Source organism: Chiroxiphia lanceolata, chromosome 1 (assembly GCF_009829145.1).
Source record: "Chiroxiphia lanceolata isolate bChiLan1 chromosome 1, bChiLan1.pri, whole genome shotgun sequence".
NCBI lineage: Eukaryota > Metazoa > Chordata > Aves > Passeriformes > Pipridae > Chiroxiphia > Chiroxiphia lanceolata.
In genome coordinates, this window is record NC_045637.1 from 3,832,534 (window position 1) to 3,904,622 (window position 72,089).

The 72,089-nt window shown below is 40.6% G+C and overlaps 1 long non-coding RNA gene across 1 annotated transcript; it reads left to right on the forward strand.

Annotated features, from left to right (window-relative positions):
* Positions 1-34,446: 34,446 nt before the first annotated feature.
* On the forward strand, positions 34,447-53,792 carry LOC116794324. Its single transcript, XR_004359754.1, has 3 exons — positions 34,447-34,589; positions 51,525-51,682; positions 53,556-53,792. It is a non-coding gene; the product is annotated as an uncharacterized LOC116794324 (long non-coding RNA).
* Positions 53,793-72,089: the final 18,297 nt, after the last annotated feature.

A 72,089-nucleotide genomic window follows, 5' to 3' on the forward strand; every position in this document is an offset into this window, starting at 1 on the left:
AAGATAAAGCTTCTTCTTTCATACAACAGAATTGCATATTTATTATTTACAGTTCACAACAGACAGGCAACTCCATGAAAGACCTTAATCTCCTTTTTAGATATTGTGGAGCAGAATCATAAAAAATCCGGCTGTTCTGTGGAGGGAAAGAAGACAAACAGTGAGGAAATGAAGTTTCAGTGCTTTCATTTTAAGCTGCAGCAGGAAGACGTGGAGAGGACAGAGAGACTTTCCCGAGGCCCCACGAATTGTCTGTGGCAGGGTCAGGAGCTGCAGACACAGCTCAGAATCCCAAAGTGTTTTCACAGATAATTTCACGTATTGGTTCAATACCTGTCTGTTGCTTTTCCTGTGCTCCTGCACAAATTGCAGGGACACCTTCCACTAGACCAGTTTACTCCAAGCCCCTTCCAACCTGGCCTTGAACACTTCCAGGGGTGGGCCATCCATGGCTTCTCTGGGCAGCCTGCTGAAAGAGAGGCTGAAATACTATCCAGAAAATAAAACTACTGTGCATCTCCTCACTGGTGAGGATGAATTAATGACTGAGAGTGAGACAATCGCTGTCAAAATATTAAGTATTTCATTGCCCAGTCAAGTGATTAAGGGAAGACCAAGAATGTCACACAATAAAGCAAGGCCCAACTCAGGTCAAACTGCTTTCCAAAACCTGATACTATCAGCTGGGCAATGGGGGTGGGACACAGTTTTTAATTCCAGACCTAGAGACTGGCTTTCAAAACTTTCTGAAATTCTGCTTTAATCCAAGTTTTGTATGTCTTGCCACTGGTTCAATATATTTGTGCAGTAAGATTTGTTCTAATTCTATCCTCCAGCATAAAAAGGTAGACAGCAAGAAATGTCAAGTTTATTTACTGCCCTAGTTTGGATGAACCAATACAAATATCTGGGGTCTTCCTCCCCCTGTTCAGCCAGCAGCAGAGGAAGGGAATGTTTCTCTGCTGTCTCTTCCTGGTAAAGCAGAATTTATTTTGGATGACATTATACTCAGGTCTGTTCCAAGGAAATATTATTCATATGTACTCACCTTATTGGTCAGCAGAATGGGATGCATAGTGAAATATCACTGAAATTCTGCCTAACCTATTTACTGACTGAAGAATAGGCACAGATCTACTTTGCATAATCCTCTAGAAATCTTTGAACAAAAAAAATTTGAATATAAATTATTCTGAGGCCTACCCAGTGCTATTGTTTAGAGTAGCACTCTCACCTCCTTGCAATGAGAAAGAGAATTAATACTCACAAATCCATGGCTGATAATTTTTCTCTGTCTTTTAAATATTCCATGTTCCCTTACAGGCATTTGTGTCACAGGAAAGCAGGATAATTATGCTGGTAGCTGCTTTTATTCTGCTATGAAAATGTCTTTTTTTTTTTTTTTAAACTTGGTTTGTGTCATTTAGGAAAGAATTTAAGGAGAAACGAAAACTAAAGAACAGCACTGACTTCAGAATAAGAGTGTCCACACAATCTGGGGATTAGAATTACTGATTTTGATGTTTTCATAATACCTGCCTGGTTTTTATGTGCCCAATGTAGGTGTGTTGAACAGGAGCTTCATGTCTCTAAATATTTAAGGGAGAAAGGTTAGTTCCTGATCTGCGAACTGTTTAATGCCATTGGTCCTGGATTCCTATAGCACTGAACGAAATAGTAGGGAAGACTTTATCCAACACCTTCACTGGAACAGCCTATGAGATGTTCACCCAAGTGTAGCAACTCAAGCTTTCTTGGTCTAATTAAATAAAAATATTGCCTTTTTTCTCAGTGTCATTAAAGGCCACCACACTCAGGAGTAGCATGACTCTTCTTTGTGATGAGGATCTGTTTTAATATCCTTTCCAAGAGACCCAGCTTCATGAGAACTCGATAATCATGGCTTGTTTCTTCAGGGTTATGTGTTGGTGACAGAAAACACACGTGAAACTTATCATATTCTGCTCCAAATAAAACATAATTCTGTTTATTCTATTCCTGTAACATAGATATGAACAAAGATCAGCACAAAGAAAATCTGTACCAAAGGAAAACATTCTCCTTTCACTCCTTGATGCTGCAAGGAGAGTTGCAGAGAAGATACAGACCGTGAGCCATGATAACAATGTGACTTCATCCCCTCAGAAGAGAGGGGCAGGTGTCAGAGTAGGGAAACTTCAGAGCTGTAACTGCACAAGAACTGGATTAGATGAAATATTAATCCAGCCCAGAGCTCCTGCCACCAGCAGTGGTCCATAATGTATATTTATGGAAAAATGATAGTGCTGAGACAATGCAAGCCATGTGAATATGCACAAACTCATTCAATAATAAATACCAGTAAAAGAAAAAAAGATTGAACCTCATAGAACTGATAAGGTCTCAACTTAGGTGCCTGCACAACCATGGAAATTGGGATCCTGCTGGCAGTGACTTAAAGCAGGACAACAAAATTCTTTCTGGGCGCAGAGCAGCCACTGGATTCCCACACAGTCCTGCAGGAAGAACCTTTAAAATATTACAGAAATCACAGTCTGGAGGATTAAGTCATTATATATTTTCATTATATATATATATATAAAGATATATATATACTCATTCTCTCTTTATAAAGATTTATATATATATATTATTCTATAACATATATGTAACATATATATTATAATATATATAAAAATAATATATCATAATATATATAAAAATATTATGTCATTATATATTATTCAGTCAAGGGAGAATGAGAATATGAGGTAGTTGTATTACAATTCCCAAGAGATCATGTATCCCTGTTTTAATGCCAAGATGTTAAAACATCAGCCAAGGGATTTGTGTTCTGGGTCTGTGTAGCAGATCAGACCATTAATTCATTACTTTGCTTCTAATGTCAATGGGTAGTTGCTGCCACAGGGCTTGAAAAATGTTGTGTCATGCAAAGTATTTCAGTCTTGAACATGCTCAGGGTTCCTCAGGCCATGTGGAGTCTCAGAGGGATGGAATTCAGGAGCCCCTAAGTGAGCTCACTTGGTGGAAATGTGGGGTCCTATCTCCCAACATGTCCATCACTACACCTGATGTGACCAGAAACCTGAAGGGAAAATGTTAGTTCATGGAAGTTGGACTATGGACAGGGTTTAAGAAGTTTCTTTGATCATCATCATCATCTTAAGGAGCACGTGGCTTTATTCTAGACATGAGTATGAAGATACGTGTAGCCCAAGATCTCCCAAATAGCTCTTTCCCATAGCTATGCAGATATTTAGAAGTTTGAAACAGATTTTCCAGAAATAATTGTGTGTTTGATTACACATGGGGTGAGCCAGTCTGTTTGTTCAATAAAGGAAATGTTACCAAAGTCCTTCTACCAGTGCATTAAATATTTAATGTCTTCTGCTTTGCTCCTCTGCATCAACAATTTAACCTCCCATTCTCCATTCATACAACAATTTAGCTGGATTAAGAGAATTTGACTGACATCTAATGCAAACACAACTGTAGCAAATAGATTTCTTGGCCACTTTGACACATGTACTCAAAAGCTTCAGGAACATAAAGCCTGAAAAATATTTGTAAGCAAATGTTTTTATCTATGGATGAAAAAAAATGTGCATTAATATTTCACATTACAAGATGAATATAGCAAATATAACATTTATTATTTAACCATTGCTTCTGAGTGGAGAGATTATGAAATGTTTATAAACTACTCTTCATAAAGGAAGTTTTAAGGTATTTTACAAGCTATATTATACACAATAACAACATGTCCTACTGCTGTTTGGTGTTCAACGTGTACTGCCAGTCTTTAGCTGGGAAAATAAAGATGTTGTGCCTAATGGTATATTCAAGGTGCACCATTTTCTGGGGTCCAAATGTGTGGGGCCTGATTAATACTACAGAATTTTATGGAATTAGCATAATTTTGCCTTTTCGTTATTTTTTTTTAATCTTTAAAATGTAAAAAATTAAATTAAGCTTTATGGTATTTTCTTCTTATTTCTTTTCCTTTCTATTGCAGAGAAATCTCTTCCCTTTTTTAAGCATTTGCTGAAAATGATTGAATATTACTGGCAAAGCAACAATGTTTGCATCCTACTTCCATTGTCTCTTTAGAAATAGTTCCTCTTTTCTTTATCCCCATGGTAAAACAGTAATTTAGATCTCTGAGGTCATAACAGTGATATTCTCCCCTTCCAAAATACTCCAGATTAAAAATGCTTTCAGATAAGACTGAGGTCAAAGAGACAGTATTTGGTAGAATATTTTCATGAGAAAGTTTACATGGAGAATACACCACTGGTCTGCAAAGTGCTGCAGTGCAGATACTGTTTTGGAAGCACTTAAAGTGATCTCAGAAGCCTGATTGTTTTGTTTTTCGAGCTCAAATTTCATAATTAGCACCCTGTGTTACTTCCAAATTATCCATCTTTCTGGGAACATGGAGAGGCACCAGGCATGGTCGATGATTTGGAAGATATACCACTTCCTCCAGTGGTTCCAGTATCAGCACAACCTCGAAGTGCTGGTGAGAGATACCCCAAATGTCACTTTGCAGCCTGATTTATTGGGAAATCTTCCTTGTCCCAACTCTGACCATTTAATTCTGATTCCCAGCTCACAGTTTTCCTCACAAATAAAGGCTGTTTCTACTTTAAGAAATTATTCAGAGCAGCAGCAGCAGCGGGTATTTTAAAGACCATGTATTTATGCTATAGACAACTCAGTTTTTTTACTTAATACTGAATCTAACCCAGTGATGTACTCTGAATACCCACTTACAGTTTAACTGGTATAGGTGAGCCCCAGGCTTCTAATCTGAATTATTGTGAGATCCTTCTCAAAACTTCTCCCCTGCTTCAAACTAAAACACTCATGTAGGAACACAGACCACTGTGATGGCATCAAACCTCTCCTCTGCTCTCTACACAAATATTTTGCTGAATACCAAGCAGTGCAAGAGGTCTATAGGATTGTCTCCAAGATACTTTATAGCCCAAATCCAAGCTGCCTACATATCTACAGGTGTCACCTGGAAGTTATGACAACATATGCAAGTCTGAAGAGGCAATCATGGTTGTTACATTCAAAATTTTGTTTATGGGAAGGGGGGAAGCACACCTCACATATACATGAAGTAAACCCAAGAATTTATTATTAGTACAGTTTACATCTAAACAGTCTAACTCAAGCATCATCATTAGTCTAGTAATAAAGAAGATAATAATGGGGGTAAAGTGTTTTTGTACAGAGAAGGTAACAATAATACAATCATAGAATATCTCAAGTTGGAAGGGACCCACAAGGATCACTGAGTTCAACTTCCTGCACCTCACAGGATACCGAAAACTAAACCACAGGGCTGAGAGCATCATCCAAAAGCTCCTTAGTGCCATAACCACTTTCCTGAGGAGTCTGTTCCAGTGACTGACTCTCTTCACCCTCTCAGTGAAGAACCTTTCCCTAGTGTCCAAACTGACCTTCCCCTGAAGTTGCTTCACAACAGTTCCATGTGTCCTCTTGCTGGTCACCAGAGAGAGGAGATCAGCACCTTCCCCTCTGCTGCCCCACTCGAGGAAGATGTAGATTGTGATGAGGTCACAACTTAGCCTTCTTTTCTCCAAGCTGAACAAGTTAAACTATCAGCAATATAATTTAAATTGTTGATCCACACATTTATCAGTGTCTACTCCTTTTCCTGCCACTGCCTTAACCCTTCCATGGCTCCTCTGGAGCAACATCCATAACTCTGCAGGCAATAATTCTCAACCTGTAACAGTAGACATTCTATTGTAAGAGTTAATCTCAGAAGAGAAGAGGCAACCCTTGCTAGAGAAACTGCCAAGACAAAGTAATTAATTCTCAAGGAACTAAAGTCCATCCCAGATCCTCTCCACACGCTCTGACGAGCTCGACAGGTTTACAAAAGCACAGTCGTGGTAGAAAAATGAGCTCAATCACCTAACAGGTTGTGGGAAGTTTCACCTCCTGCAAGGCTTTTTGAAGTAAACTCAGAGTGCTGTACACAGGTAAAACAAAAATAAGATCATAATAAAGTGAAACACTGCAATGGCTGGTGGTTTTCTTGAGGAGACCTTCAGAAAGAGACCAACCATCACATGACGAATGTGAACAGTAGCCAGTAACGCATGGCTGGGTGACTAAATGTCTATTGGAGAGAGAGATGAATTATTCAGAGACACAGGATTGTCTGGCTGTATGTTCGTGCATGAGAGAAGCATGATGAGCACTCATATTTCATGCTTAATAAAGTGTCTCACTGTCACCTTATAGTCAAAATATATTCACACTGCCAAGTATCCTGTGTGTCAGGTTATGAGGAGGCATTTATTGAATAATGCACAAATTTCTGTGATTTCTGTTTTATTTATTTCCTATTTCACTTTGTGAGGAAGAGAAAGAAGAGCAAACAGGACAATTGTGTTGATCAATGGATATACAGAAGGTGAACACTCAGTTTTCAGCAGGACAGATGAACCATCCAAGGAATTCAGGAGGCTAAGAAGGGAAAGCAAAGAGCAGATGTGAGAGCGTATGGGCCCCCAGGGCAGCAACAAAAATAAGAGTCATGCAACAGTCAGATGGTGTTAGTGGATCTTACTTCCATCATTAGAATGAGCTCATGTGGTATTTTTCATTCTATTTTTTAGATTTTAATTTTGATCTGACTCAGGAAAGGACCATTTTATGAACTTTTGAACAGACTGCAAAAAAAGGAAAGAGTTTCTTGATTAGAGGCAAATACCTCTGCCTGCAAAAAAAAGATAAAAAGATCAAAAAAGGGACTTTAGGAAAAAAATAAAAGAAAGAAAAGTAATCAGAAAACAACAAAGGTTGTCTTTTCAAGAAAAGTTAAATGAATAGTTCCCACCTTGGAATATATATTTACAGAGGCTTGTAAGAAACTGTACCCATATTCCAAGATCTGGCAACTATTCTCATTCTCCTATGTAAACAGTAGCTCAACTATTTAACAAGATCACAACCTGAGTATGCGTAATGGATTAACCACTGAGAACAACTCAGATCAAAGGGTAACACACCAGAGACAGACACAAGTTATTTTGGCTGCATTAAAAATAAAATAAAATTCCTGCATCAGAAATAAGAATAGGAATAGAAACAGAAATAAGATTAGAAATGGGAGTGGAAATAGAGTTAGAAATAGGAATCTAGAACAGAGAAAATGTCACCTAAATTTTGGGAATTGTTCCTGATGGGGATCTGAAGACCACAGAGTATCTTCACTGGAGAAGCAGTGGCAGTGCAACCACCTGGGAAAATGAAACAGGAGAGGACCTGCTCTTGAGAGCAACAGGGAGGTGACAGGAAAGCACAGACTGACCTAAAAGGTCTTTTCTCCCCAGTGCAATCACAGATCTATGGAACAGACTTGCCAGCTGCTCAAAAGCAAAGCATGAGCTGAATCCATCTCAAAAAGCACCAACAACAGGGATGGCAAAACATCAAAGCCCCATTTCAAGGTGGTATAAGCAGGAATGACAAAACAGGGTGAGTGCTGGCAGAGCTTCATGGGATGGAATACAGACCATAAAATGAGCAGTTGGCCTGCACAGCAGTGTCACAGCAGTGTCACAGCAGTGTCACAGCAGTGTCACAGCCACCTTCTCCTGGGCTGCTGGGCGTGAGGAGAGTCATACCAGCAACAGCAACATGACAGGGTGCTTAACTCAGTATACCTTCCTCCAGGATAGTAGTAATAATAATTATAACAACAACAGCAATGATGACAGCTATAAAGATTAACAGGGGGTTTCACTCGATTGTGTCACTGCCATTCCTCAAGGCAGCCTGATCTACCGTCACCCTGCATGGTGTCAGTGGCACCGGGCAGGATGTAGTGGCAATGGTCTCTAATCTCTACTTGGACATAGAGAATAAACATATTTGAACATGTTCAGTACAAAAAGAAATGCGTTGTTCAGCATTTTTCAAACAATGCCATTTAAATTCACTCAGATATGGAGGTGACCTAAAGAAGAGGAAAAAAAACATAGCTGTATTTCAATTTCAGTCACAAAACTTCTGTTGCCTTTACTGACAAAGAGGGAGAAATATGTCTTTGGTATATCCTGTAATTCCTTTCTTTATCTGAATAGAAACCAAAGACTAAGAGAACAATTCTGGTCCTGTAAAATGACTCTGTCTTCACTAGCAATTGAACTTGTCTCTCTAAATATTTTACAAGACATAACTTTTTCCTTTAATTTCTCTTCATCTTTCAGTTTCCTTCATTATTTTTCTACTGGGAACAAATACCAGATTTGTTAGAAGTTATTACTTTCCCTGTGGGTCACCTCTAAGCTTTTTTATTGTGTACTTTTTCCTTATTCTGACAGAATATGAGGCATTATCAGATATGCCCTCTGCTTATTGAGTTCTGCCTGGGACTGTAATTGTGATATACATGAGCTGGTACTTCATGCTTACATTGTGCCTCACATTCGGAGATGTCATAGTAATTCAGAAAGAGGTATAAAGTATTAATGACCTGTATAAAAGAAGGGGAAATATAAAATGAAGAAAAGAGTGGAAAAGGAAGTAAATTTTCTACCATATTTTATTGTGGTTCTTCAGAAAGAAGAGAGTATTTCAGTTCAGTGGAAAAGAAAATAAAAATATGATTTTGCTTTCAATAAAAAAAAAAGCAATTTTAAACTTGAAGGACTTTTATGAAATTTTTAATTTTAAGGCACTACTTGTTGGAAAGTCTGCAACCATCTGTATTTACACATATCATCCAATTCATGCGCAAAAGAACCTTGTCAGACAGTGTTATTCCTCAGGTTGCACAGATTTTGAAGACTGAATATATCAGAGAATGCACTAAGTCACACATTAAATTTGAGGCAAAAGCTGAACAAAGAATGTAGGACTCCTGAATACAAAAATCAATCTTCTCTCTATGCTACATCCAAACTGACACACACATTGTTTGCTGCAGCCCCAAGAGATAATTCCAGCTATAGAGTGAAACTCAGCAGCCAATTTTGGAATTTGCTACTTGCAGTCCATTACCTGGTATCTCCTTGAAAAAAAAGCACTTAAACATTGACTTGAGATAAAAAATAAAGCAAACATTCTGATCTATTAATATCAACTATTAAAATCTCTCTGGAATTCTGTAAGTAAAAAGAATACTACATTTACAAAACATTGTAATTGTTCCATTATCGACTATTTATAATATTCTAGAGGGCAAAAATGAATATAGATATCCATCAATGTGTTTGTCACCATGTGGGAGTTTCCCTTGATTTGGACTCCAAATAAAATGTCTGGTGGACAACGCAAGTGTTTTTCAATGCAAAAACATGTTGATTTCTAAAGCCATCAACTGATAAACTCTGGCTTTTTCTACAAAGTCTTACCACGGAGATGAAAATGTTTAGTACCACACAGGTATTGTTGAAGCGATTTTGACAGCATTTCACACCTCATTTGCTACCACAGTTATTAGATTTTAGTCAATGATCAAAGAGTAAATTGACTCTAAAGGGCTCCTTTAAAGCACTGAGGCATGAGATTAGAACAATTTAGAAATTATCTTGATCTTTACTTCATCTTGTGCTCAAAGTCGAGGTGCCCAACCCTTCTTCCTACCTTCCTACTCATTTAAAAGGAAACACTTAAGGTTAATGTAAACCTTGAAATGCTTTCATTTGTGTGTGACTTCTGGCAGTTGGATTATTCGGAGGGGGCACTTTGGCAAAGCAACTGTTTGAATGTAGATTGTCTGTCATTACTTCCAATGACAGAAACCTTGGCCAATCTGGAATGAAGGTTGATGAGCAAAAAGTGCCTTTCCCAAGGATGAAATCATCAACACTCATACAACTTATAATAACAGTGAAAACAGAGTTCAGTAAGACACATCCTGAAGACAATCCTGTTATCGCCATGATCTGATGTACCCAGGAAATGCCCTCTCACATTTTACACCAAGTACTATTGTGTTCTCACAGCTCATGTCAACTAATGCTACAAGTATATAAAATTTCTGCTTCAAAACCCAAACTGCTTTCAGGATATTCACATCAGTTCCTGCCAGGTTTAGGGTTAAAAACAAAAGATACTTCAACAGGTTGCTGAGTGTTCTGAACTTTGAATGCATCCAGAGACAAGACTGGAAAGGGCATAATTTATCTCTAGGCACCCACAATACATATGCTGTGTCTTTAGGTGATTTGGGATTGAATCATGGAATCATGGAATCACTAAGTTTGAAAAAGACCTCTCAGATCATTGAGTCCAACCATTAACCAGGTTGCTGGGCCATCACTGAATCATATCCCTCAGCACTGCATCTGCATCTATTTGAACACTTCCAGGGATGGTGATTCCACCACTTCCCTGTGAAGCCAGTTCCAATGCTTGATCACCATTTCAATGAAAAAAATTTTTCTGATGTCTGATCCAAACCTCCCCGGTGCAACTCAAGGTTATTTCCTCTTATCCTGTAATTTGTTACCTGTGAGAAGAGAATGACACACACCTCGTTACACCCTCCTTTCAGGCTATTGTAGAGAGCAATAAGATCCTCCCTGAAGGCTTCTTTTCTCCAGGCTGAGCCCCCCAACTCCCTCAGCTGCTCCTCATCATACTTGTGCTCCAGACCCTTCCCCAGCTCTGTTTCCTTCTCTGGACACGCTCCAGCCCCTCAATTTCTTTCTTATCGTGAGAGGCCCCAAACTGAACCCAGAACCAGGGGTGTGGCCTCGCCAGTGCTGACAGGGGGACAATCCCTGCCCTGGTCCTGCTGGCCATTCTGTTTCTGATTCGGGATGGAAGTGAAAGTGTCACGTCTGCTACTTGATTCCTTTCTGAAAGACCCACTCTTTCCTTCACAGTGAGGACGCACAGCAGCATCAGTCTGGCTCCCATAAATTGAGGGAGGCATGTTTGTTTAAACTGTCTACACAAGGGGACAATTAGGCCTCCACTTTTCTTGCCTGTCTCCCTGTAGATATTTTATATTTCCTGGAGGAATTCCTGCAACTCAGGGCACTTTGTGTCAGCAATGACAAACTCCAGGCTCAAGTCACTGAGCCTCAGGGAAGTTGTCTCAACACCTCACCTGTTTTCATGAATTTGTGTTACCTGAAAATAAAGAATTCCAAAGTAGCTAAAAATGGTCTGGGAACCCCATTTATCTTCTTTGTAGCACTGATTTGGCATTTGAGGACACATTTGTTCACATAGAATCCCAAGCCACTTTCTAGGAAAAGTATTTCCATTCCTGATGGTTTGATGATGGCAAAATATCTTTGATTTATTCTGTAAAACTTCCCAGTTGAATTATTAGTTCTTTTCCTTGGAATGTAGAAACCATTGGAAAAGCATGGTTTTCATTGTAAAAGCAAAAAAAATCAAATAAATCCCCTTTTTCACTCTTACAGATTTGCAGGAGACTCTTTAGTTAAATCAATTGCTGGTAATTAGAGCACTACTTCTAACTGTGCCTAAATCAGATTTGATTGGGGCTATTGTGTTAGCTCTTGCCATGAACTGTATTTCATTGCATCTGAATTATTCTGAGTGATCCTCTAATCCCCTCACTTTCCTTCAATTCAGAGATGAAACTTTGCTTTCCACTACTGTATTATCAAAACCTCCTCTCCAGACTAATGCGTTAGCAAGAGTCATTTTTCATTGAATGTTAGGCCTGACAAAGAATTATTATTCTAATGTGTTGGGGAGATTAGCTCATTTTCACTCTCCTTCTGCCTTCCCATTCATCACTCTCCTGCTGTTGGGACTTCCAAAATGATTTATTCAGGCAGAAAACTTAAGTATTGTGGAGGAGAGCTGAAAGTACACAAATGGCACAGGAAACGCTGTTTCTTTCCACCCCACTCCAATGAATGTGACTCATAAGTGTGTCTCTCTGAATTGCTATAAACTGGGACATAAGGGAGGTCTCTCTTCTTATTCCTTCTCATTTTAGTACTAGCATTTCCATAATATATATAAAAGAGATCCTCTCTTCTCTGTCAGGTCAATCAAAACCATCTCTTTACTGTCATATGTTGTCAGCATCAGCCCAAATTGCTGATAACTCACTGTCCTCTAATTAGATTTCAGTTTCTTTAGAGCTGTAACAGAGCTTAAAATATGGCCCTGTTTATCCCATGAGTCATCTGGACAACAATGCTATGAAGACCTTAGAACTATGAATAAAACTGATGTGTTTATGATGACTTGGAATGGCTAATGGAAATCCCTGGGTTGTATTTAGTTGCCCTGGTCAGTGGTGCTGTGGGACTCTTTGTTGACAAGGAGCTCAGGATTGGAAGCTCTGTCATGAAATCAAATGGAAAAGAAGTCATTCAGGATGATCCAGAGGGACTGGGATGCCATCCACAGGGACCTGGACAAGCTCAAGAAGTGGGCCATGGGGACCTCATGAGGTTTAACAAGACCAAGTGCAGCTGGGGGCAACCCCCCATATTGACCCAGGCTGGGAATGAACAGAGGCAGAGAAGCCCTGAGGAGAAGGACCTGGGTGCTGGTGGATGAGAGGCTGGACATAAGGTGACAACGTGCCCTCACAGCCCAGGAACCACCCATGTCCTGGGCTGCTTCCAAAGCTGTGTGGGCAGCAGGAGAGGGAGAGGATTCTGCCCCCCTGCTCTTCCCTTGTGAGACCTCACCCGGAGCACTGCATTCAGCTCTGGGGTCCCCAGCAGAGGAAGCACATGGAGCTGTTGGAGAAAGTCCAGAGGAGGCCACCAAGTTGATTAGAGGGATGGAACAGCTCTGCTGTGAGGAAAGGCTGAGAGAATTGGGATTGTTCAGCCTGGACAAGAGAAGGTTTAGGGTTGATTTAACTGTAGCCTTCCAGTACCTGAGGGGACCCTATGAGAAAGATGAAGGTAGACTATTTACAAGGGCCTGGAATGATAGGACAAGGGGGAATGGCTTCGAATTGTCAGAGAGTAGGTTTAGATTGGATATTAGAAAGAAACTATTTTCTCTGAGGGTGGTGAGACCCTGGAACAAGTATGGTTTACAGAGAAACTGTGGTTGCCCCATCCCTGGAAGTGTTCAAGGTCAGGTTGGATGGGGCTCTGAGCAACCTGGTCTAGTGGAAGATGTCCCCATGGCAGGAGGGTTGGAATGACATGTTCTTTAGGGTCCCTTCCAACGCAAATAATTCTGTGGTTCTCTGATGGAGGAGTGTAGGATAAAAAGGCAAAAGGTTGACACAGTATGATCTGAACTCACAAGACAGAGGGCATGAGACAAAGTGAGAGCAGAATGAACCAGGCTGAACTGCAAAGAGTTTGGGAGGTTATGATGAAAGTAGTGAAGGAGACCAAAAACAATCTTCAGATTCAGTGAAATTTGATCAATGAACAAGAGGGAAATTATCAGCAGTTGGTCAAAAAGGGCTTATTTAAGGAAAGAAGACTAGCAAAAAAGTAACAAATATTCTGTAAAATGTGTGGATCTTAAAATTTTACCAAGCACAGAAAGGAAACACAACTTATATACAGACCAAGATATTTCTTGATATTCTATCCAGGTATAGTCTAAGTTAAATATTATTATTATTTTATTAGTTCCCAATATAAGGATCTGTCTCTGCAGTATCAAGTTGTCCAGTACTGTTCTTGGTGGCAGGATTTGTGCTACTTAGGCTTCAAATGACCAAGTGTAAATGTCCCGGTGAGGTGACACAAATCATATAATAAATTCCATTTATTCTATCGATTGCACTCTTATTGACTATCAAGGGAGTCCAAGGTGACCTGTTCAAGTCTGTGCCATCAGTGCCTTCATTAAGGTGAATCTCAACCCTGAAGTAAGAGATGAACCCCATTCCTTGTACTAGAGTTCTTTCATCATCATCTTGAGAATTTCTGATGCTCTTCACCTCCCACAGTAGCTGAGCCACGTTTTTATGCACAAACATTTTCACATCCTCATGTTTTGGGAAAGGCTGTAAAGCTCAACTTTCTGCTACTCAATTGCTTCCTATTTTCTTCCAAACAAGACACATGCCCTACCTCTTGCTCCACTGGTTTAAGTGCAATGTTGTCACCTTTCATTAAGGTGTTTGTGTAGGAGAGGACAAGGTATTCATAAATTAATTGTGAGGAAAAGGCTCCTTTAGAAAAACCCTCTATGGCTTTTTTTCAACTTTGCTTTCCTGATTAACTCTGGTGACCTCCTCATCATAACCCACTGGCTTCTGTGACCTGGGCAGAAAGTCCTGCCACAAGAATGCATTATTAGGATGGTAGGATCTGTATATTTTGGAAGAGGCTGTAAAGCTCAACTTTCTGATACTCTTCTTGAGGCACAGACTGACTTGGAGGTATTTTTAAAGGATTGACAAGGTAAATCCAGATCAATGTAGTGTTGTAAATCCAAAGTTGCTCACATTTTGAGAAGACATTAGCCTAATTCACCTCCAACCTAAATAGAATAAGGAATGAAGTTCTACATCTCCAAGGTAAGGGGGAAAAGAGGAGAAAACCCTGCAGATTAGCACTTTTCAGGAAATTACAGAATCCGGTCATCTAAGAGTTACAGAGAAATTCTTCATGAGTACAAAGGTGTCTCTTCTCTCAGGGAACACTCTTTTGGCATTTGTACATTAGCTTCTGCATTCAGTATTAGAGTCCTACCAGTTTTCTTCCAGAGGCCTCTCTATTGCCACCAGCTGACATCAGTGTAGAAACCTTCTCATATATTTTCTGTAGAGCAAGAAGAGAGGATTTCTTTAAGATATTCCAATATCCAGAAGTAAAAAGCTGAGGACAATCCCTTCTTCTTGAATATTTACAACTTGCAAGAAGTTAGTGTAAGCATGGCAGTCAGCACAGAACATGAATATGCTGACCTTTCCCCACATACTTTTTTCTTCTGCTCAGTGATAGACCAACACAGAATAAAGGTGAGCTCCTGTGTTCACCAGATGGGCTCCAACATTCAGATCCAGGGTTTCTGGGTCTTCCTGGGACATTCAGCTCTCCTGTTCACAAGACTGTTTCTGTACCTGTCACTGTTTGTAATCACAAAGTTTCTGTGGGCTGGACATGCTCAGTCTTTACTGTAGCACAAGCAGTACCCAGAGCATGGCACAGGAGTCTTCTGCAGAGATGTTCTCCAACATCAGCATTAGCAATTTCTCTCAGTTTATCCTGTTCAGGTGAGCTTACTAGTGGTAAAATGTGGCCTTTCAATGCAAGATTTTGGGTTCTCTCCTAATAAAATAAGTCCTAGACATGCAGACAAGTGTCTCTTCTGAGCCTCAGGTAGCTACAGAACCTCTAGTGGTGATGTAGAACAATAAAGTTTTTGTGTTTTCCCCACTTGAAGTGCCTGAAATAGTGTAAAGGATGTCACAACCCACCAGAGAGACATTATTAAAGCATAACATAAAAAGTTCTGAGGTGTTGCCTTAAAGTAGGGCATGAAGGCATCTGTTGGGTATTTGGGAGTCCAGCAGCTTGTTGGATTAGTTTTGGAGGATTGTAAAAGGTTCTGTGAGTTACAGCTGGTGCAGCCTTTACCATAATGCCTGTGGAGCTGCCTATTCCCACAATCAGTGGGAATTTTGGGGGAATTTCCACCTCTTCTTTTGGGGGAAAATTATTTACTGCTGAGAATAATCCAAGAGTGAACTCATACAGGATGTGTATCTGGTGAAGGGACCAAGACCCGAGTGGGGAAAAAATAGTGTGGACGTATACTCAAACTTTTGCAGCATGCTGATCAAATATTTGTCCTCTTCCATGCAAAAGATATGCTAATGGTATGGTGTTAATGATGAGGCCCATGAGGTTCATGCTGAGGTATTAAAGGATGTGAGTTGATGCAATCAGTGCTTACCTGAAGGAAGAGATACATGTCTGAGACTTCATCTCCTCTTTACTTATGGAACCTATACAAATAAATTACTGTTAAATGTTGTAAATGACATGTTCAACCCAGAATACCATTATTTTTTTCCAGTTATGACTAATGTAAAATAGCAAATATCAGACTGGGAGTTCATCGTGGTCTTCTCAGGCAAAGACTGTGATCCCAGCTCTGCTGGATACAGGATCATAGAATTGTTTCAGTTGGAAAAGACCCCTGAGATCAGAAGTCCACCTGTAAACTCAGCACCACCATGTCCACCACTAAACCATGTCCCCAAGTGCTACATCTACACATATTTTGAACATTTCCAAGAATAGTGATTCCAACAGTTCTCTGGGAAGCCTGTTCCATTACCTGAACACCCTCTCAGTAAATAAATTTTTCCTAATATCCAATCTAAAACTCACCTGGTGGGTAGGTTCCATAGGAATGGAAACCACATCAATTCCACCAGACATCATAGGGACCAAAATTCCCCTGAACTGAGCTCTGAATCAGTATGAATCTGGGCTGCTTCCAATGGCTGGACATGAGATTCTCTGAGAACTCTGCTTTACAAACGTGAAAATAGGAGCAAGATCTGTTTTACCACAACCTGAACAGACACCTCAGTATCTTCTGACTTCTAGAAAATAAGATTGTAGTCAAGCACTGAGGACTCTCACAGGGTATTCCTTATCTGCCTCATGTTTCCATTCATTCTGCCCCATTCCTCTCTTTCTCCCTCAAAATGGGACCAAAGGAAACTAAAGCCTTGGAATGACAACATGCATCCTGGCATCTGGAAAAGTCCGGATCAGTTCAGAGAACATCCCTGCTGACTGAGAGAAAGTGGAGGAGTTCACAAATTGAGTGTTTGTGGCAGGGATGTTTTCCGTCCCCTTGCCTGGATTAGGCTGATTAGATCAGAGCACAAACAGAAGAAAGGGAGCACATATAAACTGACCTTGTCATCCTAAGTGGTTGTGGCATTTCCAGGAATGCTCACCCGGCTCCAGCTCTTTGTTTCAAGCTGCTTTCACTTCTTCTCTGGTAAAAGGTTTCTGCAACAGTAAACAAACAAAGAAACAAATAAATCCTATGGGAAAAGCTCCTTCAATTACCACACAGCTCCCCAACAACCCTGTTCTCGTACCTGTCTTGTTTTAACCAACAAATAAGTATTTCACTGTCTGGTAGAAATGTTTCTACTTCACGGAAAAAAAGGCCACAATCATGTAGTGGTTACAGTTTATGACCCTGAACCTAAACCCACAGCAAGTGAGAGAGCAGAGCTGAGGTCACAGATCACAACAAGGTGACATGCCACACTCTGGAGGCAGTATCTGTGTCAAGGTGTCTTTAATTGAACTCAAATATTGGATATTTATTTGCACTGAGTTGGGAAAATTTGATTATGTGTACAAAGAAAAACAGAGTAAGTAGTTCTGGTCACCCTTCTAGTTGTTACTTGGTTTTTAGGGAATTAAACCTTTTCCTTGTGTCTGCTTTAGCCACTTTTAAAATGAGCATCTTAAATAGCAAAGTTGTGGGATTCCTTAAATATATGTCCTCTGTGACTCCTACAAATCAAACAGTCATGGGAATTATTCACCTGTTTTACTGGAAATACTAGTTTAATTTCTATTTTTCCTTAAGCAACTAGAAATTTATATTCTGTGTCTCCGTTCCTCCAAGAAATTAACTTGAGTGCCAAAACACTGTTTTTTGGTGCCATTTGAAATGTCTCAGTGTATCCTGCCTGACATCCACTTGCAAACTCAAACTCAAGGCAGCACTGCAGTTTCCATACTCATGGCTACGAGCAGATACCAAGGGCTTTTAAATTGCCTCTAGACATTTCTGTGTAGGCATCTGAATTCCACCCCAGATATGGATGAAGTTTCTTGGAACTTTCAGGGAACTCCAAGACGTCTTCAGATTAACATAAAACAAAACCAAAACTAAAAAGAAACAAACAAATAATCAAAACACCAAAACAAAGCAGTTAAATTTTCTGGGATATGAGAGCAAGATCTGGATAGACTGGAGAGAGACCATCTTTGCAGCCATTCAGAAAATGCAAGGTTTAGTTAAATTAGAATGTGAAGTGTGTAAACAGTCAGCAAGTCGCAATCCCATTCACAAATCTTGTTTACTCTCTGTGTCCTCATCTACACTCAAGAAGAAACAACAAGAAAGCTTGTTTTAAACTGCAGAGAGAAAGAGTGCAAATACCCTCCACACCTCAGTCCAGAGATAAATTCTGGTTCAAATAATTTTCCTAGAAAGTGAACAGAAGGATTACTCATGGAAAAGAAAGGGTCAGATCCCAAACAGGACTTGTGCACCCCAGAGTTCCTCAGAACACAGCCAAGACACCGTAAGGACCAGGTCCTCACTGAATTCAGTCATGAGCTCTTTTTAAAAACACATTCAAATGCAAACTGCATGCTGCTACTGCTGCTCTGTGCCAGAGCACTCCCCCAGGCTCCTGTCTTTATCCTCCTGTTTGTTCACGGGCTTAAAACTCATATCCCCCACTGCAGAAGGTCAGCTAACAGCCAAGGTGGGAAATGCTGTGTTTTCTTCCCTTTGAATCCTTGCCTTTTTGGAGGAGTTCTCAGAGTACTCAGCAGGTAGTGCTCTGGAGCCTCAGCATTAAGACCACTCCGAAGGCCTTGCAAAGTCTCCACTCTCATAATATCATCTATTTGTTCTCTGAGGCCAGTCTTGATTGTTTAAATGCTCCCCCTCTGAGCAGACAATACATGAAGTCACAATTCAGATCTTAATCAAGCTCAAGGACATCAACTGAAATAATTGGACTGACTTAAGTACCTGATTCTTGTGATTGATGTACCGAGCAAAGGGCTGAGAGACCTGAGCTGCATGCTTGAAATTGCTTAGAGATTTAACTCCCTGCTCTCCACTGCTGCTAAAAAGGGAAATTTTTATTTCTCAGGGAGTCCTCAGCTGATCTCCCTTCAGGGCAGTCACCTGAGCACAGCCCTGGAAGTGCTGCTCTCCTCTCTGATGTCCCTGAGCTCTCCCACCCATGCAAGAGGTTGCCCACATGAAACAGATCAAGAAGTTCCAGTTCAAATGGTTTATTTGATCCTTAGATTTTTTTTTTCTTTCTTTCTTCTCATCACAAATGGTGATTTAATTGTCTCAGAGGTATTCTACGCTTGAAACAATGTTCTTTAGTAAGATTTGTAATATTGCACTTGGCTCGCTGGGGAGTAATACTGCAAGGGCTTCATGTTCAACATCGTGATGTCTGAATTCCTGATGAGACAGGGGTCACTCGTGGCATTTCTGTGCTCTAATTATGTGTGAGAATTGCAGATGCACACCCAAAGTAAAGCAAGTCCTGCTTAAAATTCCTTGTTCTTGTTTATTTTTTTATGAGTTAAGCTTTAATACGAGCTGAACGTAGCATCAGCTCATAGAGAACGGGTTCAATGCTTGGAGATAATACTTATACAGCATTTACCATGTTATTTTCCCTCAGGCACTCTCAAATGATCCATGACTTTATAATGTATGTAAAGTGGTTGGAACACATACACAGAGCAAACTATGATTGCTGCCTTGTTATTAAATTTGGGTTATTATTACCACAAGTGCCTGTATTAGCATTATTAGTAGTAGATGATGGGGTTTATTATGAAAAATTGGTACAAGTTTTAGTAATTGTTAAAACTGCTCCCATAAGATGGTTTGTTCATCTGTCCATTCATCCCAGGTCACAGAATATTTCAAGTCATATTTCATGTATGGGCTTTGTTTTCTGCCAAGAAAAAAAAAAAAAAAGAAGGAAAATAAAAAAAGAAGATATCACTTATTCACACTTTGGGGGATGATAAAGATGCTGAGGTGTTATAGAAGATTTTGACCAAACACAGATGTGAAATTTTCCCGTGAACACACCTACCTTTGCATTTTTATGCTCCCATAGAGTTGGAAAACAGCACTCTCAAATGTTTTCAGAGGGAGGAGGGTGTCAAATAAGATGAGAGAAGTGGTTTATGTCCAAACACCTCTCACAGTGAATAAACCCGTATTTAAAATTTCATTTAAATTGTGTCAGTTCCCATTTCTCACCACCATTTAATTCCTAATGCTCTTCAATTTGCCACCACTGTGCTCCCAATATTTATCATTTTTTTCATCACTGTGTTTTTATACCAAGCATGGAAATATAACTTTGGTCCAGAGATTGCTTGTCACTTGTCTTACAGAGAACAATCTCTCCATTGCTGTGCTTGATTACTTCTGATGAGACTTGGGCTGGAGTGAAGCAACTCACTAACATCCACTACAGGATGTTAGGTTTACATTTGTCTAGGATTAAATTAAGTGATTTTTTTAACCAGTATCAAACTCCAGGAGACACTTGGCCCTGGCAAGAGTAGCCTTGGCCTTTCAAAGAGGTCAGGTGGGAGTTAGATCAATTAAAAGAGGTAGAGCCATATCTATACCTTACTAAAGAGACTTACATTATTGTATTAATTAATAACTCAATTATGAGGAAAAAAACCCCAATATTTATCCTGTTATTTGTTATGACATTCATTCACTAAATTACCAATTAGGCATTTGCCTGATTCTGCTGGATTTCCAGAGTGGTCTTAAACATGGACTGGAAGAGGAATTCTTTCCTGAATCAATTTGTATCTCCACCTTTAAAAGAAATCAGAATTGGTTGTACTTCACTTCTCCAGGGCCAAAGATTCAAAGGACAGAAACATGTTCAGATCCGCACATTTCATGGAAGCTGTATTTCCCTTACTAAAACCTGTAAAATCATAACATCTGGGAAAAGAAAAACTACCTTCTCCTATATCTCTCTGCACATGTTACTTGAATCTTCAAATTCGTGCTATTTTTTAAACTCCTCCCAGGTAAGGTCTCTGTATAACACTGGCAGCCCGTGGCTTGGACAGGGGCACTCTCTGCTGGGCTAAGAACTGATTGGAGGGCCAGGCCCAGAGAGTGGTGGGGAACGGAGCTGCATCCTGCTGGGATCCGGTCACTAGTGTTGTCCCCAACGGATCAGTGTTGGGCTCAGTTCTATTTAATATCTTTACTGATGATCTGGATGAGGGGATTGAGTCCACCATCAGCAAATTTGCAGATGACACCAAGCTGCGGGGCAGTGTCGACCTGCTGGAAGGCAGAAGGGCTCTGCAGAGGGAGCTGGACAGGCTGGATCCATGGGCTGATTCCAATGGGATGAGGTCCAACAAGGCCAAGTGCCGGGTCCTGCACTTTGGACACAACAACCCCCAGAAGTTCCAGGCTGGGACAGAGTGGCTGGAGAGCAACCAGGCAGGAAGGAACTTGGGAGTTTGGATGGACAGAAAGCTGAACATGAGCCAGAGTGTGCCCAGGTGGCCAAGAAGGCAAATGGATCCTGGCCTGGATCAGGAATAGTGTGGCCAACAGGTCCAAGGAAGTGATTCTGCCCCTGTACTGAGCTCTGGTGAGGCCTCACCTGGAGTGCTGGGCCCAGTTCTGGGCCCTCAGCTCAGGAAGGACATGAAGGGGCTGGAGGAGGTCCAGAGAAGAGCAATGAGGCTGGGGAAGGGTCTGGAGTACAAGTGATGGAGATTTTTAAGATGAGACTGAATGTGGCATCAGTGACATGGTCTGGGAACCATGGCAGTGTTGGATGAGGGGTTGGACTTTATGATCTCAGAGGTCTTTTCCAACCTGGTTGATTCTAGGATTCTAGGATTCTATAATTCTATGATCTACCGAACCACTCCAAGGGTTCCTATGGAAATTCCCGGACAGCCTTGTGTGCTGCCACTATGATTGATGACTTCTTAGGCACAAAAGACTCCGAAAGAGTGTTCTAGTAAAGAATTACATAGAATCTTAGATTCATAGACTCTTGAGTTAGAAGACACCCACAAAGATCATCAAGTCCAACTCTTGGCCCTGCACAGGACCATCCCCAAAATTCACACCGTGTGCCTGAGAGCATTGTCCAAATTGCTTCTTGAGCTCTGTCAGGCTTGGGGCTGTGACCACTTCCCTGGGGAGCCTGTTCCAGTGCCCAACCACCCTCTGGGTGAAGACCTTTTCCTTAATATCCAACCTAAACCTCTCTGACACACTTGCATACCACTCCCTCAGGTTCTGTCACCAGAGAGAACTCCTTGTATGGTTTCCCCTCTAGACCCTTCACCATCTTCATACAGAAGCACTTTCCATGTAGAAGTGTCTAACATCCATCTCTTCTGGTCTATTCATCTAAACTTTTAGGAAGTTTAGATGAATAGACAAGCAAAGACTGATTTCCAAAATTATGCCCCACTTCAGTGGTCTCTGTCCTTTACTGTGTTGTATGGAAATGGCAAAAAGAGAAACAGAAAAATACAAACCTGGGATTAGGAAGAACTGAGCCTCCCTGCTTTTTCCTATGTGAATTTTACCAACTCATTTTTTGATTTTGCTCATGAGTTTGTACATTTTCTTCCACAAGACACTACAGAGCATTTTACTCTTGCATATTAGTTGGTTGCAAAGTTTTGTGCTGATCTTACAAGATGGTAGTAATTAAGAGAAAGAGCAAAGGAAAAAGTGGAAGAGAAATTATGAGGAAGAAATAAAGGGAGAGGAGGAGAAGGAGGAGAAGGAAGAGAAGGAGACAAGAAGGCAGGAAGGGAAGAACTTTCATAATGTTCTTCAGTAATTTACTTCTGAAATGATTTTTCCTTCTGAAATTTACTTAAAGACTCACCAACTCTAAACCAACACTAAACCAGATGCTTCTATTGGAGTCAAATAAAAATGTTCTGTGAAACCAGGAAGCTCATTTTGTGAGACTATTTAACAGCAAAGCCTTTTCTTTTCATGAGTCTATTTCAATATGTTTCCCCATTTTCCAATATTTTAATCTTGACTGGAGAATTAAGAACATTTGTTCTCACTGAACTCTATGGAATCTTTGAGGCACCCAGCCAGAAAAATAAGGCTCTATAAGTCAGCTTTCTCCTTATGTCTTACCTCTCAATACAGCCTGCACATTAAATTGTCAGAGGTCTCTGAAAATATTCCCAACTAGAGTCTGGGAAAGTGTTTATTTTTATTCCAGGTGCAAGATGAGTCCCTTTTGCCTTAATTCAACTGGAGCCTGTATTACTGTCCAGGTACCTCACTTTGTTTCAGTAAATCTCATCCACCCAGAAGAAACTTTTCATGGTGAAACATTACTTTTCATAGGATGAATCACTACACGATAAACTGTAGGAAGACTTTAAGCTTCCACAGGATTATTTTTGTAGAGAGTAAATCAGTGCTTTCCAACCTGTTTTAATTTCCCATCCCCAGCTGTATGTGTGACACGTGCCCACCATGCCACTTCAGAAAGTGTTGTATTTTCTGCCCCAGTGCCTTTTTAACATTTTTCATCCCAGTAAAGTCAGTGACTGTCCAACAGATGCTGCATCAGGGAGAACTTGAAACCTCTATTTGTTTCTTATAAACCAATAGTCTGGAAATCACAGGAGTTCCAAATAAGGATTGATGTGCTGTACAGGCTGGCACAGAAAGAAAAATGACCTTGTATCAGGAATGGGAAAACATGGAATGAAGCAGAGCAGCAGAGGAGACACTTTTCAGAGAACTGGGACTGAAACACAATGTTATATCCCTCCCAAATTCTTTCATTGTCCTGGAGCTCTGACCACTCAAAATTTTAGCAATAAGACTTTACAAAGAAAAAAAAATAATTTTTTTATAGTTATCAGCAAATATGAAGGAGACATGGGGGTGCAGGAGAAGTTACTTTTTTAGTAAAATATGCTTACTTAAAAAAAAATAGTCTAATGTCTAGATCTTGCAGGAACAGAGAGGTTTCAAAGTTTTAGCTGTTTCTCCTTTTCTTATCTGTTGATCAAAGGAAAACAGGTTTTCCTGTGAGAGACTTTATGGAATCATAGAATGCTTTGGATTGGAAGGGACTTTAAAGGTCATAAGGGGCTTGGAACCTTCCACTGTCCCAGGGTGCTCAGAGTCCCAGCCAAACTGGCCTTGAACACTTTCAGGGATAGGGCATCCACAACTTCTTGGGCAAGTTGGTTGAGTGTTTTCATTTGCAGGAAAGTGAAAATAATAGTAATTATAATTAAAAAAATACTACCTGTTATCCTGATTCACCTGAAGATGAAGAAAGAGTTCTTAATATTGGAAAATCAGGAATTTCCAATTCCCAAGGATACCTTTCGGATTCAATCATGGAATCATGCTATTGCTAAGGTTAGAAAAGACCTGTAAGTTCATCAAGTCTAACCATTAGCCTTCACCCCGTTCCCTGCTAAACTGTGTCCACCACTAAGCTGTGTCCTCAAATATCGTCTCCACACATTTTTTTAACACTCCCGAGGATGATGACTCCACTCCTTCCATGTGCAGCCTGTTCCAATGCTTTCAATGCTTTCCATGAAAACAATCTCCCCTGGCACAAAGTGAGGGATCAGGGTTTAGGAAGTGTTGTAACTCTCAAGCCTGGTCCTGAGGACTCCAGGATGCTCAAACACTCAGCTGTGAAGGTTGCAGAAGTGAACAGAGGCAGAGCTGGTCATGGGGACCTCATTTCTGTGTTGGAGGAGAGGGGAAGGACATTTAATAATTAATGTTATAATATTAAGGGGAAGAACCCAGAAAGAGGTAAAGCCAAGGCTGTGTAGGAGAAATTAAAGTCTCTCCATCTACCATGGCAGCTAAAACAAAAAAAAAACCAAATCCAAATTACATGTATTACATAAAAATCTAACAGTACAATTATACATAAAACAGTTACCTTGTTTTCATGGATTTCTCCCGTAGAGCTTGGTATCTTCCAGATCTCATGTAGAATCAGAGAATCATTAAGGTTGGTAAAGACCTCGAAGATCATCCAGTCCAACCATTAACCCAGCACTGCCAAGGCCACTGCTAAATCATGTCCCCAAGTGTCACACCCACACACCTTCTGAACACTTCCAGGAATAGTGGTTCCCCCACTTCCCTGGGCAGCCTATTCCAATGCTTGACCACACTTTCAGCCAAGGTATTTTTCCTAATAACCAATCTAAACCTCCACTGGTACAACTTGAAGCTTTTTTCTCTCATCCTGTCACTTGTTACCTGAAAGAAGAGAACCAAAATTCCCCGCTCTACACCCTCCTCTCAGGTAGTTATAGAAAGTGAGAAGGTCCCCTCTGAGCCTCCTTTTCTCCAGGCTGAGCCACTCCAGCTCCCTCAGACTTGTGCTCCAGACTCTTCTCCAGCTCCATTGCCCTTCTCTGGACGCATTCCAGCCCCTCAATGTCCTTCTTGTAGTGAGGGCCCCAAAACTTAAATCAAGATTAGAGGTGTGGCCTCACCAGTGCCCAGCACAGGGGGACAATCACTTCTTGCAGCAAACACAAAATACAGCGAGGTATTTCCAATCAACTTGAAAATGTCCTGTAAGGACAATGCCTGCCCTCCACAGCCTTGTTTGGTAGAATTCTAGTAAGCAACTGCAAATAAAGCCAGTTTTGACTTTTAAACACGTTCTTGTGTTTAAAACACAGACTCACACACACATACCATTGGGCAGGAGGCCATGAATCTTGTTTAGTGGGTGGTTATAGTTGTATGTAAAGAGTGGAGATTAAATTAAGCATTGGAGGAAGGTAGTGCATCTTTTCTGGGCAATTACACATACCTTGTATAATCTAATGAGCTGTTACTGGACCCTAATGGAACATTTAAAGAGAGTTATTGTATTTTTTCACAGTTTGCTGGATTGGAGAAGTTAATTGATTTACCAGGAAAAATGCCTCTCCCTTTCCCTGGACCCCACCTTCTTTCAAAACATACAGAAGTAGAAACACGGGAAGGAAAAAGACTAGAATGGGTAGTAATTGAGTACAACACCATAAAAAAGGATCAGTTCCATGATATCTTCCCTGGTAGCAACCCACAGTGACAACAGCAATACTCAGTTCTGCAGTAGCTCTGTAAATCCATAGATTCCAAAGTACTTTGCAAGGAGAAAAATACAGAGTTTTGTCTTCTTTCAGCCTGTCATTAAAAATGTAAAAAAGACCCCTGTAATATTCAAATGCAATGATCCCAAAGGTTTTTCTTTTGTTATTCCACTGCTACTGGAGGACTTATTAAACCCCAGAAAACTTTCAAGCACTATTTAAACTAAGAAGTTTTGGAAGTACATTTTCCCAATAATTTTGTGCATCATGTGTACAACATATGGAGCCCCAGAGTTCTTTTGGGACCAGGATCTGGGCTCAGATTAATAAAGATTGGCAACTCCTTGGACCACTTACTTTTATATAAATATAAGCAATAACTTCCCTTGAGTTTAGTGGAGAAAACTAGAGCTGGACCCTCACGTGAAAGCAGAAAAAAGTCATTTCCCCAGATTGTGCTCAATCTCCTCCAGTCAAAACTGCTGTTTCTAGGACAATTAATCAGATTGATAATTTCAATCAGATGTTTTGTGTGGTGACTTCTGCATGTTATCTAGGTGGGATTCAGGTTCTTCCAGGGCTCCACTGAGCCTGAGGGCATCCTCTCTCAGTACAGACAGTGCAAACCTGTGTGGTGTCACTGGCTCAGCTCCTGTTTTGTGGGCAAACAAAGGAGTTCACATTCAAAGTTACCAGTGAAGTGCTTTTATCTTGTCTTTTCTTTCTTTTGCTTGCTGTGATTTCATTAAATCAGTAGGACAGGGGCTGACAGCAGAGGTGTGACAGCTTTCAAGCACTGCTGCAAAGGGGATCTGTCAGCGGCTCCAAGGACAGTTGGGATCACTCCAGACCACTGTGAGTGGCTCTACAGAGAAACACCTCCCAGAGGGGCTGCCAGCACCTCAAAGTGAGTCTAGAAATCACAAAGTGGATGCCAAAGACAAATACGTTCTTTAGAAAAACTGTTGTCTCTGAGAAAACCCTGAATGTCAGCGTTGGAAACCAGCAGGTGAAGTGACTCATTTCTTTCCGGTTCCTTTTCGCTGTGCAGGTTAAAGTAGGGAGGCATTTCCAGTGTGACACCTCAGAGGCTGAAATGTTGAGTTTGAAGCGATTTTGCTCCTTACAGGAGTCAGAATGACAACTGGTTTGGGGAAGGGCGGGAGAAAATCCTTCTATCTGTCCTTGTGTCATCCTTGGTTTTGCTTCTTCCCTTTCACCAAAAATTGTTCTAAGAAATTGTGAAGATTGTTAAGTTCAAGAAGTTACCATTTCCCCTAGAAAATTATAATTCTACCTATAATAAGGCAGCTTGTCTTGTTCCAATTTAAGTTGCATTTTAGATTGCTGGTATTTTGTCTATTTTTCTCACTTGGGAAACATTTTTCTTACAACTTATCTACCTTTAATATTCCTAGAAAATTTGTACTTAACTGTTCATGTATTTCTGAGACACTTGTTCAAGTCAGGAAAAGGGACATCTCATGGGACACCAATGACATGTTTCTCACGTTCTCTTGATATTTGTCCTCCCACATTTCCATGAAATACAGGGAATAGACATAGAAAGGAGGAAACTTGGTTATATAGGAGTGGGGAAAACAAACAAACAAACAAACACACAAAACAAGCAAGGATGAGAAAGACTGTGAAGAATTAAACTGAATACATGCAACAGTATGATGATGAAGGGGATGGTGAGCTGGGCGGAGACATAAAGCTGGAACACACTGGAAGTGAATCCAGTTTTGGAAAGGATAAGTTGCAAATAAGAGGTCCAACAGAGGCTAATTATCAGGGTGAAATAGCATCTGGTAGGACAGAGGGGACTAAGACAGGTAGATAACAGGATGAGGGATGTTGGGGAGGAAGGGGAATGAAAAACTGAGAAAATTCGCTGGGAAGAGAAAAAACAGATTAAGCATTGATATGGAAATGGGGCATTGAATTTAGCAGGGAGATGGGAGAGAGACAAGGAACTGAGCCAGAAAGGAGAGATAAGGACTAATTAGGAAAAAAAGACAAAAATGACAAATAACAAATCTGACAAAAATAGGAGCATCACCAAGCCCCAAGATCAGGGAGATGCAGGACAGATGTTCAGTATGTGTTTGCTCTGCAATTCTGTATTGCTTCAAAAACAAACCAGGGACTCACATTCTAAAAAGACATGAAATGACTATAAATGAGGCACCCTAAAGCCATGCCACAGATATCTTAATGAGATGGATCTCATTTGTTGATGCTGTGAGGGATGTCCATGTGATCAAGACATGCTCCTCCAATATATCTTCACTTTTGGTCTGTGCAGCAGTTCTGTCCTGCAGGCATTTTAGGAGTTTGGTTATTTGAGTATTTCCAGATATTCATCAGTGTGTCTGATAACCAGGGAACAGTCCATCCATCTCACTTTGAGTGCAGCAAGTTCCCTCTTATCACAGAAACATAGAGTAGTTTGGGTTGGGAGGGACCTTAAAGATCATCTGGTTCCAACCCCCTACCATGAGCAGGGACACCTTCCACTAGAACAGGTTGCTCAAAGCCCCATCCAGCCTGGCCTTGAACACTTCCAGGGATGGGGCATCCACAACCTCTCTGGGCAACCTGGGCCACTGCATTGACGCCCCTATAGTAAATAATTGCTCTCTAATTTCTAATCTAAATCTACCCTCCTTCAGTTTAAAGCCACTCCCCCTTGTCCTATAACTACATACCCTTGGGAAAAGTCTCTCTCCAGCCCCCTTGTAAATCCCCTGGACGTGCTGGAAGGTGCTATAGTGGTGTCTCTCTTCAGGTGTTACTCAGTGAACATCCACACACACCCTTTCTCAGGCAGAAATGCGGTGCCTCCATCCATTCCTTGATACACAAAATCACTGAAGTCTGGAATTCCATAAAGGATATTCTTCTTTATCCTATACAGTTGTCTTATCCTCAAATCAACTCTATTCATTGCATTAACTAAGGCAGCAGTCCCCTGGAAATGGAAAACATGAGCATATGAGTGAAGACAGTATCACACTGAACACAGCCTGCAAGGGGAAGATAAAATATAATGAGAAACCTTAGATTAATTCAGGCATTTCCAAACTTCAGGGTACTAATTTTAAACTTTAAAAATGTTATTTTGTTATTGATTTTTTTCTTTTTTTTTCTTTTTTTGCTTGGGGGAGGGTGTGGTTTGTGTTTTCTTTTTGGTTGGTTTATTTGATTTGGTTTTTTTCTCCCTGTGTAGAACACATGAAAAAGGAGATGCAGCTGCATTTCTGGGGGTGTTTGTCAGTAGTTCATAGAAACAGTGCCATCTACTGACATCAGAACAGGTCACTCTCTCCTTCAACTACTTAGTATCACTGCTGATGGATCCCTTGGAGGAATTTTTGACTATTCTGTTCTCAGGAACAGACTACCTGCTTCAGAGAGTGGGAGACAGGATGACTATTCCACTTGAACCTTCTCATAGCTATGGAGATCCCTGATTCAGATTCCAAAATCTCTGTCCTGCTTCAGAAGAAACTTTAATTCTCTCTCTTCTGGCTTTGTGTCCAAAGTTTTGAGTTGTTTCAACAGGCCCTGGAGACATAACTCAGCTTTCACTGGTTGGTGACTTCAGAAAAGGGGATTAGATGTGGCACTTTGTGATGATTTAATGGACATGGTAGAAGACTGGACTTGTTGATCTTGTAGGTTTCTTCCATCCTCAATGATTTTATGGAACCTACTCTGCACAATTGTTTGAGTTATGTCCTTTCCAGAGATATTCCTATTTCCAAGAAAGCAGGGAAAGAGAAGGGAGAAATAGGCCATAAAATAATGGTACCAGACCCTTCAGCTCTGAGGACAGAGCATACAACCTCAATGGCAGTTTCTGCCTTTGCCTGGCCAGCATTTTTCATGGAAACATAGAATGGTTTGGGTTGGAAGGGACCTTAAAATTCATCCAGTTCCAACCCCCTGCGCTGGGCAGGAACACTTTCCACTATCCCAGGTTTCTCCAAGTCCTGTCTAATCTGACCTTGGACACTTCCAGGAATGGGGAATCCACATCTACCAGCAACAGTGAAGTCAGTCCATAAACACAAGCTGATAGCTCCAGGGGATTCCAACTTTGCTTTATGGTTGTTGCCTGCAAAGACAACAATTCTTAGAGTGACAATTCAATCCAAGCTTGGATCACCACCCACCAGTGAGGACGTCTGCACTCCTGGTATGAACTCTTCCACAAGGACTTGGAAAAGGGGCCAGTTCTCCCACACTGAGGATAATTGAACAGGAAGAAGTTCCAGTGCTGTTGAGTGCAGGCACTGAGCAGAGAAACATGCCCAAACTGTCCTTGTTACTGACCCTGGTTTGCCATACAGATGAGCAGCATTTGCATAAGCAATAAAAATGTAATTAAAAGCCAGCAACATATTAAACTCACATCGAAATCCTCAGGAATGTTGCTGCCATTGGGCAAACAGGAAAATACTCTAACAAGATACCAGTAGTTAAAAGCCAATTAAGCATGCCTATTAGTTGTCCATTATAAGCGCTGAGTTCTGTAAATAAAAAATATTAATTGCCACAGGCCATGTTGTTGACTGTCAAATAAATTCATAAATATTTTTTACAGCATTCAATGGTAGTTAAGCATGCAGTTCATGTATTTACTTTATTAAAAATAAAAATAAATTTAGAAAGAAGAAAGAGAAAAGAAGCTTCTGAATACCTTTGGTTTGAAATTATAGAAAACCAAATTCTATTGTGTTTTTATCATTAGCTTTGGGTCTGATTTGAAATAATTATATTTCCTGGACCTGAACTAGTATCTGTGTATTGCTGAAATTTAGTTTAATTTCCTCCATCACTCCCACCCTGCATCTATTTTTCCTTTTTTTTAAAACTCACCCTCCATGGAATAATTCATTCTCTACTAATTAAAACTGGAGAATTGTGAGGGTGATAATTACCTGTGGATATCTTTGGTGGGTTTTAAATGTGACCTTTCCTTTTACATGTCTGACTTGGAACACCTTAAAAAGACCTGATTTTCTTAGGGCTACTGTGTGGTACCTTTCAGAATTCAAACTCCTTTGTCACATTTCTGTCTGAATACCCCACTTTACAATGGAGGGACACAAAAATCACTCATGGCTTCCAGAAATCCTGGTTTCATTGATCCTTCAAAACCAATGTAAATCCTGACAAACAAATGATCTCATTTCCCAAGGCACAGAGGATTCAGAAGTTCATTTAACCAGCAGTGGTGAAAATCCTGTTCTTTCAAAAACAGGACACGTGTTTTAGGTGACTGCATATAGATTTCAGAACTATTGAAGGAAATTTGGGCAAAATACCCTCCCCATTGAAAAAACAGCCTTTAGGACTTGTAGTACTATTGAACTAGATCTGGGAAAGCTCTAATTACTTCCACCGGAACACAGGCCTTTAAAAACCCAAACCATTAAAAAAGCAGCAATCACAGACACACTAAAACCCCCTTTCACAACCCTTCTAATCCAGATATTTGCAAAGTCTGCCAGATATTATCCCTTCTCATTAACTGGGGAAAATGAACGACACAAAGTCTGAAGAATTTGTGCAAGATGACACAAGGAATCTTACAAGTGGCATTACTTGCCTTGTTATCCCTCAGCCTCCAAGACACCTGGTAGTCTGAGCAAACCACAGAGGATCACCACAGGTGACAGTGCCAAGTACACCCCAAAGTAGGGGACTCCCACCATCCCTGGAAGTGTCTAAGGCCAGGTTGGACAGAGCTTGGAGCAACCTGGGACAGTGGAAGGTGTCCCTGCCCATGGCAGGGATTTGGAACAAGATGATCTTGAAGGCCCCTTCCAACCCAAACCATTCCATGATTCCACGATTTAAGGTGAGTGTCCAAGGTACATAGAATGAGATGTTTGTCCTCACCTTAGTTATAGCTCAGCTAAGGACTTTCCAAGGCCTGGCCTCCAGCCCTGATATCCCCTCAAATAGTCTTACCATGCACACACTATTAAACTCTCCAAGCCTTCAACATGGTACCTACATCAAAGCTCCCAAATAGTCCTGGACTGGGCTGACTCTGGAGCTCTGCCTTGCTGTTATTTAGAAGACTGCAAGGTAGATGAGACCCAAAGGTTGCCAAGGACTATTGAGATCAACAGTGTCAATCATATATTTCACCTGCTTGTCTCAGTGCCCAAACTGTTAAATTTCCACAGCCTTTGTGTCATGACCGGTGTTATCCTTAAGACTTCAAAAATCCTAAATCCTTTTAGACTGCAGTGACAATAAAAACCTAATAAATGTGTTACTGGATATAAATGTCTGTATCTTGATTGTTCCAAATATTAGAAGGGTTTTTAGCCTGTATAATTTTGAAGTAGACCACCAGTTCAGTGCTGCAATATGCTGAAATGACAGGGTGTATGATTTTCCTTTCCACTTGTGACTTTGCAAATCTAAAGCCAATGTGGATTTCATAGTTCCAAAAGATCTCTGACCTAACAACAATAGAACAAATGGGGCAGTGTTGGTGATTTCAGCTTGCTTCATTTTGGAGAGATGTCTCTATTAAAGTTGGTATTATTTTCTTTACATAATTTATGAGGAAGAAAATATATTTAATGCCCTGGGTACACCTGCAATTTCCTAAAACCAGGTGAAGTCAATCCATGGCATACACAAATAGTTTCCTTTATGTTGTAGTTTATTCGTCTCTAAATGTTTCTGACAACTTTGGTTTAGACATTCGCTTCTACATTATTCAGAACAGAGAACAAATGACAGGTTTGAAAGGCTTTGTAGACTACACAGAATAAGAGGACAAGAAGACAAGGCAGAGGCATTGTCATTCCTGACAAATAATTCAGAGGAGTCACTGTGCAGTGATGTCTTGGTGATTTAAGAAGCTGTTCTTAACAAAGGTGTGGTAGATACCCACCCAAGGCATTCACTTCTTTAGTACTGGCTATGAACAGTGAGTTATTATGGACTTTGCCCCTGGTCTTTCCCAGTATATTTATTCTCTACTCATTGGCATTTATCATCTCATTGACTTTTCCTTCCCTTTAGAAAGATCTTTTATGAGCAATTCATATCCATTCATATACATATTTTGCTCATAAAATTAAGAAGGTGGACTACCAGTAAATTTTAAATCTGACTTTGAACTCCCTAAAATCCCTGTGTTCTTCACTGGAGGGTATGTACACCAAATGCCATATTACAGCTCCAGTAAAATCCACTAGTGAAATTAGACTGTGTCTAACTGGGAATGATCCTGCTAAAAGAAGCCAGAAGTACTGCATTCACAGCTATGGTTGGAGATTTAGGCCTTCATTTCTTCCTCCTATAATTGAATTTCTTTCCATTTATTACATAGTCAAGAGATTCCTAAGAAGAGCAAACAGGCCGGCTGATAGCATCTCATGATATGTGTGTTTTCTGTCAAGATAATAATAAAAAAAATTACTGTGTTAATTTCTCTTCAAACATCCTATCTCACCTCTAATTGAAAATGAAGATGCGTTCGCACATATCTGGAGTAATTAAAACCCTTTGGCTTTTCCTTATCTAATTAATGAAGAAAGGGGAGATCAGAAATTGCAAATTGGGCATGAAAACAAACAAAATTTAATTAGGGTTTTGCGTGTGTGTGTGTTTGTGAAGATCATATAAGAGAATATGGTTAAAGGGAAATTTTAGTAACTGCTTGCAGGTGCTTGAACTATAATTAAATTTGTGAATTAAAATGTTGCAAAGAAATTTTTAACAGTTGTGTTGCGAAAAGGAAAGTCAATTGAAGAAACAACAACAGAAAATAAACCAAATGTCAATGTTTGACAGTGTTTGACCTTTGAGAGGAGTCCAATCAGTTGCAGCCATCGTTTCATATTTCCCAATTTAGAGAGATGCATTATTTTGCCATGATGACATTTATTTAATTGCAGAATGTTTCTCAGCCCTCCTGAAGGCAGCAAAACTCAAATATATGCAAAAACTAATCCCCCTATTCAATAGGTTCCTGAACAAGGATTTAAGCTTTTATTGAAGAGTTTTCCTTTCATTTTATAAAACATTTCCCAGGTAAGCAGCTGCAGCAGGCACATATTTATGTATTAAGGAATTCAGACACTCTTTTGTTTCTGCTACTTAAGATGCAAAAGTTTTGTTGTGCTCCCTTCAGCACTGCAGTGCCAGACTGGTGTGTGTGCTGTACTATCACCTTTTTGTTACAATTAGTGACTAAAACATGTATGGGTAAATATTCATACATAAGGAAATATACAATATAAAATTGTGCCTTCAGGCCATGTGGAATTTGTACAGTCTTGGGGCTTCACATGCAATACTGAAGGGAAAATCCAAAATGCACGACAGCCCAACTTCAGAAAGGTACTAAAGTTGTTCTGTTCATTCAGAAACCTGTCTGAACTGGTTATTCAGGTTATTTAGGCACATGATGGAACTCTTGAGGTTGTCCTGTGCCGGGCAAGGAGCTGGACTTGGATTATCCTTGTGGGTCCCTTCCAACTCAGGATATTCTACATCTCTATGACTTTATGGTTCCATTGATTGTTAAGGAATTGTAATAAGGTGCAAGGAGCCAATCGATTGCTCAAGTGTAAACACTGTGTTGGTCATTTAAAGTCTAATAATTTCCCCAATCAAAAAACTCTCCTGTCTATAAATTATCCCACCATCTCTCACTGAAGAAAACAGATCCTTTCAAAAGTAAGTAAATGAGTATTCATTATGAATAGTCTGTATGTGTGAAATATTGCAGCAGAGGTATAATTACACTGCCTTTTTTTAGATCTATTACATTATTATATCATCCCAGAGGTGTTCATATACTGTAGTGATGAGTGTGGGACTATTTCGGTGTATTTTGAGATAGGTAATAATATATTTGTATTGCAATTTTCATACTGAAGGAGTCCCATGAGCTTCATGTAATAATATATCCCAGCTCCTGCCTGGAGATGGGAGAGTGGAAATGAATCAATCCATTATCACTGCTGGATTTTGTCAAATAAACCAGTCTGACATTGTCAAACAACCACTCATCAAAATAAGGGTTCCTTTCTTTTGGACATCTTGGGAAATCAGAGTGTTCAAAGACCTTCATATTCCTAAAGACATGGAACAGATTGGAAAGTGAGACTCTAATAATCAAAAATGATCCCAGATACTACATGACACTATCCTCAGGATCATGGAACAGAAGAAGGGCAGAGTCTGTCTGTAAGAGGTGCACAGGGGAGTAAATCTCATGTTCAGTGCATGAAACGTGATGAGCTTGGAAAAGAAAAGGATTCAGGGAGAGAAACAACTCCAGGCATCATTCTTGACACTGCCTGGAGAAACAGCATGGAGAAAAGATGTTACTTCTCCAAGTAAGTGAGAGTAGTAATAGTAGGAACAAAAAAATGTGTCATGACTTGTGGATCAAGGAAATAATAAAGGTGTGAAGATATTCAGCGCATCATATCGTAACATTCAAAAGAAATAAAATTCAATTTTCTCAGATAAAATCATCAGCAATGGAACTTGATCATTCTGGACTGATCTAAGCTGTTCCCAGTGTGCAGCTTGAATACACATATTTTATTTTAAAGCATAAGACTCAGGGTACTTAATGCCAGTGGATTGCAGTGAATAAAATTGTCCCATAGGATCATAGAACTTATCCTGAAAGGGACAGGAATGCAATGAATGAGAGAGAGATAGGAAGAGAGGAGGCTGTTGGAGAGCTTTGCAGAGGAGGTGACAGCTGAGCAGTCTTAGACTGTCCACACACTTTTGACCAGAAGAATTTGGGCAGGATTTAATTGTAAAGTCATCATGAGTATAGAAAAGAAAAACGGTGGAATCCACTCTTCAGCTTTTGAGCATGAAGTGCTGGGGTTTTAATTGTGGGTTCAAAATCAGGACAGTTTTTAAGCCTCTTCTGGAAGGGGAGAGGAGGGCTGGATTCAAACCTAACAGGGCAATATCTGGTTCATATTAGGAGGGATTAGAGCAGAACCTGGCAAAATACAGGCAATTCAACAATTCTATCCCATTTGTGCAGCAAGGGACTTTAAGTGCTGCACCATCATATACCATTAATACCAACCTCTCTGGTTGTTGGTGTTTTAAACAGTCCAGAATTATTTCATGTGATTTAAACAAAATTGCAACAAAGGTCAAATCCGTCAGGGAAGAAATTTCCAAAATAGGTGTAGCCACTTCTTCTTAATTGCAGCTTTAGCTGATGTCCATATTTGACTGAATAAATGTCCTGTGTATTATAATTCTCTTCTCAAGAAAGAGAGTTAAAACTCTCATTCTTCTAAATTAAGTAAATTAAAAATAGAGAAGAAAGACAGTAACTTCAAATATCAATAGACTTTTCAAAGACTGGTATTGAGAGAAGCAGAATATTGCATTTTAATAAAAACACATCAGGCCAATTTTGTTTTCAAAAAAAGAAAGGATTAAAATATAGCAACACAATATACATACACAAAACTTCATAATTGCATATGAAAATTAAATTAAGGGGCAAGACTTTCAATTCATGCAAGTTGATTTATCTCTACTGACTTTAGTTAACTCTGCAGGTTCATACCATTTCTATTAGCACCTTTCTCAGAGCATCACTGAGATTAAACCCAACAACAATAACAACTAAAAACCGCCTGTAAGCAAACAGGTCCTGCTCAAACCATGTTAGTGACGAGTTCTGAACTGGCTGCTCAGGGTTTTGAGGAGTGAAAATCTTCAATGGAGACTGCAAAACCTCTTTGAGCAACTTGTTCTTCTGCTTGATGGTCTTCATTGTGGAAAAAAAAGGATTCTTCTCATATCCACAACATTTTTTCTTTTAGTGCTAGAACACTTGGATTTGAATTATAATAATGCTTCAAAAAAGCAACCACAGCTCAACAAGTTTCTGAGTGTCAGTTGAGCCTGGATAGCTGATTGATCACACTCCTTGCTCCTTGTAAAGAGTGTCATGACTCACTGTGTTTGATTCTCTCTCACTGAGGTTCAAACCAAGGTGCTTTATTTCAGATTTCCTGGGTGCTGAGAACGTGCACGTGGTCAGTGCCTGCACTGAGCTGACAACTGCTGACTGTTTAACCCTCAAAACTGGGCTGTGTCTGGGTCAAACAAAATTATACAAGAATGACTTGTACATTGAGGCTTTGTAGAGACAAGAAAATTTCCTGGATCATAATTGCAAAAGATCATCCACTTAGTTCCCACTGTCTCCTCCCAGTACTTGCTCTCCTTGGGAATATTTATCACAGGAAAAGGAGTGTGTTTTTTTTCTTGATTTGTTGATAAAAATTTTTGAAAGAAAGAGAAGAATTATGACAAATAAACACTAGACTGTCTTAATCTCTTATAAATTCATTGATTTTCTTGTTAAGCCTGCTTACATTGGAGACGTCAGATCAGTATCTCAACTTCTGACAGAGCACTTAAGTGTCCTCTTGCATTTTTGTTCAAGCCCCACAGCTTGTAAAAGTAAATGCTTAAATCCCTCAAAAACCATGACTGGAAGAGCAAAGGCCCTGTGTTATCTCTTTACAAAGAGATATATTTTATCTGGGATACTCCATACTGGCTTTAAAACTGGGAAACATAACATGAGTTTTTGTGGTAAGAACATACACACATACACACACTATGTATTATTATTTATTTATGGCAATTTAAAAACTTTAGAGCTCAGGAGCCAACACAGAAATTACTCAAAGAAATAGGAGGTTACTGAAACATCAATATGAGAGTTGTGTGTATATGTATATATATAATTCAGTATAATAAGCTTTTAATTTTGCACTCTGAAGTGTAAATTTTTTACTCAAGAAGATTTGTAGTAACAAAAATTCAAAAGCAGTGGCAAGAAAATATCACTTGATATTTTGGATATTTTCCGCTTTCAGAACCCAGAGGCAAGTCCATGCTATTTTCAGGCAAGAAGAAAATTCAGCATTTAGACTGTTTGCCTGGTTACTGCCTGCTCTGCCCTGAGATAATGGTCATACCATCAGGCAGGCTGGGGACTAGTGTGACTTCATGGCCTGATCCAGTATGGAAAATCTCATGTTCCAGACATTTGAACATTACATTTGATGCTACAATACCTATTCCTTGAAGCTCAGGAATTGGGAAGCGCATCAGAAGCTGAAAGATATTAAAAGAAAGTTAAGCCAGGGGGAAAACTTAAATGATTTAATCAATATCTTTAAGAGTGAAATGTTGTCAGCACAATTCTGATAGGGAGGAAGAGCTGACAGAGGCCCTGCATCCTCTGTGTTCTCATCTACAGAAAATTTTTTTACTGGAGGGGAAGAAAGCAGCACTTACACCCTCCTCTCCTTCTCTAAAAGCCTGTTTGTAAGGCAGGGACACAGATTTAGGATTAAGCTGACCTTTCCCTTTCTTTCATGCTCTGAAATTGCAACAAGTTGACCTCAAGATGCCTGTTAGACACAGGGCTTTGCCCCTGCTCCCCCACCTAATTCTGTTTTTTCTTCTCCTGAAGGATGTGCTGTCTTTGAAAAATAAAGCAGGTCTAGAGGGTGTTTAAACACAGGATGAGGCATCCAAACACTTGCAGTTTTTGCAGGAACCCAGAGGAGTTTATTTCAGCTTTGCAGTGCTGGGTTAACAGTTGGACTTGATGATCTTAGAGGTCTTCTCCAACCTTAATGGTTCTGGTTTTTCCTTAGAGAAGGTTAAGGCTGTGCTCTCACTCCTCAGTCTCTCACTGTCTTGATTTCACTGGAACTATGGAGATTTAAATCAGCTTAAAAACTGCTCCCTTGGAAACAGCTTTTCCATATATACTCTAGTGTGGGTCCTGCTACTGGTAACTTGCTCTTGGAACTTTGCATTCATTGAAATATAGTCCTTGGGGGTCAGTAAATATTATTATCTTCCTCTGTCCAGGCTTCTGTCTCACAACACCATCACCAAAGACTTTTCTGCTTAATTTTTAGTTTTTCCTGTGTCCCTATTTTGTGCATTTTGTGTATGTTTGGGACTTCTGGGAATGCTAAGTAATAATCCCCACTGACTATTTCCACATAGGAAAAATCCCTCCTATTTCCTTGCCAGGAACCAAAAAAACTTTGAAAGAGGCAGGACATGGTCACACAAACAGCCTTCCACATGTTCGTGGCCACTCCCATGTCCCCCAAATCCTCTTTCATCGCTGAAACAATTCAGGAAATGCTCTGCGAGGTGGTAACTTCTGAAGATTAAAAAGAGAGAAAGGACTGAAATGACAGAAGCAGAAATCCTGTCTCAGTGTCAGCCTGAGATTTAGGCCAGCAAGAAAAGCAGAATGGGAGATTTTGTTCTAATTTTCTAGAAAACAAACAGGAAGAAGTCATAGAATTGTAGAATCATAGAATGGTTTAGGTTAGAAGAGACCATTAAAGATGGAATCACAGAATTACAGAATAATTTAAGCTGGACAAGACCCTTAAGATCATCGTGTCCAACCATAAATCCAGCACTGTCCAGTGTACCACTGAACCATATTCCTGTGTGCCACATATACACATACTGATCCACCACTGCACCGGGCAGGCTGTCCTAGTGCTTAACTAAAATTAATTAAAGTGCCTTTCAGTGAAGGAAACTTTCCTAATATGCAGTCTAAACCTCCCCTGGCACAGCTTAAATCCATCTACTTTTGTCCCACTACTTGTCACCTGGGAGAAGAGACCAATCCCCACCTGGCTACAACCTCCTTTCAGGCAGCTGTGGAGGTCAATAAGATCTCCCCTGAGCCTCCTTTTCTCCAGACAGAGCCCCCCCAGCTCCCTCAGCTGCTCCTCGTAATACTGTTTCTCTAAAGCCTTTACCAGACTCAAAGCTCTTTTTTGGACATGAAGACCATCTAGTCCAACCCCCCTGCCTCGGGCAGGGACATCTTCTACTAGACCAGGTTGTTTCAACCCCCACCCAACCTGGCCTTGAACACTTCCAGGGATGGGGCTTCCACAACATTTTTGGGCAATCTGTTTCAGTGTCTTACCAATCCCCATCAAAAATAATTTTTTTTTCTTGTGTCCAATCTAAACTTGCCTTCTTTCAGCTGAAAACCATTTCCTCTTGTCCTGTCACTACAGAATTTGGTAAAAAGTCCTCCAAGCAGAGATCAAGTTTACTGTGTCTTTAACTCAACTAAAATAACTCATTATTATCAGCTCTGCAACACAGAAGAATCTCCCTGCTCCTTCCCAGAGAAGCTGCAGTCCGGTGGCACTGTGTGTTATTGAATGTGTTGTAATTAAAGACACTCAAACAAACATGGCCAGGAGAAACAAGAAATGTTATTGTTATTATCTCAGCTTCACATTCAGGAAATTAAGCCCCACCACAGAGAAAGACATTTCTCTGAAGTCATGTACACATTCCTTGAATGGGCCAGAGACAATCCTTCCCTTGAGGACAGGTGTGATGTCTTCATAGCCAGGCTCAATTTCCCAGCCACTGACAGCTTCATGTTGAACATTTTCTACTTTTCTGATTTTCATAATATTCTCATTTTCCCTGACTACCAGATCTTCACTGATCTGTCTGACACTCCTGTCTTTTTTTTAAGCTTGCCTTTCCTTAACTCTGATTCAGCTCTGGATTTGAATAACTGATTATCTGTGAATACCTTTAAAGAAGAGGTATCTGGAGTTTTTGTGTTCCTGCCAAGAACCAGCCTGGGGGTTTGGACAGTGAGAGAAAATAGTCAAGGAAAATATCAAAAGTAGCCACCACATGCAAGAAAAAAACCACTGCTTAAATCAGAACTTTAGACTGGGAGATGTAATCTATTTAAACCCTGACTTTCTGATGGCTAAAAAAATGGAAAAGAAAGCAATTTCATTAAAGTTTTGTGTCCTTGTCATTTTCAATCAAACTCCACATTGCTTTTTAAAGGGATCATAAATGACAAAAAGATTTGAATTGGGCCTTGGATTCAAAATTACCCGTAATGTTACGTGTATAAAGCATGTAATGAAATTCTAGGCACACCAAGAGTGTGCAGAAATGTCATTATATTCCACACAACAATTTTGGGACAAATAACCTAAATTGGCTTATAAGGCAAATTAATGTAATCTGAGAGTTAAAAAAAAAAATAAAAGGAATTATGAGATTGAAAAGGAAAGAAAGAAACAGGTCAAGTCCAAAAGAAAAGAATTTGAAAGGAAGTGCAGAAAAGCAGATCCAGCACCCCTATTTCTGTAGCTACACAGTTTGTTTAGAGATGCAGAGAGAGGAATGAGGCCCCATCCACTTTTTAGTGTTTTCTAAAAGTTATGGGTTAACATTTTTCTTTCCTGGAACTGTGTGCAGTTTTCAAGGTTGTAAGAGGAGCTGGTATTACAGACAGAGAGATAAGAAAAATTTAGTAATAACACTCCATAAACTCTCTGTAAAATGTTTCAAAAAGCAAGGCAGGTATCTAAAGAGCAAATATAGACAGAAACTTAGGGATGTGACTTTATAACACCTCTCCATCCTCCACGGAGAAGTGAGGAGCCTGTTCACCCCAAGGGTGGGTGGTAAAATCCAGGGAGGTTTTCAGTTCCCCCCCTCCCACATACAATATTCTTAGTAACCCAGAAGAAAAATCAAGGGGGTAGGTTAAAATGAAGCTGTTGCAGTGACATACAAGGCCCCCCAGTCTTAAATTAATGGGGAACTGTCTCTAAATGTTGTCTCAGACTTTGTCTGGGACTCAACAGTTCTGAGCACTTTTCATACTCACACCTGAGTCAAGACTGAGGAGTAATTCCATTCTCACATGGGTGTGACAGTCTGGAGACTTGGTTCTTCTCTGCTCAAGCTTCCATCCCTGACATGGTCCTGGGGTAGTCAAGGGACAGAAAGTGTCACAGTGTTGGAGTAATACCAGGAATTCCGAGGAAGACTGAGGATGTACCCAATCTAATCTCCAGGCAGACTTAGCTGCTGACTTTTAGAAGGCGAGTATAAGCAGAGGGCACACGTGGAGAGATCCTTCCTTAGCAAAATTTCCCAGTCCTTTACAATAGTTTCAACAAATTTCAGAGTTTACCTTTCAATTCAAGCAGTTATCTTAGTAAATAATTACTTATTTTGGTGCCTTTTTCCTTCATACACAACTGTAGCTCAAACTGAGAGGCCAGATAATCTGTGCTTTACTTGGATTCATGGAAATTTTCATAGGAAAGGAGAAGTTTGATGTGTGGCATCTGGTCCAGCACGGTGGTCATTCTTTCACTTACCATCACAAACAACCATTAAGTATTTCCTTGCTCCTACGAAATTCAGAGATCACTTAGGGCCACCACAATCTGAACATTTTCTTGGTGTACTAGAGAAGGTTAAATACCTCCTTTTTATTTTTTTTAAACATTATTCCACAGAGATTTATCCATGCATTCATATTTCAATTAATTATCTTAACACAGTCAAAGGTTAATGCTAATAAAAGCTAACAGGTTTTAGTTAAATTAAGCTGAATTAAGCTTGTATCAAGGGCTACCAGCTTAGTCTCTCTTCAATATCAAAATTTAAGCTAGAACAATCCTCAGGTGTTAAGTACTTTGGAATAAGAGGCAAATTACCTGGTTTTTGCAAGGTGGGTGGGTGTTGGAATTTATATCTTCATTTATGTCTCTGACCTATTTAACCAGTTCAAGTTGTAATAAAATACATTTCTGTCCTGCAATAAAAAATGGAATAAGAGATGGTGGTAAGCCTTGGAAGAAAGAAGGGTGTGCAACGGATAGATGATGGAAAAAAAGAAACAGGAGAAAAATGAAAGACAAAAGATGGGTTTTGCCTTGTTTTTGCACAATGTGATCTTTCTCCCTTTCCTGGTTGATCATGTCTAGTTCCTCTCTCAATTTGCATGGTGTGCACATTCCATTACCCACTGCTTGTCTGCATTAAAGTCTGATTTTCCTTCAGTATTTTCATTAAATCCTTAATCATCAACTCCTTCAAGTGCTCAGGACATAGAATCCTGTGTTGGTTTGGCACTGGAATTAAAGAAATGGATGAAAATTCAAATAATCTCGATTTCCAAAACATTTTGGTCTGCTCTGGGAGCACCTTCAAGATTAGACACACCTAAGGAAAGTCTGATTTCTGTGGATAAGACTGTTCATGAATTTGGAGTGTTAACCTTATCTGGCTGCCAAGTATCCAGCACGTTTCTCTCTCATTTGAGCTCCTCAACAGGACAGAGGGAGGAAATAAATGAAGAAACTTGTTAGTCAAGATAACAAGAGGGAGATCCCTCACCGGTTACTGTCATGGGCAAAGCAGTCTGACCTTGGGAAAGATTCATTTATTGCCGATTAAAAGTAGAGTAGAGAAAAACTAAAGCCACCTTCATCTCATTTCCACTGCTTCCCAGGCTCAACTTGACTCCTTCATTCCAGACTCTTCCTTTCCTGACTCATGGTGACTTGGGAGATGTGGTCAGTTCATGTCTGCTGTTCTTTCCTCTTCGTGTTCTTCCCCTTCTCCTGTGTGGGGTCCCTCCCATGGGATATAGTCCTTTATGAACTTCTTCAACTCTGGTCCTTCCCACAAGCCTCAGTTCCTCAAGAACTATCCCATTGTGGGTAATCTCCATAGGGTACAGTCCTTCTGGAACAAACTGCCCACGGGGTCACAGGTGCTGCTCTCCATGGACTGCAGCTTCCATTGGGGCACATCCACCTCCATGGGGTGCCCAAGAATTGCAGAGCAGGTATTTCCTACACCATGGTTCTCCATGGGCTGTAGGGGGACAACCTGCATCAGGATGGTCTTCAATATTGGGGAATCTCCCATCTGGTCCCTGGAGCACTCCCTCCCTCTCTTTCTTCTGTCGGTCTCTGATTCTTATCTGAGCATCTCAGTGAAGGTGAGGCAAGCACAGAGAATGGTAGATGAAATGATAAAGGGAATGAAGCCTTACAAAGAGAGATGCCTTAAAAAGAGAAACTATAAAGCCTGGGATCCTTCACTTTATGAAAGACAAGGCAGATAAGGGAAATGAGGGAGACATTACAACCCTGTGAAGATGGTTGATAAGCTGAATGTAACAAATCCCACAATGTTAGAGCTGGGGACACTCAATAAAACAAGGTAAACTAGGTAAAACAAAGTACTTTTTTTACAATGGATAGTGAAATTCTGTAGTTTGTTGCCACAGAATAGAGGCAGACAGGATTAGAAGTTCAAACTGAAATTAAATAAATTGATGGACAGCGGGTCCATAAATAGATACTAAAAAGATTAGGCAGACCCTCCAGCATCCTTAATACATCATGTTCAGAGAATTCAAGGGGAATGAATGACAAAAAGTAGCCAGACATGTTTGCTTTTCCTAAATATCATTTTCTATTGCCCCTGTCACAGAGAATATGGGATTAGACAGAATATTGATATGAGCCACAAGATGCTCTTGGGTGCATCTGCACTGGCACTGCATCACTCAAGCACCTGGTACTGTACCTCTCAGTCAAAAAATATGGGTTGAAGTTCACCCTTTTAAGCAACCCCTGAGTGCTAAAAGGTCAGAAATTTAAAAAAAAATTGGGGAATGTAGCTTGAGGCAGGAAGGTATAATCACAGGAGGAGACCACGAATATTTTAAGTTGTGATAGGAAAATGGAAAGACTCACTACCTGATGTTCATCTCTTTGAGCCTAGAAGAAAAAATCTGACCAGAAAAACAGGAAAAGGGAAACTGATGTAGCCAGAAAAACAAGGGTTTTTTCTATGATGAGGAAACAGTGGTTTGTCAGCACTAGACAGAGAAGGACAGCATTGCTCCCCAAGCCAGTTCCAGTCTAGAGTGTCCATGCAGAGCAGGGAAGTCTGGACAGACACCCATATGGCTATTAAGTTTCTGCTATTAAGTTGTTTCTCTCTAGCAGACTAATTAATGCTTTAATTAAAGCCAGTTCAAACAGACCCTGACAATATTAGGGCTTCTAAACTGCAGGTTTTCAACCAGTGAAGACATAGTCTTAAAAATGTAGGGAAAAGCAAAAAGAAATCCAAGGCAATGTAGAGCAGAGCTGTGAAGTCACATCCCTGACACAACTCCACTGCTAGAAACACTTGTCCATGTCCACTTTCTCCATAGTTACCCTGTTTTTTCCAGATCTGGGAACAGTAAGAGTATGGGAATTGTCTTTTGTTTTTGGGGGTTTTTTTTGCAATCCCAAGCTTTTCTTTCCTCACTTTCACCTAAGCTTTTATAATGTAAAATTAAATAAAATTAAAAAAGCACAAACAAACAAAAAACCAAAAACAACCATTTAAAAAAAAAAGAAAAGAAAAAACAAACAAAAAACCACAAACAAATAATAAACCAACCAAACAAACAAAAACTTTCTGAAACAAGTGATAATCTCATTTTCACATGGATTATGTATTTCAGCATTATAAGCAAACACATAAAGTGTCTGGCAACTGTATCCAAAAGTTTGGATATTATGACAACTATGCATCTTTATAACTTTGTGTGTAAAGCTCCAAATATCTCTTCCCTAAATTAAGCAATGTGTGCCTGTCAGAACTCCTGATATCATGGACTATGAAGGTCTAATTCCAGAATGAGTTCTTAGTAAAATCTCTTTGAACACAGTGTTTTAGGCTGATCAAGAAGTCCACTTTGCCCAACAGGCAGTGCTTTTAAGCAAAGGTATAAATTTCTAATATACAGAATTCTAAAATAATTCCAGTTGCACTGACTTCTGGACATGACTGAACCAACCCTCTACTGAAAGCCTGGTTAAATTCATATGTCAGATCACTCAGGACCTCGTGAGCTCGGTTTTGAAAGTCTCCAAGGAAAATGGCATCCCAGCCTTCTGGGCCCCTGTTCCAACACTTGACTATGTATTTTGTGCAGAATTTTTCCCTTATATCAAACAGAAATTTCTCCTGTGACCACTTGTGTTCCTTATCTCCAGTTCTTTCTCAGAACAGCCCTGAGAAGTCTGGGTCCATCCTCTCTGTCTTAGAATCACAGAATGGTTTGGGTTGGAGGAGACCTTTAAGTTCATCTGGTTCTGACCCCCTGCCATGGGCAGGGACACCTTCCACTAGACCAGATTGTTTCAGGTCCTTTCCAACCTGGCCTTGAACACTTCCAGGGATGGGGCAGCTACGGCTTCTATTGGCAACCTGTTCCTTAATACTTCATAATATTATATTATTAATTCCTAATTTCCTAATATTATATTACAAATATGTCAAAGGGGGTGGTTACACATAAAGCTGAAACCCTGGAGGCCTTGCTTTCAGTCTGGTATTGTAACTGCTCAGTCCAGTGCCCTTTTATTTACCAGTTCAACTAAATAAATTCACTTAGGAGCAAAACCATCCCTGTTCTCTTCCAAGCACAGCTCAGCTCATCCTTTGAGTCCAAGCAGAACAGATGTTTCCAAGCGTGAATGAACAGAAACCATTGCATGTCAGGAGCAGGAATTCCCTGAACTTCAGCCTCAAACAGAGGTGAGGAAAATGTGTGTCAAAGTGAGAATGAGCCTGGACATACACTGCATACTCCAGCACCTTTTTTTTCCCATTTTTCTTGTGGGTTTGTTTTGTTTTGTTTGTTTTGGTTTGGGTTTTTTTTTGGTTTTTTTTTTTATTTCTTAGCAGTTGCAGGAACATGAAAGTGAATTGCTGTGTTTGTTCAAATGGTACAGAATCTAAAAGCAATTTGTGGTGACAAGGTCACAAGGGGCAAGCGGAGGCTTTTTATAACTCTACAGAGAGCTGGGGAGTATATCTATATTGTATACACACAGAGAGAAATACAAAATATTTTACTGTTAATGATACAGCCACAGAAAAAGAAATGGATTCATCTCTACAGAGGGTAATGTGTGAAATAATACTGAATTTTCTAGGTAACTTAACTATTTCCAGACTTTTTAAATGGGGGCAAAAGCAGAAGAGGAAGAACATGGATTCCTCCCTTCAAAGGGGGGGTCTAGATTGGATATTGGGAAAAATTTCTCCACCACCAAAAGTGTGGTCAGGCATTGGAAGAGGCTGCCCAGGGAAGTGGTGGAGTCATCATCCCTGGAGGGATTTAAAAGGGATGTAAACGTGGCACTTTGGGACATGGTTTACTGGTGGACCTGGCAGTGTTGCATTAATGGTTGGTCTCATGATCTCCGAGGTGTTTTCCAACACTGATGATTCCAGGATTCTGTAAGAGCAGAACAAGAACAAGACACATGAGAAGGGTTTTATGCCTGATTGAATCATAAACTCTAAATCAAAGAGAAGAAATACAGAAGGATTAGCCAAAAACATTTTTAGGCTTTTTAATACTTAATTAAAAGATGCCAGATTTGAGTTTGGATGTTAATAATAACAATTTGCATAAACATTTATTCACTGCTAAAATAAAGTGGCCCAAAGTCTATTAAGATCTACAGAGTGCTTCATAATTATTTTTTAGGGATTTTTTTGGTCAGACACCTGTTTAGTTAAACATTATTGCACAAGCAGGATAAACTGCTGGAGCTGAACTGGGACAGAGGGGAAACCTAGAGGAATGACACTAAGATGGAGCCTTAAATCTAAAATGTCCCCCTCACACAGAAGAAACCAGACTCCAATGAGTGTTTTCTTTAGCAAAGCACTCCACAGATTCTAGGCCAAAAATTGTTTTGCTTCAGGAAGATGAAACTCTCAGTAAATGCAACAGCTTCTGAACACATCATTCCAATACATACAGGTATCACGAGCCTGAATTTTCCAGTATTCCCCTTTTCTCAAGAGATCTGCTCCCCATGTAGTGACCATTAGCCCAGTTATGGTTAACAATCAACAATTAAAATTCTGGTCTTCCCAAGGGATACTCATTAGTAGTTGCAGCTTAGTGGCGGTCTGGGGGAACTGGAATAGTTTATTGAACACGAGAACACTATTTTAAAGGCATCTGAGGCTGGACATGTTAATGAAGGGGACGAGCTATGTTAATTATGGAATTACACAAGTTTTTACTGCAATTTCTAAATAGTTAATTTTTCTTCTAGTAGGATTACATGGGGGATAGAGGGATTACAGGGGTTTAGACATGGTTTGATACAATCATCTCAAAAGTCTTTTCTGATTTCTGCTGGAGCCAGGCTTGATCCATAAGGTAGAACTTTAACAGGTCTTGTGAGAAGGGTCCAGCTCCTTCAGATCACGAGGTTTTTGTCAGCCCTTGTTTTCCTTTGCTGAAAGCTGGGTTTGGGCTCCCACATCTGCCCCTTCTTTTTTTATTTTTCTAAAAAACAAAAAACTCAGAAAAAACTTTGATCAAACATTTGCCAATGCAATACAAAATACAAGGGAATACAAATATTACCTTAAATGTTTTCTTTTAACTTATCATGCTAACTAAACATGGAAATCTAAGCTTTGATTACTATTTTTTCTGCAACTTATCCATGCTTTGACGTATCAGTTCAGACTGAGGTAATAACAAATTCTATAGTTGCATTTTAGAAGCAAAGGTGTTCTTAAATGGATCTAACAAGAAACATTGCAGTCTTGCTTTTAATACCACAAGTGAAATTAATTTTAGCAAGGAGGCTCCTTTTTCAAGGCAATGTACAGCCTTTTACATACCTGAGATGGAAAGTATGATTATACAAAGGCCACAGAATAGTTTGGGCCACAAGGTTTGGCACTATAAAGGCATGTGAAGGAATCATAGCTGTTTTAAGGCATTCTGCATATTGCTACATAAATTATTTTTTTTTAAACTTAGCATTAACATTAAAAACATTTAACCAATCAAAAAGACTATCAGACATTTTTGGATATAGAAAAGTAAACAAGGAACAAAATGTAAGAAGGAAAAATTCCCAACAATGCTAAATTAAATAACCTTGGATTAATATAGAACTTGTTTAAACAACTTAACTTATTCCCATTATTTCTTATTAGAAATTACTCTTATAAAATCTTATTTAAGCTATCCTCTAAAGATCCTATTGACTTATAGGCAATTGATTTTGAACCGAACTTAATAACTTGATGACTTTGGGGTTCGTGTGCTCCTGATTTTTACTGAAAGTGTTTTATAGTGTTTGTTTTTGAAAACTTTTATTTAACCTAAGACGCCTCTGCAAATGAAATTTTATTCAACTCAGGGTGATATGTTTTCTGTTTTTTATCTAAGAGTGTTTGTGCATATGTGAGGTAATGCGCATTTGTGTATAAATCAGAACATATTAATTATTATGTATTCACATGCATGCATACATTCACACATTCACACTCGATGGCCATCGAACACACATCATACAAACATACCTTTGGGTTTCATTTTACAGTGTCTTTTGGTTATGAACTGAGAAATCCACATTTTTTGTTTCTCATCCTTCGATTACTAATATAACTATGTTTTCTGTTTTGATGATAGTATAACCTGTAAAAACATAATCATATTTTACTTCATGTTCAATTTAAATTTCAAATACATATAAACATTCCTATAGTTCAAGGATAAAATATATACTTCTTTTTTTAAGGCAAATATATGTCTTTCTGTGTTAATTTGGCTTTTGGACTTAGGGAAAATTGTTATTGCAAAGACTTAAAAATTTTCAAAAATACAGGTATGCATACATTTAAAAACTGTTTTGGCTATTACTTATGGAAGGGTATCTTCATTCAGCAAGGGTTCTTTGCTTTCCCCGCCTTCCCCCCCCCTTTTTTTTTGTTTGTTTGTTTGTTTGCGGGGTGTGGGGGGACAATCTCTCCATTGGTAGCGTTTTGTTTGCCTTACACTGTGAAACTGAAACAGGTTAATAAACAAAATGGGTTTGCAAAAAAGATCAGTTCATAGTTCAGGCTGCAAAGAAAAAGGAAAAAATATCAAGGAAGGGGGTTTTTGCTGCTCTGATTACTGCTGAAGTCGGCAGCTTTGTGTCTGCCCCACTCCCTTTGTCTCCGGGGTCACTGTTCCTGGGTTTCTCTTGTGCTGTTGCTCCCGGGTTTCCGCTCGCTCCCTCCTTCGCTGACGGTCCCGCTCGGGCTGTTTCCTCCCTCGGACCTTTCCCGGAGCCCCTCAGGGACTCTCTGGGATCCTCTCCGCCGCCCACGCTCCATAGCCCCGGTTTTTGCGTACCTCATGCGCTGTTTGTGTTTGTCTTTCCCGGTGCCTCTTTCGTTTCCGGGTTCCGGGTTCCTCCTGCCTTCTGAGTGGCTCCCGCTCGGGTCCCGCTGCTGCTTCCTCCAGTGCGGGTCTCTCAGTCTCGTTGTTTGCTGGGGCGCCGGAGGTGGTGGCCCTTCTTCAGGGACCTGCTCTGGGGTGTTGACCTCGCGCCTATGGCCGCTGCTTGGCTGCTGCTGCTGCTGAGAGCGGTAGCGGGCGGCCGAGGAACTTGCCGAGGCAGTGCGGCAGTTTGCTGGCGCTGGCTCGCACCCCGACCCTGCATGGGGTGGCTGCAGCGGCGGTGGCCATGGTTCTGTCTCACACGGCTCTCTCTGGGCAGCGTGTGTCGGGCTGCAATGTGCTTGTGCGCTCAGCTCGGCGGCTGGGGCCCGTCCCGGGCAGCAGCTGCTGAGGTTTTTTCGGGCGGTTGCCGAGTCCCTCAAGCGCGTACCAAGAAGGTTGGTAACGCTCAGTTCTGACATGTGACGCTGGGCCCACAGCAACAGGTTCTGCAGGGGCTGTTCGTCAATTTTCGCGCTGTGCTGCTTAAGCTCGCGTTTTAAGATTAAATAAATGTGGTTTTGTTCAGAAGATATTTGAGTCCCCATTGTACCCTACTTATCGTTACAAAGTCTTTAAAATAATTACCCAATCTGGAGTTCGTAGTCAGCTCGCTCAGCAGTTCCCGCCTGCTGAGGACAAGTTTCCGTGCACGTCTTCCGCTTTCTCTCAGTTCTGACTACGCACACACCACCGAAACACAAGGAGTGCTGCTTCCCTTGGTCCAGCCAGCCGATGGCCGAGGAATCTTCTAAATGTTAGAAGGTTCTCAGCCCCACGGTTGTGGCGACATTAGTGGCGGTCTGAAAAATAAAAGCTAGACACGATCCCAGTATGGGGGAACTGGAATAGTTTATTGAACACGAGAACACTATTTTAAAGGCATCTGAGGCTGGACATGTTAATGAAGGGGACGAGCTATGTTAATTATGGAATTACACAAGTTTTTACTGCAATTTCTAAATAGTTAATTTTTCTTCTAGTAGGATTACATGGGGGATAGAGGGATTACAGGGGTTTAGACATGGTTTGATACAATCATCTCAAAAGTCTTTTCTGATTTCTGCTGGAGCCAGGCTTGATCCATAAGGTAGAACTTTAACAGGTCTTGTGAGAATGGTCCAGCTCCTTCAGATCACGAGGTTTTTGTCAGCCCTTGTTTTCCTTTGCTGAAAGCTGGGTTTGGGCTCCCACACAGCTTGTCTCTGAGTTATTTATAAAAGTGATTCTAGACATAAATCAGACTCTTTGGGACCATGTTGATTGTGTTGGTAATTTGTCCTTCATATGTAAATTGTATGGAAGATTGGGCTATATCTGAGGTTTTATTTTAAACCAACACCCTGTGAGCACAGTTGTGTCCTGGGCTGGGTCTAATTCTTTTGGTTTGTAGCAACATATGGTCTTAAACTATTCCTATCACCTTCTTCTAGAAATCTCTGCAGAGTCCAAACCCAGCTGAAAATTTATGCTGAAATCCAACACAATCTGGATCACATCTTGTGATGAGAGATTAAATTCCTTTCTCTGGATGGGAAAACTCCCCACATCGAAGGAAGGTGGCACAGGGGAAAGAAAACTAAAGAGACAAGTAAAAAATAGAATAGAAAAAAAACAAATCCCCAATTCTGTGATTGTGACATGCTAAGAATGAATATCCCAAAACACCAGAGATGCTGGTTTTTATATATTCTCTGGAGACTGTCAGGAACAAATACCACAGTCACCTACTTCCATCTATTAGGGGTAATAAAGCACAGAGATCCACTTTGGGGTTCAGACACCCACTCTGGAGTGTGGGAAGGTGTTAATAGTAATGCAGAGAGACCAGACGTGTTCAGAAAAGTTTGGACCCCATCTGTGGTACAGAGAAGAGAACTTCAGTAGGTGTAAATCAGCAGAGCACGACTGAAACCTCCACCAGCTCCAAGTCTACCCCAGTGGTTCCATTTGTCATCCATTAACACAAATTGGCAGGTTTGAAGGCTTTGTTTTGAAGCCGTGTCATAAAGAGCAGGTAGTGATTTTATGTGATGCTTTGCAATTATTGACTAATTTGAGATGCGAAAAGGCTTTTAGAGCAGATATGAGCAACACTATTTCGCACACAGCTTTCCTAATTTCAAAGTTTGGAAAGGCACTAAGGCTTCAGCATATTGGAAGTTTATTTTTAAAAGTGTCTCAGAGTATATGATTCCTCCTCCTCAGAACAGGATGAATTAAATGAAGAACCTGCTGGGGATCCATCATTAGAATGTCTTACAGGGAACAGTCAGTGCAGTACGTCATTGATCCCTAATGCTGCAATATTTGCATTCTCAAAATGTTCCAACGCAGGGTGGGAGAGCTTTCAGATATTGAGGAACTTGAGTACTTGGTTCACTGAAAGGGATGTATAATGATGCCTATTAAATGAATTAAAATTTAGATATTTATCATCTATTCTTCTTCACTGGTCATAGACTACCAGATAAGAACAGTGGCTTTAAGATTAAGGAGGACAAGTTTAGACGAAATATTAGGAAGAAATTCTTTACTGTGAAGGTGGTGGAGCACTGGCAGGAGTTGCCCAGAGAAGTTATGGCTGCTCCATCCCTGGAAGTGTTCAAGGCCAGGTTGAATGGGGCTCTGAGCAACCTGGGCTAGTGGAAGGTGTCTCTGCCCATGGCAGGAGGGTGGAACTGGATGGTCTTTAATGTCCCTTCCAACCCAAACCATTCTGTGAGTCTATGAAACAATAAGAAATTATTAACAGGTAAGTTCACCAAAAATAGAGCAGGTCTTCTCTGGAACAGAAAGGTTGAGATTTTATTAGTTCCTGTTTGTTAAGGTCCTGGCCTGTTCAGGAACTGAATCAACTCAATCCTATTTGGAAAGCCCTAAAACAAAACAGAAATAATTTCTCAGAACTGGGTCCTGCTGTAAAGCTCAACTGTCCTGATACCAGACACAGCAACCCTGCTGACATTTCACAGTTACTATTCAGTATCTTACATACCCTCTCTTTAGCAAATTTGTTGTCTCTTTGGGAGAATCCCAGCATCACAGACTTTGACAATGCCAAGGTATTTAAGGGTAGAGTTATGGGATCACAGAATGGTTTGGTTGGAACGGACCTTACAGATCATCTCATTCCATCCCCTGCCATGGGCAGGGACACCCTCCACTAGACCAGGTTGCTCAGAGTCCCATCCAACCTGACCTTGAACACTTGCAGGGGTGTGGCAGCCACAACTTCTCTGGTGTTCTAGGACCTTATCACTCTCAACCTAAAAAATTCCTCTTCATCTCCAATTTAATTCTACCCTCTTTCAGTTTAAAACTATTGTCCCCTACTCTGCTGCCTAAGGCCTGGTAAAAAATCTCAGTCTTTCTCACAAGCCCTCACAATACAACTTCATACAATACATTTCTTACCTACCAGGATTATGTACTCAAGAACATTTGTTTTTTGTGGTTTTCAGGTTGTCCAGCACACATATGAAGAAGGAAAAGCAGTTTCTATAATCTTTTTCAAGACAGATTTTTCTCTCAAGATAGCAGATGGTCACTTCCCTCTGGTGCTGATACTGCTTTTAACTAATTTTTTCAGCTGTGCTCACACATACATTAAAAAGACACAAAATACAGACAAGTTACTCGAAGATCAGAGATGCTGCCATGCTGCATCTGAACCTGGATAAGTGGTTATCAGCTTCACTCCAGCCCACTGAACCTCAATGCACAGTTAGATTAGATATTAGGAAAAATTTCCTTCTTGAAAGGGTGGCCAAGAATTGGAACATGCCCAGGGAAGTGATGGAATCACTGTCCCTGGAAGTGTTCAAAAAATGTATGGGTGTGGTGCTTAGGGACATAGGTTAGTGATGGACCTGGTAGTGCTGGGTTAATGTTTGGACTCAATGATCTTAAAGATCTTTTCCAATGTAAATGGTTCTCTGATTCAATAATTTTAATTACTGGGGTTTCTGAACTGGACCTTTTTGACAGAACTGCTCAGAGAGTGACTCCATGGGAAGTTGCACAGGCAGGGCTGAAGGTGCAATAAATCCTTGCAGAGAAGGACATTAAGAAGGATATGGTGTTAAGAAAGTAGTATAGAAGGAGGGATACAACCTTTTACCCAGGCTCAGCCAGGACAGTATCAGTCCTGGATCAGTCCATCATAGTCTACGCTCCATTTTTGGTGCAGCAGCCATGTAGCAGCACTCACTGTCCACCATCTCCACATTGAACTGGACATCTCAGAGTGAAGGGAACATCTCAAGTTTTGGTGTCTCCACAACTCCTCTTCTATTCTAGGCCAGCTGAAGTCCAGCAGCCCATGAAAGCCACAGAAATCAACCCCCAGAGCTGCCAGACACAATGGAAAGTTTGATCTCATTGCTCTTAATTACTGTGCAAATTTCTACACCTGAATCTTGATCTCTTTTCTACGGTCCATGGAATAAAACAAGCCTGTTGAGAGTTCTAATCTGATCTATTTCATATATCTATTTTAAAATGAGATGAAACATGTCTTAGACTTCACTTGGTTGACTCACTCTCCATTAACTTTTAAGAAAGCTTTGGAAGGACATAGTTCAGATATAACCACCTACACTGGAAATATCTACATTTCAGTAAATGTCTCCTCCATCTGGTTATGAAATCAATAAGAACTAGTCACCATATAATGAAACCTCTTTCACAGGTATTATGACTTGTTTTCAGTTCTGCCTGTATCATAGACCTGGACCAGGCAAACCAAGGGTATTCTTTCACAGGACTCACTTTTTCCCTGGCCTAGAGAAACAGAGCAATCTTTAGTCTGCACCCTCATCCTTCACACAACCTTTGTGTGCCATTCATATGTATGCAGTCTTATACCACCTTTCCTTTCAGTCACTTATTTTCCAGGTTAAAGACACCTAATCTGTTCAGTTATTCCTCAGATCCAAGTTGTTTCTGAGGTTTTATCATCTTGTTGCTTTACTCTGGACCTTTCCTTACACACAATTCTTTCTAAAATCATTGGTCTGCTCCCTTTATTCTGGTATTTGGAGACTCTTTTGAAGCATCTACTTACCCACAGCCCATGAGGTAATTTTACAGGGAGTGGAAAGTGGCAAAAAGCCAATCTACATCATGGATTTTGTCACACAAACAGAAATGTGGTTGGACAGCATAATACATGGATTCATGTTTCTGTACTTGCATTATTTCAGTAGCTTTGTTACCTTGTCAGATTATGCCCAGTCAATACAGGCTCCCAGTCAGAGACAGGGATGATAAATTGGAGAGCCATTTCAGGAACAGCTTGTTTGTGAGTGTTTGTCCCTGAATATTCCCTTCCTGATGATCAGGTTAATGGCTTTGGAATGGAGGTTTTTCCTACAATAATAGGAGGATTTAAAGGAGGTATTTAATAAAAATAGATCCATGGCATCAAGCTTTAATCACTGATTCTTCACTAGGCACAGGTTCTGGGATGACAGGCTCCAAAGCTGTTGAACTTCTTGCATGAGAAAAGCAAAAGAGCAGATTAAGGCAAAAATATCAGGGTATGAGATCATTTGCACATCCCTGATGTTTGTATGTGAAGAACCAGTGAAACTGGGGAGGACTTGTTGTGATTGAAAAAAGGATCAGCACATGCCCAGGAGGAGATCTTCATGGGAAATGACAAAAAGGGTGCAGAGGGAGGCAGGCTATTCAACGGCATCTTTGGATCCAGGGATCAATGGGAGTCAGAGCAGGTTCCCGCTGACAGTTGAAATTACAAGTTCAGTTCATTACTCAGTGTGAGACCAGAGCTCTCAAACCAGCCTTCTCCCCACAGGCATCATGAAATGAGAAAGGCAAGAAGCTGCAGCTTCTCTGAAATGAGTGAGTTACATTTTAAAAGTTTTCCTGCTTTGCTGCAAACTTTGTGAACACAAACATTGGTGAGGAAAAAAAAAAAAGAAGAGAAACAAAAAAAAAGAAGTAGTGGGTGGTTGTTAATATGAAAACAAAGGGATGTGGCTTCCCACTGCATCCTCTCTTCCCTTTCAACCTTGTGCTCACCATTCCATCTCAGCACCAAACCTGTCCCACACTCCCTGCTAGAAGACAGAAAGCCACCCTGAGAGTCAGTTGACTCTGTTGGAAGATCTACAGACTCCCAGGAAACATAGTTCATTCTGCTGGAAGACAGATAACACTCCAGAGGAGGTAGTTACTGAGAAAAGATTGCACCATACATGAATCTGTGGCCTAAGGGTGTTTCCTGGCAGACTGAAGTGGGGAGAAACTTTATCCTGAGCCAGAATTGACGATGTGGACATTGTTCCCAGGTCAAAAAAAGCAGATCAATGAACAGGCAGAGTTTTAGGACAAGTTGAACAGTGCAGAGCCAAAGAAAGATAGATAGTGTGGGATACAGGATGTGGATTAGGGGGATATTTGGGATTTTTTTATATCTTCCTGTGTGCTGGCAGACCCAAGCGTTTCTGTAACTAAAGGCGTGAGCAGTCACACACTGTGAAGGGTTGCTCTGGCAAGCAAGGAGGAGGCAAAGACTCACTTACCTGGTTCCTCCTCACTGAATAGGCCTTGTGTGGATTCCTACTCCATTCATTTCCACTCAGCAGCTTCCCAGAGCTATTCCTCACTTAACCTTCCCAGATCACTTGTGGGCATGGGGGAGGAGAGGAGTGGGGAGGGTGTCATTAACGTCACACTTATAAATACACAACACTGTTCTGTCACAGTGAGCCTGAGACATGGACACTTTGGTTTTCCAGAGTTTTTATCAGCCTGGTAAACGGAAAGGCAAATTCCAATTAGTTTCTGTTGTAGCAGGGATCTTGTGGAAGAAATTGCAAAGCCATCTGATTACAGAAAAGATCTTAAAGCATATTTGAGCTCCCAGCACAACTAGAGACCTACTGATACATGTCCATGGGCTGGATCTGACATCCATTCCTGCTGGTGGCAAAGGAATGGTAGCTGAGGACACCTGTATCCAGTGCCAGGTAGGTGATGTCCCAAAACCTTCTCATATGATAAGATTTTCCTACCCCAGTACCTAAATTATTTCTACCCCCTTACACACATCCTACTCTCTCCTTTCTCTCAGCCTTTGCTCTACCTTTTTTTCTATTTTTTAACCAATTCCTTCACAGTTCTGTCTTTCCCGCTCATGTCTCTTCCTCCTTTTTCTAAGAGCTGAGCACCATTAAACTATTGGACAAACCTCTGGAAAAACAGTCCTTTCTGGTTTACTAGGAATTTACTAGTAGGAATTATGTGAAAAGGGCACCTGAGACCTCATTGATTCATGAGGGGATTGTGGGGACTTACTGACTCAGTGGAAATGGAGCACCTGGCAGATTCCTTCTGCTCATGGGGAGCTAAGAAATTGTCTGAACATAATTAATTTTCTGTGGAATTTCAGGTAAAAGTTACATATATGAAACCAGCAAGACTCCTGCCAAATTCCACACCCCTACAGAGACTGCAAGAACCTGTCAGTGGTGAAACAAAGCTTTATTTTTCTTTTAATGTTGAAAAAATAATGCATTTTCCCATTACCTCCCTGATGAAAATTGTTACCATTTTCAGAGGTGAAAATCTGAAAAGGCAATCAAATAAGATGAAACTTTTCATCTTGAGGTAGAGACCTGGAGAAGAAAAACAGCAACCAAACAAAAACAAACCAACAAACCCCAAACAAAACAAAACAAAATCCCAAAAAGTTCACACTAAACATAGAAAGCTTAAAAAGACACTAAGAATCTCAAATGCAGTATATGTTGTAAAGTATTTAATTACCTTAATCATGTTTCCTATAAATTGATCCACTAGACTTCTCTCAAATATGTGCAGCATTTCCTGCTTTCTCTAATTACTCTCCTCAATAAGTACTTAAAATATATGAAATTTTCAGTTACCCAACTTTATAAAGCAAAAATATAGTCCTTGTTTCTCAAAACTGAGGAAAAAAACACCCCAGTGGAATATATATGAGCTCTGACTGAATTATGGAGTAACCTGGAACCAAGCACAGAGCTGTTTGAAGCAAACTGGTACTTTGTTCAGGATGTCTGTCAAATTCCTGGAGGAAAATATATTTATGGGAAAGGAAATCAGAGAACTTCCATTAGGAATTAAGACCCTGGAATTAATAGCAGAGATAAGTAATGTATCTTTGGTTTCATTTACTTAGCAAGGAGTAACAGCTTCTATTTCATTCCATCACAGCAGGGTCATTAATAGCATCTTTTTAACTCTACTTAGATTCCTTTTTGTTTGTTGTGGCACCTCAGGGATTCCTGGTTATTTTCAAAATGATTTTGACTAATTGCATTAGGCCCCACGTTGGAATCTTAAATATACTGTAAATAGCTGGAGTTTTCCTGTCAGGGTGTAACACACCACGGCTTTCAGACCTTATCTAATGACACCTGGTTGTTGATGTTTCAGTAATAACAGCAACTGCAGCAGTAATTTGCTGATTCATTAGGATTTCAAGGGAGATGTCTGGTGTCTGAGAGCTCTGCCCTCATCACTGGGCTGATGCCAACACTGTCAGTGAACATATTCCCACCCTCAAACCTCGATCCATGCCCTCACTGGTGCTGCCAGTGCCCAGGCACAGAGGACAGGTGTGTGTAAAGAGCTTCCAACCCTCCTCAGGACCCTGTTCAGCCTCTCACTGATGCACCCCAGATGGGTCATCACAAGGTGGTTTTGCCATCCACTTCTCCCAGAAGAAAGTGTATCCATTTTATCCCAAAATGAATCATAGAATCATTAAGGTTGGAAAAGACCTTTGAGAGCATCAACCCAGCACCATGTTCACCATTAAACTATGTCCTCAAGTGCCATATATGTACATTCTTTGAACACTTCCAGGGATGGTGACTCCAGCACTTTCCTGAACAGCTTGTTCCAATGCCTGACCACCCTTTCAATGATAAAATTTTCCCTAATATCTAATCTAAACCTCCCCTGGTGCAACTTGAAGCCATTTCCTCTCATCCTGTCACTTGTTACCTGGGAGAAGATCCTGACCCCCAACTGGCCCCAACCTTCTTTCAGGGAGCTGTAGAGAGCAATAAGGTCTGCCCTGAGCCTCTCTTTCTCCAGGCTGAGCCCCTCCAGCTCCCTCAGCTGCTTCTCAGGAGACTTGTGCTCCAGCCCTTCCAATCCATTGGACTGGAGTTCCAGCAAGGCAATGAGATGAGCATGATCATCATGAGCTCGGGATGCCCAAATCTACACTGATAGTTACTCTCCTGTCAGATGGAAAAGGTTTTCTCAATTCTTTTCAGAATAGCAGAGAGGACAGTGGTTAGGCACTAGAACAGGCTCCCCAAGGAAGTGGTCACAGCATCAATCCTGCCAGAGTTCAAGAAGCATCTGGGCAATGCTTTCAGGCCCATGGTGTGATACTTGGAGCTGTCCTGTCCAGGGCCAAGAGCTGGACTTTGATATTCCTTTTAGGTCAATTCCAGCTCAGGGTATTCTGATTCTACAATTCTGTGAATCACTTTCTTTCTTTCTTCTTCTGTCCCACATTTGTTTTGGAGTAGATGCCCTAACAGCCACAACATCCTGAAATGGGGAATTGTTCCACAGCACAGTGTATGAGTTGGGTTTTCATCACAGCTATGTCACCCCTGTTCTTCTGAAATGTATTGAAGAACAGTGTTGGTCACCTTTATGAGCTGTGTGTTGGAAGAGAAGTGATTAGCCCATGACTGGATCACTGGGGTGCTTTCTGTGTTAATACAAATGCACACACCCCAAAAATAAAATGCATTGCAATAGCTAAACCCCAGAGCACGCACCAGCTCTGCACATGCAAAACACACCTGCATAGGACTCTGTCCTGAATCTTTCTTTCTCCTGAAACTCTATGAATGGGGAAAACTGCCAATGCAATTAAAACTTTGGCTCCTGTGTCCCTCTTGCTCCTTTTCCAAGGGGCAAACCGCTACCCTAATCAGAATTCTGCCTGCTCCTGCTATTGAAAACATAATTTCATAAACAAGTCTCCTTCCCAGGAGAAAGGAGAAAAGGCTGATGGGTTGCAGATATGTAAGGTCATCTCAATCAGCATTCCAGCGCATATGGGAATCAGGGAGCTTTTCAATAAGTCAAGGACTTTGAAAACTGCTTTGCCATGCACAGGGAAGGGAGTAAGTGTTTGAAGCACAGATGCCTTGGCTATTCAGAACAAAATGAAAATCCTTCTGTAAAAGCATTCCAGCTAAGCTTAAAAGCCCATTTCAGAAAGTCCTACTGGTTAAACAAAAGTGGAAATTCCTGACTTTCTGATCCCCTGACTTGGTGCCACTTAAAGCAATTGGAGAATATGGCTTTTATTTCACAGAGTGATCAGCCTCAGCGGTGCTTAAGTTGGGACAAGGCCTCATATTCATGATGGAAGGCTTTTTGTGTATCTGCAAATCCTCCTTACTCACCATGCATGGTGTTATAAATTTCTTCTGAGTGGTTCTTTCATCACTCACAGGTTCCAATTCTGTCTAAGGATATTCTGTATGTTCTATATATATATATATACAGAGTTCACTTGAACTTTGTCACTGAGAGTTCAAGACCTGAAAGGCAGAGCTGTAATGCTTTAAGAGGCACAGGAATGCCTAATCCTGCAAAAACTGGGTGATATACCTTGAGATTTCAGTGTGTCCTGCACTTCATTCTGATGCTGTGCCCATGAAACGTGGAGTTTCTCAGTTCAAATAATAATCACTCTGGTATCACCAAGACTTCTTTCACTACAGTGATATTTAAGTCTTTATTCTAGTGCCAAATAGCCAGAGTTTCATTGCATTTAGAGGAAGATCCAACTTTATAAAATAATATTTTTTTTCTCATTAAGGACTTGAATTTCATCTTGTTGCCACTGCCACAGACAATCCAGTGGTCAGACTTTGGGCTGAGAGGCACAAAAGGGCCTGAAGTGATTGCAGAGATCACTCAGAACTTAGAGAGGAAGGTTGTCATCCCACTGCCTCAATTGGTTTTGGATAAAATTCCCCTTCACAAACTCACATCTCCACAGAGATGCTCATTGTCTTCTCAGGATATGTGCTATATGTAGGGAAATGTTGTATTGCTTGAGGCCTCACAAAATAAGTAATGTTAGTAACTCCATGGAGCCTCAGGGAAGTGAAGGATTATGCCAAAACACATCAAGGTTTATAGGGAAAATAAGACTCAATTTTCATATCATTGAAAACCATCATCTTAAATTTATGTTTAATCATGTCAAAAAATGTATTTCGTTGCGTAATTTATGCGAGCCTGGAGCAAGAAAGTTTGGGCAAATTCTGGTTTTTTTCCTGCTGTATAAAAGGCACTGAAATTCCAGCTGGTAGAGCTTTTCCACTCCTACTTTCCAAGGCTTGAGAAGGACTCTCACTTGTGAACCTGTTGACATGTTTCTAGCAATGTAAATGATGACTCTGGCTTCCTCTTCTACTGCTCTTTCAAAACAATCTGCTGGAATTCACATGCTGCTGGAAGCACAGACCTCTGGTGATGAATCACCTGCTAAAGGTTGTCATGAGGGGGCACTCAAAAAAATAAATACTTTGGTAGTTCTCTAAAATAACCATTTTCAGTTTGGGTTCAGAAAGTCATTTCATAGAGTTCCTCTTCTTTACATATATATTTTTGTTTAAAAGAGACAGCATCAGCAGCTGCCCTTTTGTAGAAAGAGGAAAAACCACAAAAGTTTCCTAATTTATTACATATTTTGCCATTTAATTGTATGCTCAATGTGCTGGTTTTGCCTCTTTTCAGAACTTGGAGACCACACAGTAACATTTGAGTCCCAATGAGTGGGCTACTTTAAATGTTAGGAGAGAGGTTTTTGCTAATAGACTTCAAATCCTCAAATTTGTCAAAGCAGTTCCTGGTTACATATCATCGTGAAAATAAAAAAAATAAGAAATAAATTTTAAAAAAGGCCACAAAAATCCACAAAAAAAAAAAAAGGAAAAAAAAAGGAGAAAAAAAGAAAACCCCACAGAGACAGCAAATACCACCTCTCTGTGAAATGCAGATTTATAGATGTAAGAGTTTAGATATGTGTGCCAATATTCCCTTTCAGCATTTTAGGACTTTACAATGACAAGAGATGGAAAATACTCTTTTTAAGACTATCTTTTTTCTTTCTCTCCCACACTGCAGATCTATATCCAGCAGTCACTTCAACCCAGCTTCCAGAACTGGTTGTAAGAGGTGAGCCTGATCTTTTAACTCGGGTCCAGCTTCCACACAGGGGGTGAAGAAAAGCAGTGTGAGGGTTCAGCATCACCACAAAGCCACATCGTGGGACAAGTAGCTTTATTCCAGGTTCATCTCTTCCTGAACACAGCATGGATGCTTTTATGCCAAGGAACAGGCAGTCTGAGGAACAGCAGTAGGGATAGCACAGCAGAGAGCAGAGGGGGACACAGCACAATGCTGTCAGAGCTCTGCTCACCCCATGGACCTGCTCTCAGAGTGGTTTGGTGTTTGAAGGTAAAACTTAAATTTGATAATGATGTGACCACCTGTGTGTGTCCCCTGACTTCTGTCTCCTGCAAAGCCCCACTGTGGCACTGTAGCTGTTTTGACACAGCATGCTGAGGTCACCTAGATGTGGGGTTTGTAGTGTTCCTCCCTCTGCCTCTCGAGGAAATATTCTTGTACAGAGCAAAGCTTCACTCCTCTCGTACAGAAAGCTGGTGATTTTGGCCTCTGGAGGTACAGCTATAGAGAGGTATCCACTCCAGTGCAGGCAACAAGGCAAAGGAAGTGGCAATTTTCCATATGTAAACCAGAACATCAGGTACAACACTGGGCCTTCCATCCCACCAGAAGATCACTTTTGTCGAAGTGGTTTGTGATGATGGGCAGCAGGTCCCAGATTCTATCACTTGAATAGCAAGCAGCTTTCTTGGAAAACTGGTCCACCCCCTCAGGAAACTGCCATGAAGGTGTGCAGCTCCTCTGTTTTGTGAAGAGCAGCTCTCTCCGATTTCATCAGCTACTGAGCTACCAGAGTAATGACTAGACAGAGATGACATTCTCCACTACTGAAGCAGAGCTGAATATTCCCAAAGGATTCCCAAGCAATATAGTCAGAAGCGCTCTAAGCAATGGAAATGCCTTTGAATATAAAAGAATAATAGTCTAATGGTTTTCTCTTCTGAGAACTAACCTCCTATTCATCCCTCAGTAATTTGTTTTCAGGTGTCTTTCAATGTGAAATAAGGACTGTACTCTTCAACAAATATTTAGATAAAGTTTCAAAACTATAATTATGGGATTTTTTGTTTTCTTTTTTTTTTTAATGCAAGTGAGAAATCACTAATAAGTTCATCTGTTATTAGAATTTTGCCAGCCAGCCTGATTTTATTTTGGAAAATAATGTCATACCAGCTCCAGAACTTTAACAAATTAGATCTTATAATTAGATTTCAAGATAATTGCTAGAGAAATAATTAAGAAGTTATTCTGGGACAACTGCTGGAAATCAATGAGGTATAGAGATATTGTTATATTTTCAATATATGTAGCTGGTTAACTCTTTGAAGGTAAAACTCTAATGTGCATAAAACCACTTTAGTCTAAACTGAGAAAAAAATACAAAAGACACAGGACACTGAGGATCAACGCTGCATGAATTTAAAGCACTAATATTATTGCATTTTTGTAACAATCATTGGAATAAAATCTTCATTGAAATTTTAACTAAGTAGTCCTAAAGCAGTTCACATTGAAGAGAGGAAATACTGATTTTCTTGGGCAGGTGAGGATGGGAAAAAAGGTATTTGGCTATGTAGATATTTAGGAAAATGTACAAAAAACCCCTGTGTTTTATATCAGCACATGAGGTAAAAAACCCCAAACAAACAGGATACTCACAGTGTGTCAATTATTAAACTCAATTCCAGTATCCCTGAAGTGTGTTGATTCATGGACTCCGTACCCTGTGGCACAGAAGAAACCTCTGGCTGTGATAAATTGAATCAAAAATGGAAAACCTTGTTACATGAAGGATGTCAAGTGGCCACCACTGGAAAATATAGTCTGAAAACTATGTTTAGAAGGACAATGATTTGGAAAAGTGAATGTGCTACGCAGTCAAAGTAACCTTGCATGTCGCAGGCATTTGTGGAATAATTTCATACTTTGCTGTTCTCCGACTTTATTTTTACCTCTGGGCATTTTTTGATCTAAATATTGGCTTGTGGAGTTCAAGAATCACAGAAGAAATCACAGAATGGCCTGGAGTGGAAGGATCCTTAGAGAACATCTTGTTCCAACACCCTGCCATGAGCAGGGACTCCTTCTACTAGACCGGGTAGTTCAGTGATCCGTCCAAGCTGGCCTTAAAAGCAACCTGAGTTTGAAAACCCGGCCTTGAAAACGTGGTCTACTACAATGGAGATCAATCACAGTCACTTCAAAAGCAGTGAAGAATTTTTTGCTATGCAGTTGTGGAAGGCACTCAAATATGAATTATTTCCCATCTCCTTGAAGTGTGGCTGTGTCCTGTGTGTGCCTTGGCTGTACCTCAAATAATTTGCTTAAGATGAGAGTGAAATAGTGAAGCTACAGACAAGAACTGATGCAATGCATGGGGACATATGGCTTTCCTGAGAATATGTTGTGGAACAAGATGCAAATGTGTTCCATACCTCTTACAGACTTGTTCTTTATCAGACACATTGTGCCCATTTTTTTCCTGTGCCATGGGAACAGCATAGACATAAAAGGAGTAAATTAATACTTATAAATCTTCTATTTATTGATGAGGAAATTAAGAAGTTATAAGCTAATGTTTGTTCTCTGTGTTTGATGAGCTGAGAATATTGTTTCCCAGTCAAGGATTGAGCTCTGCTGGTTAAAGGAAAAACAGAAACTTCACAATTTTTCACAACCCCTTAATTGACAAACATCTGTGACCACAAATCAAGCAGTAGCTCTCAACAGCGATAAGAACTCCTCCCTTTAGATTTCAGATGCTATAAAATATGAAGTTTGCAAGAAATTAGATAATTTATCCCCCTTTTGTTTGTTTAGATTGGAGATAATTCAAGGCCCTTCATCTCAAGAAAGCTCAGTTGGACAAGACTTTTTTCTTCTTTCTTCTACCAAACCAAAACTAGAAAGGAGTAGAAGTTGGTGTGTTACAGGAATCATCCAATGCCTGCAACGAAGGTTGCAGAAAATAGAAATTGTGGATTTAATCCACCTGTTGGTGAAAGGATGTGTGCTCAGATCCCTGTGAAATTGCAAGGAAACCAATCCATGGTCTCTATAACGTTCTCCATAGAAAAATGTTTCCCAAATTTAAATTTGACAAATAATTCATCCCTTTCTTCCTGTGAATTCATAGTAAATGGCAATACCCTACCAGCATCTGGTGGTACAATATCACATCTCCTCCTTTCAGATCACAAGTTTAACTGCTCTGAATCTTGTTGACCAGGACAGATTGTGATCCTGCCTTCTTTTTGCCCCTTGTTTGTTGACATCACTGTTCTTTAACTGGATTAATGCAGATCCCTATAACCCCCCAAAAAATCCCTCTTTGATTAATAACACACAACCTAAGTCTCTTGTATCAGTGCCAAATGTTGGGAAAACAAGTAAATGTACTTGAGAAAGAGAGAAGGGTGTTTGGATAAGGAATTGATGGAAAGAGATTTTGATACAGTGACCACCAAGAAGGAGATGAGACTTCCCTTTATATGTCTCTCCTGTCCATTTGAGTGAGGGGAATAAACGTAATGCCCATTCCAGTGCAAGAGAGCAGTGCAGTCAGGAACAGGCCTAGTTATGATACAGAAATCACTGGGCAGAGAAAGGCAAGAACAGATCTGAGTTCAGGTGGGAGAAGACTGAAAAACATGTTTTATACCTGATTTTACTCTAAAAGATAACAAAAAGGGAGGCAATGATGGAATACGCTTGTGAATACTACACAGAAGGCAGACAGTGGAAGTTTAGTGTTCCTTCTTCAACATTTGGAACAGGAAATCTTCCAGGAGGCTGAAAGTTATAAAATTTAGAACTGACCAAATACAGTTGTTATTCAATGCACAGCTGAACTGTGAATTTCATTGTATGAGATACTGTCAGTGTAATCTGCTTATTAAGACTTAAGAAGAATCTGGGATACTCTTATCACACATACATATATATATAAATTATTTTATAACACTGGATGTGAACAGAGTACAAACAGTTTTGCTGTCAGAGTTCTAAAGAATGAAGCTAAATTCACACAATAACCATGGAATCACAGAATGGTCTGGGTTGGAAGGGACTTCCAAAGGTCATCTAGTCCCAACTTCCCTGACATGGGCAGGGACACCTTCTACTATAACAGGTTTTTCCAAGCCCCGTCCAACCTGGCCCTGAACACTTCCAGGGATGGGGCATCCACAGCTTCTCTGGGCAACCTGTGCCAGTGCTTCACCACTTCACAGTAAGGAATTTCTTCCTAATAAGGAACCTAAACCTGCCCTCTTTCAGTTTGAAGCCATTCCCCCTTGATGTCTCACTCCAAACCCTTGTCCAAAGTCCCTCTCCAGCTCTCTTGGAGCCTCTTTAGGTACTTGAAGGTGCTCTAAGTTACAGAAGGGTGCTCTCCCTAGAGCCTTCTCCTCTCCAGGTTGAAAAACCCCAACTCTCTCAGCCTGTCTCCAAAGCAGATGAGCTCCAGCCCTCTGGTCATCTTTATGGACTCACATTCTTCTTATGCTGGGGAACCCAGAGCTGGATGCAGCACTCTAAGTGGGGTTTCGAGGGAACAGCATAGAGAGGGAGAACCACCTCCTTTGACCTGCTGCCCACACTGCTTTGGACGCAGCCCAGGACATGCTTGGCTTTCTGTGCTGTCAGGGCACATTGCGGGGTCATGTTGAGTTTCTCATAAACAAACACCCCCAAGTCCTTCTCCTCAGGGCTGCTCTTCCTCCATTCTTTGCCTAGTCTGTGTTTGTGCTTGAGATTGCCCTGATATAGGTGAAGGACCTTGCACTTGGCCTTGTTGAACTTCCTGAGGTTTTCACAGTCCCACCTCTCAGGCCTATCAAGGTCCCTCTGGATGCCATCCCTTCCCTCCAGTGTGTTGACTGCACCACACAGCTTGGTGACATCAATGTCACTGTCCATGTCCCTGACAAAGATGTTCAGCGGTGCCAGTCCCAGCCCTGACCTCTGAGGACACCACTTATCCCTGTTCTCCAACTGGACACTGAGCCACTGACCACAACTCTCTGAGTGCAACCACCCAGCCAATTCCTTATCCACTGGGTGGTCCATCCATCAGATCTATGTCTCTCCAGACAAGGATGTTGTGCAGGACAGTGTCAAAACTTTACACAAGTCCAGACGGATTTGTAGCTCATGTATTGAACACACAAATACGCAGGAAAAGCTTCTATCCTTCCCTTGGTTTAGAACAAAAATTGAGGCAAGATATTTGAACAGATAAACTGATCTAATCCTAATTAACGATTCCTGGTTTTCACATAACTCTGTATATAAGTAAATATTTCAAGGTATTGATCTCCTGCTTTGCATAAGAGGATAATGATTCTGAAACTCCCAGAGACAAATCTATATTCTAAGTTTTAGAAGAATAGAGCCTGGCTGAAAATATCACAGTTTTGGGGAATACTATGACAAAATTAAATATAGATTGTATAAATATAGATTGACAACACAATTAACCCAATGAGAATAATATAACTTTTTCTTTACGGGGATGATGTAGGCATCATGATGAAGGCAAAGTGAAATAGAAGAAAGGACAGGTGGAAGTTTCCTCCAAGACAGGTGCTGCCATTTTGTTTTGCTTAGTTTTTCATTACTGTTTCACAGCCCTGTGCTTAAGGACAAATATTTGTCAGATACATCAGCACAACAGATAGAAAGTGTCCAGTTTAAAGTATTCCTAAATTAATACTATCACTTTTCTATAGATTTTCCTGCTCTTTGGAGAAGATAGTTCAGCTGCATGCACAGACCTCCAAAATACCCCATGACCTAACAGTTGTTAAACACCTTTCATAATTTGCCACAAACTTTTCAGGATTTTTAAAAATATTTCAGAAAATCACTCCATCTAAAATTATATATTCCTTTGTTCAGAACTGTCTTTTCACACTTCTAATACACATCATCTCTGGATGTTTAACAATGTTCTCAATCTAAATGTTGCAAGGAAATACAATTAAGTTCTAAGAACATTTATTTAGGGAAGAAAAAGATTCAATATCTTCTTAAATTACATGTACATTTAGGATGTTGAAATTCACCAGGCTGATAAATTGCATTGCTATTGTTACTGTGATTTGATCTACACTAAGGACAGGGATCCTTCTAATAGATTTGGAAAGGAAGAGCTGATACTAAAAAAAGTATATTTTTGCTGATGAAGTCTAAGTTGTATCAATTTAGAGTTTGGTTTCTAGGCTTTATCTGCAGATAAAGATGAATACTTCCAGATGGCAGCTTGTTCCAGTCCCAGACAAGGTGTCTGTCTCTCCTCACTGACTGCAAATAGAGCTTGAAGGTAGGGTTAGTGTGGGTGTTCTCCCTATGGGCATCACCTTTGAAACAAGTTCCTTTTTATAGCTGAGGAGAGATAATCATAAAGTCATTAGTGTAGATGCAATTTGTCTTATCTCACAGGGGATGCCCACATTTGGTCAGAGGAATCACAGTCTCAGCTTGTAGATCACATTGATATCCTGGGCCACCTCACAAAGATTCTCATCTTCTTCTCCACAAGGATGTGGGTTCCCAAAGATCCAGGTCAAATCTACTTGCTCTGAGAAGATGCCCTGGATACAGTAGAGCATTTCAGGTGGCACTGGGTATCCAGTGGAGCTGATCTCTTCTAGGAGGATTCAGGTGAAGATTAAGGGACCTAAATTTAATACTCTACTTTTGTACTATGTGTTTAAGGTAATAGAATTATAGAATGGTTTGGGTTGGAAGGGAGCCTCAAAGCTCCTCTTGTTCCAACCCCCCTGCCACGGGCAGGGATACCTTCTGCTAGACCAGGGTTCTGAAAGCCCCATCCCACCCAGTTTCGAACACTTCTCTTCTCTGAGCTGCACAATCTCAATTCTCTCAGCCTTTCCTCATAGGAAGGGTGTTCCATCCCTCTGATCTCCTTCATAGACCTTTTGTAACAAGTGGTGATACAGCCAAAAGAGTCCAGGGGTGTAGTGGTTTGGATTTTGTTTTCCCCCAGAGGCTAAGAAAGTGGTAGCCCCCAAGGGGTGGAAACCCCTGGAAGTTTTGAAATTCTGCCCAATAGATGCTCCTGTGAAAATGTAAACATATCACAACCAGATCGGAAGAGAAGAGTGGTAGTTTTAGGTTAGAAGAGGTGGCCATGTTGTAGGGCCATGAGGAAGGGGCTCTGAGCCCCTTGGGCCCTCTGCCCCCCCCCCCCAGCCCCTGGTTGGGGGAAGCTGCAGAGATTTAGAACAGTGTTAGACTGGACTAAGTGTCTGCAGTTAAGCTGGGAGATGCTTTTCCACTCTGAGCAGCAACCAGAGATACTGAAAGCCACGGCAGCCAGCACTGACCGGAGGAAAAGCAGCGGCACAGAGCCAAAAGATAAGAGAGCAGCAAAACAACCATGCAGCAAAGCAGGCAAAACTTCTGCAAACCTGAGAGAGAAAGAACAGCAGCAGAGAACAGAACTAAGTTTCTACAGAGAGAAAGCTTGGGGGTAAGAACTGCAAAACTCCCCTAAACTTCCTTGGAGATCCCTCCAAAAATGGAGGGGGTGGACTCTTACTGATTACAAGTCCTAGACGGAGTAAAGGAGCTAAGAAGTTCAGTCGTCCTGAGAGCTCAGCCAGGACGGTGTGTGGAGGTTGACCTTGAGGTCCTCCTTTGCTGCAAGCTACAAAGAAGCTCGCAGCCTGAGACAGGGCACAGAGGCCCTGCAAGGAGCTTGAATCTCCTGGAGATACCAGACCGTCACGAAGACCCCCTGTGCTTCATGATATGACGTGGTGAAACGACCTTGTCTGGGGTTACAAAGCCCATGGAAGACCCCTCGGTTGGTTGGTGACGGGGCCGAGGGAGCTTGGATACCTCCCTCGTGAGTGCTGGCAGAGATCCAGCTATCAGCTGCATGCATGAGATGAGGAGAACCTGCTGCCTATGAAGAAGCTGCTGCCCTGAGAGACTGGAAGGGATCTGTCCTTCTTTCCCTCCTGGACTTTTATTTGGAGGGGAGAAGAGATCTGATCCATTGTAAATACTATTTGTCATGGTAGAGATAGTTGTGATCGTGTGTATAATGTGTTATAGTATTTATTTGTATAGTCATTGTAAAATATTCCCTTTCCCCCATTCTGAGCCTGGTTGTGTTTTGTCTGGAAAAACCCATCTCACATTGGGTTGAGATGTGGGAGGGGGAATGGAGCTAGGGAATTGGATTTTGAGGCTATCTCAAACGATGACAAGAGACCACTTCAGCTCTGCTCAGAGCAGACAGTCACACCCTGGTCACCTGCACTGTTTTCTGAGCTTGCTTGATGCACTGACAGAGCTTCTGAGGGGAGGGAACAGAGCTCTAACCTGTATTTGTATTTCCCTCCTATCGCTGAGACAGGTTCACCCTGAGTTGAGAGCACTCCTTAAATTATCTAAGACATGCCAGCCTTTGTGAACCCATTTCTACCAAGTGGTCCTGGGGAAAACCATCCGCAATATTTGTCAGCAAATAGAAGGTTGAAAGCAGCATCAGAGTCCTGGTTGATTTTGACTGCAGGGGCTGCATGAGAATTTATATAAATAGGCAACAGACCTGATAGTTCGAGGATGGCACTTAAGATAAAAGTCATAATTCTTCCTAAGTGTGGGCACAATCTGTGCAGGGCACACAGAAACTACAAGTATCGGATGAGCACAAAGAATTATGAGTTTTAGACAAGTTCAATTCTCTGCTTCAGCCCAAACCTCAGGTACCAATGGGACAAGCTGCCATTCAGGTTAGCCCAAAGGCCACCAAGGAGCATCCTGAGATCAATTGGAACATCTTTTAATGCTCACTGGAGGGGAAGGGAGTCGGTAAATTGTGGATTCCTGTGCTGCCTGGGACATCACACATTGCTGCCAATAAACATGTTGTGGTGTGAAATACGGTGCAGCGTGAGAATAATAATAACTTGGAGCAGAAGAAAGGCTATAAAAAGAGGGAGGTTGCTGTTGGAGAAAGGGTTCAAAAAACTAAGTTTTCTGCTTTTGGCATGAACTTTTTTTCAAGGTGGATAAATGAATGCCATGTGTTTGAGTAAGTGAGAATTTGTGTCTCAAAGAGAGGTCATTTTGTTGAGGGCAACAGTGACCATTATCATGAATGGCCACACTCTGGTATATCATCCAGCAAAAAAATACTACACATTAAAAAAATAAAATGCTGTAGTTCTTGACTATAACTCACCAATATGGGTTTAAGGTTGAAGACATATTTTTAAACAGAAAGACATACAATCTGCGTTTAAGGGCACAGAATGATACCGAAACCCACAGACTTTGGAAATTATACTTACCAATGCTACTGAAAACCAGCAACATGCATTTGACTTTCATTTGCCTTGTACTGCTTCAATTTTCTTGTTGTTGATGTCCATTCAGTGCACTGGTTTTGCTGCATTCTGTTAGGTTAAAGTGTGCTCTAACATTATGGATTTCCTCCTTGTGAATGTACTCAAAGATCATGATAAGCCATATCCTAAATCCTTTAAAGCTAAATGACATCTGTCTATTTATGCCAGGAATAATACCCAGAGAGAATAAAAGAGCACCAGGTTTGTTTATTAAACCTATTCAATATGGATTTTGACTACCACAAGGATTAGGGCATTTTCAAATTTAGTTCCATGCAAGTAATCTGTTGAAAAATCAAAATCTTATGACTCCAAAGAAAACTATTTCAATATTTTAACTGCTTTATTGTTGTGATA